The sequence below is a fragment of the Pseudopodoces humilis genome, chromosome 2 (genome assembly GCF_049639895.1).
Source record: "Pseudopodoces humilis isolate 2021_Gansu_Grassland_sample_001 chromosome 2, ASM4963989v1, whole genome shotgun sequence".
Lineage (NCBI taxonomy): Eukaryota > Metazoa > Chordata > Aves > Passeriformes > Paridae > Pseudopodoces > Pseudopodoces humilis.
This window is the reverse complement of record NC_142201.1, coordinates 98,736,751-98,792,579: the sequence shown is the minus strand read 5'-3', so window position 1 is coordinate 98,792,579 and position 55,829 is coordinate 98,736,751. Positions and strand designations below refer to the sequence as shown.

General features: G+C 38.6%; 1 protein-coding gene across 4 annotated transcripts; it reads right to left on the bottom strand.

Moving 5' to 3' along the window:
* Nucleotides 1-21,448: 21,448 nt before the first annotated feature.
* Nucleotides 21,449-52,540, bottom strand: MAP3K7CL (MAP3K7 C-terminal like). Of its 4 annotated transcripts, none has more exons than XM_014253484.2 (5): nucleotides 52,452-52,540; nucleotides 51,825-51,933; nucleotides 43,780-43,838; nucleotides 35,405-35,520; nucleotides 21,449-25,016 (listed from the first exon to the last, which is right to left on the bottom strand). In XM_014253484.2, the coding sequence occupies exons 2-5, from the start codon at nucleotides 51,892-51,894 to the stop codon at nucleotides 24,836-24,838; spliced, it is 426 nt and encodes a 141-aa protein (XP_014108959.1). In that variant the 5' UTR covers nucleotides 51,895-51,933; nucleotides 52,452-52,540; the 3' UTR covers nucleotides 21,449-24,835. The 4 variants fall into 4 exon arrangements, with proteins under 4 accessions (XP_014108959.1, XP_005524051.3, XP_014108961.1 ...); XM_005523994.3 differs by lacking the exon at nucleotides 52,452-52,540 and adding an exon at nucleotides 52,189-52,341; XM_014253486.2 differs by lacking the exons at nucleotides 51,825-51,933; nucleotides 52,452-52,540 and adding an exon at nucleotides 44,213-44,255.
* Nucleotides 52,541-55,829: the final 3,289 nt, after the last annotated feature.

Here is a 55,829-nt window from a genome sequence, read left to right as displayed (position 1 = left end):
CCCGCGCGCCCATTGGACCCGGCGCTCGCCGCCGCCGGGCGGCCGCCCACACCGCCGCTCACTGCGCATGTGCGGCTGCGCTGGCGCGCGGGGCGGCTGCGGAGCGCCGGGTCCTGGCGGCCCCTGCCCTCCTTCCTTCCCTTTCTTCCTTTCCTTCCTTTCCTTCCTTTCCTTCCTTTCCTTCCTTTCCTTCCTTTCCTTCCTTTCCTTCCTTTCCTTCCTTTCCTTCCTTTCCTTCCTTTCCTTCCTTTCCTTCCTTTCCTTCCTTTCCTTCCTTTCCTTCCTTTCCTTCCTTTCCTTCCTTTCCTGCCTTCGCTCCCTGCCTTCCCTACCTGCCTTCCCTTCCTTCCGTGCCTGCCCGCTTCCCTGACTCCTCTCTCTCCCTCCCTCCCTCCCAAATTCAACGTACCTGTTTGTCCAAGGACAGCACTGAGGGCAGCCTCCTCCAGAAGCTCCTGAATATAAACGTTAGTGACAGCAAATGAGGCACTGCTAAGAGCGCTGATGGGAATTTCATTTGTAAGATATGTTAACCCAGTTTAACAATTTAGTGTGCCTTTGAATGATTGGTTTTATGTCTTGTAGAGTGACACACTGATTTATGCTGGATTTAAGTGTCACATAACTTCAGCTGTTTTTACAGTAGGCTTTCAGTTTTTTGGTAGAGGCTAATATAGATTTTCCTTCAATGTCTGTTCACTGATGGTCTTTCACCTTGTTAAGAAGGCAGAATTTAATTATTTTTATTTATTAGTTAGTCAATGTATTTGCCAGTACAAAGAGTTGAGTTACAAAATAACCTAAGCAATTTGTTGGAATTTAAATATAAGAACAGCTGTTAGGTAATGATATCCAAAAAGTAGCATTTTGGCTTGAGATTTGGGTACTAACAATACTTAAGGTATTCTGAATCAGAGTTTTTATGCCTGCTTTCTGTGTTTTCTGTGACTCGTAGTTCTCACAGTTTTACACATGTTGAGAATTCCTGATCCCCTGGAATTCACACGTGAAGAGGGGAGCTTAAAGACAACTTTTTAGATGATAAAAATTGAGTTGCAGAAGTATGAGATGTTTACAGTGTTTAAGCATAAAATTTAAAATACCTATTACTAGACTGAAAGATTTTTTCGGGTTATTTTGGTCTTCCACAAAGATTTTTGTGGGGAAGAGAAGGAAACAGAAAAGGGAAGAAATAAATCAAAATAGAAGGAGCTCTTACTTCGGCTGAAAGATTGACTACAAAACCTTGGACCGCACCCACCAAGAAGGGATCTTCATCTCCTGTTCTGCATCTTAGGAATGATGCAATTCTTACTTCCCACACAATAGGGAGTGAAGTTACAATGTAATAGATTGGTTCTCACTCATAGGCTGCATAAGTACTTTCTGCATTGAAATTAGATACAACTAGAAGAGGGGGAAAAAACACAAACTAGTCCTTTTTTTTTTTTTCCTAAAAAGGAGAAGTAAAAAGGAAATCTGGGAATCTAAGCTGAAGATCAAGGACACATCTTACTGCAGATGAATAATAAATGTTTTAAGCATTTAAAACAATATAAAAACTTAGATGATAAATGCTCACAACATTAGCATGCATAATAACAAATAATAACAATATCATCAGAAGAAAGCAAGGGAAAATGTCCCTTTTTTGAAATAGATTTATTTTTCTGATACATTGGTGGCATTAATGGGACTCTTAAGTCCCATTCTATCAAAAGTTGTCAATTCCTTATGAAGCCTGGCTGTAGCTGTCTCTGTGTTGTTTATTGCTTCTGGCACTCTAAAAGTTCCAGCCTCAGCTACCACTAGTTTGTAACTCAATTTATTGAGCTCTGGCTGGTCTGTGAACTGATACTGGCCTAGAGAGATGAAAGTGCTCTAATCTGCAGGTTAGTTGTGAGGACTACAGTGCACAGGCTATACTATGGAATATTTAGGCCATCTTTAATATTGGGTGTGTTCTCATCTGCCTTTGTCCCCTCTTTTTATCCTTTCTATACTGAAGCTGGTTTCCTGCCATAGCAGCTTGACTAATACATTCTCCAGAGGTAAATTGTGACCTATCCCAGGGCTAAAGGTGATTCATCTCACCTATCTCAGCCATCTAAAATTTAGCTGTCTAGTCTAAGCTACTCATCTAGGGTCCCGCGTAGTTGACGGAGCTAGGTAGGCATCTCTATGGGGTAATTGTTCCCTCTCTGTGGCTGGTGTCTGTCATGAAACTCCTTTTGGAGATACCTGCCCCATGCTTCTGTGGTGGAAATATGTATGATTGGGTTAGGCTACAGACATAACTCCCAGATTAAACCCATGGCCACATAGTTCTGCAGGATGCTGCCATCAGAATCCTTCATAGCAAAAGTGCTGGGGAGTCATCAGGAAAAATTGATGCTGAGGGCCCAACTTCTAGTTTCACAGGGGAGAGGCTGATGACCCTGTTGCACACACGGCCATATCAAACATGACTTCTGTAGGCATCATATACAAGATTCGTCCATTTTACATTCCAGTAAATGGAAGCCAAACTACTCCCTCCAGTGAACTTGCAAACACAAAAGCTGTTTTCTAATCTACATTTAGATAACATTTTCTAACTGTAAATTGAGCTATCAAGGAGCTACTGTGGTATGTATCTAAGTGATTGAAACCTCAGGACTGTGTCAATATTTATGAGCTGAAAAACTGGCTCTTATTTTTAAATGGTTTTTGAAGCTTTTTAATACATTATTTTAGAATTTATTTCCATATTGTCTTCTGGTGTATGTGTGTAATACTGTTCTAATCCTTGGGAACACACATGCTTATTTTTTGTGGTTTCTGGCTTACAAAAGTCTTTTGTTCATCCTGGGAAGGGATGGTGTTAATCATAGGAAATTATTTTAACATTCCCTCTTTACAAAAAATGAGAAAAAGAATACTTTCTATCTAGAAGTAAATCCTATGCTAGGAAACTATCTTTTAAAATGCAGTTGTAAGTGTGATTCTCTTAAACCTACAGCTAGTATGGTCAAGATTTACAGCACATCTTCTTAAAATGAAAACTGGTGTTAAATGTGGTTTGTTACCTTCCCTCCCCCCCCCCCAGATATCATTTTTAAAACCATCATCCTTAAATTAAGCATTCATAATTAAATTTAATTAATTAATAATTAAAATAAGTAACATTTCAATGGGGAAAAAAGGACTTCTTGAATTGAATGAGAATTATTTTTGATTCTGTGAGAAGGGATACAAACCATGAGTAAACAATGGCAAAAAGGTGGGAAACAAATTTAAAAGTGTCCAGCTGTGGAAAATGAGGTCTACTTAGATAGGCTGGGAGAGCTGTATGAAAAGAGAAAAGAGAGAGAATTGCAGCAGGACAGCTAAAAATGCCTTATAAGAGTTTAACTTAAAAGAGGAAAATGATTTATTAATGAAAAATGGATTCGCCTTCCTGGTAGCTTGGAGTTAACACTGTCAATGGCTGTAATTTTGTCAGACAGCAATGCCTGAGCTGATTGATCTGGGAAAAGACCAGAGATGTTCAGGAGGTGAAATGACTGCAGCCAGGCTGGTCAGACGAGGCATTTTCACACCGTAGCTCTCTTGAACCCTGTGAGGATATTCAAGGTGGGAAAACCAGAGTATGTCATGCAGGGCTTGATGAGTGTTTCCAGCCTCTAGTAATGCTGTAAGATCACACCTGGGAGGGCTCTGGGTGAATTAAATCCCTGTGGTAGAAAACTGCTGGGCCTGAAACCAGCAGGCTCTTAGTTTCCAGCCAGATGCATATCCACACATGGACTGATGGAAACACCAGGAGTTTGGGAAGATGGAGGGAGACCTGGTCAAACTCCTGATGCTCGGAAGACTGAGGATGTGTTTTCACAGGACCACCGACTAAATGCATAACAGACCCCACCATTTCCATGTGCCATCCCCCTGTGAAGGATTTTCCCTGCTGGGAAAAAGAGTCATCTCTTCACAAAACAAACTACTTGGGTGGAAAGAACACATCTGTTTTCTTTAATTTATAATACAGTCTATTGGGAGTCTCCTGAAGTAGCAATTTGGGATGACCCCTTTGCATATGCTTAGATTAGGAGAAGTAATTGCTGGTAGTGCAATATTCCCACACATATCTGGTTATTGCTTTCACTCTGAACTGCTTTAACCCAGAAGTTTATTCCTCAGCATTTCATTATTGGGGCTATCTGGGGTACTGGTTTGTTGCTCCTCTAGAAAAATGTGAACTCCCCACCCCAGATTATAACTCAGGGAATGTTCAGTACATCTGCAAAAATAGGTACCCTGAGATTTCTTAAATGACAAAAGTATTTGTGGGTGAGACACTTAAAATGTTGAAACTTTGGACCTATTCCCTATGAACTGTAGTCATACCCCTGAGAGGAGAAGGATGTTGAGTCATAGCGAAGAAAGGAAAGAAAGAAAAACTGAGTGTTTTTTCTATTGCAATCATCCCAGAGGTCAGACACAACCAAGACAGACAGATGAGCAACAAAAACACTGGTTAAATGACTCAAAAGGTTAGGTTTTCAGGCACTAGACTGAAACAGTTCAAGTACTCTGAAAGAAAATATGGAAATAAAGCATATTTTCTTTTTGAGTCTAATGCCTGAAGAAAGATTAATTTTAACATTTATTGGTAGAAAGCTTCTGAAGGACTTGTACTTAGGCTGTCTGAAGGCTACTGTGAATATATGGGGACAAGAATAGAGAAGAATGAAAATGCATTTGTTTTCAGAGGTGTCTGACAGTTGCATAAACCAATATATCTTTTGCAGGATGATAAAATTTTAAAAGTACCTTATGAAGCTACTCTTTTGCTTAAATAAATTCTTCTTTATGATCACCCACTTTGCTACACAGAATGATTGCAAAAGTGAATGATGTATTTGAAGACCTGGCTAAGGCTGGAAAGCACACCAAAAGTAGGGAAGAGCACCCTGCACTTGGCTAAGTTTTAATTTCACAGCATAAGGTTCTTATTGTAACCTGCAAGTCATGTATTGATCATGCAGTGACTTGCCAGGAAAATTGTTTGACTGTTTGTTGTAGTCACTCTCCTGTTACAGCTTTCAGAAAAGGTGATTTATTTTCCTGAGGTTGTACATTTCCCCATTTGTCATAACAGAGGAAAAATTGATTCAGTATCTACTTCTGTCTAGAGCTGCACATTAAAATGCCCCACAACAGAGGCTGTACAGTTTCTGGGACTCATTACCAAGCTTGAACCTCAGTTGAGAAACCAGGGTGATTTCTGGTTTGTTTGTCACTGTGGTGATCCAGTAAGAGGAGGGAGCCAACCTTCACCCATCTGCTGTGTCTATCTGGATTGCCTTCTGTTCTCAAGACTGGCCAGTCAGCTCATCATGGGCTTGGGTGTGACTGCAAGTCATGATGAGTCAGGGTTTAAGTGCAGAACTCTACTGAAGGGAAAATGAGGCCATTTTTAACTTTACTTTTGATTTTATCTCTAGCTTAGTTCTGTGAAAGTCACCAAAGCTGCTACACACAGCAGAAAGTAACCTAGTGCAAATCAGACACAGAAGGAGATATTGCCATCAACATAAACATTAAAAATAAAAATTAAAAATTAAAAAAGAGAGAGAGAGAGATAGACATAAACCTGCAATTCCCTGTACTGGCTCTGATAGCTTCTCAAAACCAGACCATTGGATGATGCACAAACTAGTGGTTGGTGCTTCTCAGAGGACGAAAGTTGCTGAAAGCAGCAAGCTGACAATTGGAAAGTGCACTTGCAAATCTGGAACTAGTTATAGAACTGATGGAACTGATTATACAGTGTCATTTCCTGATAATTTGGTTCTTAGCTAATTTTTTGTCTTAGGAGGTATAGCTTAGCTCACAATAATCAGCGACTTTCCTACTGTCCGTACTTTTCTTCTCCCTCCTTTGCACAACTCAGGATCCACACCTCAGGAGTCTGGTTGTACCAGGACTGGAGGAGACTCACAACCTTTTTTTAGAAACCTTTTGGAGCTGGGTTTCTCACAGTGCAAGTAGGAGTGTCTTGAAACCAGTGTTGAAGCTTATCTCAGGAACACACTGTTTCTTTCCCCCAGATTCCCACAGAATCACAGCATGGCTGGGGTTTTAAGGTACATCTGGTCCAAACCCCCTGCTCAAGCAGGGCTACACAGGGTCCAGGGCCATGCCTAGACACTTTATGATATCTCCAGGGATGGAGACTCCACAGTCTCTCTGATCAACCTCTGCCAGTGCTTGGTCACTTGTACAGTGAAAAGGGATTCCCTGATGTTCAGATGGAGCTTCCTGTGCTCTAGTTTGTGCCAGTTGCCTGTCACTGGGTGCCATTGTGAAGAGCCCATGTCCATCATCTTTATACCATCCCTCTGGTTTTCACCTGCTAAGATCCTCCCTCAGCTTTTGCTTAACAGGGATGAAGTACTAAAGGAAGGCTGAAATAGGCCAAGATACCTAGTGAAAGACATATTTAGTCAGCAAAATTTTCTGGTGCTGTTCTTGCATGATTCAAACAATTTTGAGGCTTGCTTTTTTTCATACAAACCTGTAAATATATCCTCTTAATGACAGTGCAGGTCTTGAGTGTTGTTGGAGCCTGGGTGCTACTCTGGCAAAAAGTACAAAACAGTCTGCAAAAAAAATACCTGAAGAAGTCAATGAGGGCTTTCTAAATACATCCTGGACTGTGCAGCAGCCTGCTGTTACAGTATGCCTTGGGGCTGGTTTGACATCCAAAATGGTCAAATGTACACTAGGCTTGAGTGCAGCGGTGAGAAGCAGTCTGTGAGTATATCAGTGATAGTTTCTTTCCAAACTTTGTGTCTTTCCTGAAATTGGCCCCTATCTGTTTCTTGCAGAGCTCACATAGGGTTTTCAGTCCCAAGGAAAGACCGGCTTAATTACGTGTTGGATGTTTTACCTCTCAGCAAGTATTTGGAAGGTTGAGGAAAAGGAGGGAAGGCAGAGAAAGTGAAGGGCTGCCACACTACCAAAAAGCTGGGAGATAATCCAATTTTTCTGGATCCTTCTTTGCCCACTTACTTCCTGATTAAAGAGACCTACAAACTTGAATTTCATGTAAGGTGATTCCAGACTGTTGTTTTGCTTAGGAGATTAATTTTCCTTTAGTATTTCCTGTGCCACTGTGATTCTTTTCTCCAGTACAAAATTCTCCTCTTTTTATCTGTCTAGCAAATTCCAGCTGTATTGACTCAAGGATGTCTCACTATGTAGCTGGTTATAGTAAGGCTTTGTGTAAGACTGTTGTCTGTGGGTGGGTGCCCAAGAGGGCAAGACCCTTACAGCCTTTCTAAGAGGATGTGCACATTTGTAGGACCTGCAGAGTAGTCTTCTCTACCTGCTTATGCCAAGCACTCTGCTACTCTTGGGGCATCCAGGGGAAGTGCTTGGGAGAACAGTCTGCTGCTGACTAACCTCTCAAAATGCCCTGTGGCAGTGATGTTCTCCATAGTGTGTTGTACCTGTGCATATTACCTGCTTTTCCTCATATTCCTCCACCTCAGAATGACTTGGAGAATTTGGGATTCTGGACTTTAGGTGGAGTTTTGCAAGTTAGGGTCAACTTGTTTACATCTTTGCTTGCAGCCATGGCAGAGCACAGTAAGGTTTGGACATGATAAGACACAAGCTGTCAGCTCTGAGTGCTCCCTCACATGCCTTAGATGAATCAAAATTAGATGTTTTTCTCTGAACATGAATTTAATAAATACATGCAGAAAGTGCATGTAAATACACAGTAGTGACTCCTGCCTTATTAATAGATCATGAAGTGTGGATCATGAGGGTGAACAATACAGGGACATTTTTAACAGTGTTTCTGAAGTAAAATAACAAATATAACAGAAGCATTTGGGAATGAAAATCAACTGTCACTGCAGCTGGGAATGTAGGCCTTGGGACTGGCACTAATAGCCTGTGTAAGGAATGTCAATGCAAAATTATGCAAGTCTAGGGCTGTGAGTTAAGTACTCCAAAGAGAGAGCAAAATGGGCTGAATCCCTCTTCTGCTAGGACTAAGACATTTAATAGAGCACATGTACATCAGTAGAAGAGTAGTCCCACTAAGATCTGAGTGACCAAGCCTTTAAAAATCTATTCAAAACATACCCTGTTCTGTTGCATATCAGGAAATCTCAGAGAAATGTTTCTTCATCGTTCTGATCTGTCCTATTTTAATACCAATTGGCAGTTCCATTGATGGCACAATATGATTTAACAAACTGAAAGGATATAGCAGAATGAGAAGGAAACTTCCAGACACTAATCTCACATAACAAGGAGTAACAGATATTTTGTGTAAAACCAGTTTGGGGAAAATGCCCTTGTGTAATAATAATTATTGACCAGTTTCACCATCTTCGGAAAATTACTTTTTTCACAACTGTTCTGTATGTGAGGCTTTTAAACCTGTCTGTCATTATTCATTCAAATTAGCTGAAATGTAAAGTAACATATAGATAAAACACAATTTGAGGCTCTACCCGTTCTGTCTCTCATTGTCCAAATCTTGCCTGTTTGACTGAGAGAGGTCACATGTCATCACAGGCACGTTGATTCAGACTAGTACTGTTCTTCTTCCAACAAGAAACTTTTAATTGTTTTTGTTGCCAGCAGTTGTATTCATAAGGACATGATGACTAAGCTTCACATGTTTCTATTAATATAAAGTTGGCTATCATTGGTATCAATATTTGCTGTTGCATAAAGTGAGAAATATTTTTGATAACCACTTAAAAATTTCTAGAAACATCTCAAATGTATGTTTCTGTATAGATTTGGGTTTAAAGGTTCTCAGTTACACAGGACAAAGGAAAACTTATTTCTGTCAGGACATGAACAGCTTGCTTGGGGTTTTTTGTTATTTGCCAATTGCAGTGGAAATGATGCAGCAGAAAAAAACTGCTGAGGAGTCAGTTGTATTTTCTAGGTACTTTCTGGTTTTGAAATAACAGTATTGATTATCACAAGTGGTGCAGTTGTTTGAATTCAACTGCTGCCAAGTTTTTACACTGCTGATGGTGGTGAGAGTAGAGAAATCAACATTAGAAGCAACTTCTTAACTCATATAGTGTTATTTTCAATATTAAATATAAAATTATATTTAGATTAAATATTTATTTATTTTGTATTATTTTCATGACATTTCTTAAATTACAGTATATCTTAAGAATAGTGTAAAAAATAACGTGTATTGGAGAGCAGTCTGCTGCTGCTGCTGCTGCTGCTGGAGAAAGCTGTGATTTACCAGAACAAGTGGACAACCAGAAGGTTGTGAGTTAATGTGCAAGATGACACAATGCCACTGGTACTATAAATCCCCTGATGAATGATGATAAATAATGTATTTCTCTCAATCAAGAAAGACAGCATTTTCACCAGAAAAAGCCTGTGATAGAGGTCTCTGACAAAGAAAAGCATGATCATAGAATCACAGAATATCCTTTGTTGGAAGGGTCCTAAAAGGATCTTCAAAGTCCAGCTCCTTACTCTGCACAGGGCAGCCCCAAGAATCCCATCCTGTGCCTGAGAGCATTGTCCAAATGCTCCTTGAGCTCTGGCAGGCTTGCTCAGATACGACCTCTGCCCTGGGGAGCCTGTTCTTCAAGGCTCTTGGTCTTAGTTTAAAAGCAAGTGCCCCCTGGGAAAGCAGAGCACACCCACACCCCAGGAACTTTTCAGGGGTTTGCATGGCTCAGACATGGAGGGGTCTGCTGTTCTCAGTGTCTTTCCTTGCAAGGGTTACTGTATTAGCTGGGGTCTGTGGACCCACCTTCACTTCTACCCTAAGGTTAGGCAGGGCCTCTACCTAAATAATTAGCAAAGACATTAGCAAAAACTTGTGTTCCAAAATGAAAGACCATACGTTTTATTTTGCAAGTATTGCTCTCAGTGATTCTTCTGGGGAGCTAGAAGAAGTAAAATATTAACTGTTCTGAAAGGGGAGGGAGGCAACTTCATAATAGCTGGTGTGTTTGAAGCATTGCATTTGATAAAGCAGTTCAAACAGCAGCCCTGAGCTGGTGACAGAGTAGCACAACTGCAAATACTGCTCTGTGGGAGGAGTTTGGAACTATGCCTGGGTATATCTAGGGATACAAATACACCTGTTTTTCTAAAACTGACCTCCACTTACATCCAAAATGCAAAACTAAGCAGCATGTTCCTTGTTTGTCCTGTTGCACACAGCTCAATTCACTCCATCCTTCCCTGTTTGACCTGAGCATCTTCTCAGCGCCCCCAGCTGTGTATGCACAGGCCAGCCACAGGCCAGGAAAGCTGTTGCCTTGTCCCTGATTAGGTGCAGTGCTTGAGTTTTGAGGTGCAGGAGTGGCATTTCCAATGTCCTCAGTCCTGTGAGCACAGGCGAATCCCGGCCTCTGACAAAATGCAGCCCTTTGCCTTCCGACTGGGGTGCCTTGCTGGAAACAGAGAGGACTTGACCCCTCACCTCAGGGTTGTGAATTATATTTCAAAAACAGAAGCATGAAATTAGGTGGAGAGCTCCAGTACCCAAACACTAGGGTTTTGTTTCTTGTTTGCCCTCCCTCCACTCACAAAATATTGCAAAAGTTGCTGGGAAAGGACCCATTTGCAACATGACAGGATCAGGGTTCATCCTCTGCCTGTGTGCTCTGACTTCCTCAGCCTATTTTCTGGTGGTGGGGGACACTGTCTTTGAAGCTGACAAGACTTTCCATTACATTCCTCTGAGTATTCTTTGAATTACTTTGGTAGAAATTTCTAAAAAGCCACAAAACCCAAAACTGCTATCACCAGTTTTCCTTAGTTCTTCTCATCCCCTTCTGATCATTAGTTCTCCAGACATTAACCTGTTTATGTTGATCAAACACTGCTCTTCTGAAGATACCACCTGGATTTTATTTTAATCCATCTGCATTATTTTAAGCTTGGAATACATGAGTTATAAAAAAGAGGGACCAGGCCATAAAAACTGTGATAGCTTGGATTAAACTGAGCTTTTTCAGATGCTGTCAAAGTTTCAAAGAGCAAAATACAATATTGTCAACTGCTAGCTAACTTCCAGATCCAAGATATTCTTGATTCATTGGCTACACAGCCATTATTGTTCAGCAAGTATTACTGTGTGTGTATATATATATAAAATATATAAATATTAAAATGAAGCTTCATCTAAAGGGAAAAAATGGCATTTAGGTAGATAAAGCCCTGGAATATCCTTACTGTGAAAACATCAAGTTTAACTATTGATGGAATGAATTAGAATTAGTTAACCAAAAATTTCTCTGGAAAACAAATGAGAGGTGGTGAGAAAAGTTGTGCTGCTGTGGGTTGAATTTAAAGTCAGCATGCTTATAGAAGCTGTTGAAGTACAAAATACATTTGCATTATCAGTTAAAAGCAGAAAACAAACTTCTATGAAAATGAGTTCCAGAAAGGAAAGGTGCCTCCATATCAATGTCAGAGCAGACATACCAGAGATAGAGTCTTCTCCCTACCCTACAAGCTGTGACAGAGAAATAAGCTTTTACTGGGGAGAAAACCTGTTGCTGTTAGTTAAAAAAAAGAAAAAGAAAAGGAGTTCAAAAGAGCATTTAGGAAAAATGAATCAACAAATCTGTAAGAGATTTGAAAGCAGAGTAATTATAAAACAAGTAGTTAATTGCAACAGACTCTTACAATCAGGGAAAAACTGCCCATTGAGAAAGTTAATTGGCTTTCAAAAAATTAAGACAGTTGTGTTGCTACAAATAAATCCTTCTTTTAATAAAACATTGGTGTGGGTATTAAGTTAATTTTTCTATAGAAAGAGCCATCTGACAGAAGGTTAGAGCAGTTCTAACACAAAACACAATGAAATGGTTGAATTCAAAAAAGGAAATGATAAAAATTCTAGCAGAGAACAGATAACAGAAAAGTTCAGCCGTGGGACTTAAACAGTGTTAAGATTAAACCTTTCTGCTTTATCAAAAAGTACTGTTGTCTCAGACCAATGATGGATGGTTAAACTGTGAACAGGGTTTCCAGAAATAATTAGGCAAAAGGAAGGATGAAACTGGAGCTGACTTCATAGCCCAGTTTTAAAGAAAATTAGTAACAAGAAGAAAGAACGAATTACCTGGAGTAGCAACTGAAAAAAATAACAATCCAGATCTGCTGTCCAGAGTGAGGGCAAAGTGGGATAAGTGGGCACAGCAAAGGATGCCAAGCAGCCCAGGCACTATGCCTGGCTGCCTCTCTCCTATCCTTGCTTCCTCCCTCCCTTCCTTGGGGATCTGTTCCTGCTTGGAGTTTCCAGGAGTTCCTGCAGCACCAGAGATGAATCACCAGAGATGTGTCCTGGAGTTTTTGGTCCTACAGACTGGCTCTGGAGAAGAGGATTGGTAGGAAATCACTGCATGCTTTTCTCCTCCTGTTTGTTGTGCATGAATGAAATTATCCCAAACAGTTTTCCAAGGAAGTTCCAAAAGACCCACCCAGTCTGTCACAAAGTTTATGGTGCTCATCTTCCTGACCTTTATTACTCTGCTATGTCTGTTCCTGAGCATCAAAACCTTCTGGAGGTCAAAGAGTGCAGATGAGCAAACTTATTTGTAGGGTATATTTCCTGCCTTTCTTAGCTCAGATCACCAAGCAATAGCATTCTTTCAGCATGTTAGGAAAGCAGCATCCTGCCCCTGATCAGCTGTCTTTCTCCAGAATTTCCACTCGTTGGAAGAAGCTGCAAGTTGAACCCTGAAAAAGCTCAAGTTCTTCTTGAATATAATTGTCCATATAGTATAGACAACTGTCACTTTGTGTCTCATACTTCTTCATTGCAGCAACACGGTAATATTTTTTAAAACTGTTGCTTTTTTTTTTTTTTAAACAGGAATGTTTCCACTGTACTATTGTACTTTCAATCTCATTTTCCATTTGGTTTTCTTTTTATTGTTGAGTGCACTAGAGCTCTCTGGAGCTACATGACGTTTCCCATGCATATTTGAAATAGTTTTGGCTTCTTCTTTGCTACCTCTTTAGTGCCTCTGGAATCCTGGTAACAAAGGGCCACATTTTCTGTTCTCTACAAACTTTGATGCCTTTTACCAATTATGTGAAGAGCAACAGGCATAATCAGCAGATCAGGTTGTGGAGGGAGCAGCCCTTTTGCTCTGCTTTGCCCTGCAAAAGTTGGAGGTGACTCCATAAGGAACTGAGGCCACACAAACCTGCTGTGCTGGGTGTTGCCCACAGTGGGGCTTTACATGAGACCCCCAACTTCAGGAGAGCAATGTCTCCATCTTCACAGACTTATCATAAGGATTTGAAATTCCTTGTCCTGTGTTGTGTTTGTGCCTGTGCCATATCCACCTTTGTGTGATTTGGCAGAACAGTTTGTTGATAAGTAGTTAGTTTCTGGGATGTTTTTTTCAAGCAAAGCCAGAACAGTATGGTGCTGATGCTACTCAGAACCTGAGTTTTAGGTTCTGTTTATATTCACATAACATGACTCAGAATACCAGGAGTCTCAATCTTAATAGCAGTCCAAGACATCACTCACTTGAGTGCAGAGTGCAAAGTTTTAAGTGAATCATAGAACCATAGAATGGTTTGGGTTAGAAGAGACTTTAAAGATCATCTTGTTCCAACGCCCCTTCCATGGGCAGGGATGGTTTCCACTAGACCAGGTTGCTCCAAGCCCCATCCAACCTGGTCTTGAACACCTCCAGGGATAGTGCAGCTGCAGCTTCTCTGGGCAACTTGTGCCATGACCTCAGCACCCTCACAGCAAGGGAAGAGGGGCATAGAGACTCAGCTGGCAGTGACTAGACCCTTACATCCCTAAATAGTCAATGCAGAAATAAAAGAACTGTATCCCAGGCACTTAAAGTTTGAACAAACATTTACTGCCTGCTCTTGACCCCATTCCCAGAGCAGCATCAGCCCCAGATAACATGTGATCTTAGTTGCTCACATCTCACTGGGGCATTTTCTGTGTTGTCCAACTTCTTGTCAGATGTCAGATGAGATCTTTATACAGTCTCAGTTTTCAAAGCTGAAGTCTGGCATGATGTAGCATGTCAATTTTTTGTTTATTTCAGAAAAAAAATGATACTCAGAAAGCTATATTCCCTAGTCCCTGAGAATGAAGTCCCAAGAGACTCTGCATGCTGCTTACACAAATCCTACTTCATTTTGAAAACTCAGAATAAATTTCACAGTGAGAAATCTAAGCCCAGTGTAGACTACTCCTTCTAACTTCATCCTTTAGCTGGCACTGACTCTTTTAACTAAAAAAGTATTTAGAAATGTGTTTGATAAATATTTAAATGGGGCTGGAAATATTTATTTATTTAGTTGTTTTAAAATAAAATTTCTCAATTACGTATCAGTGAGGCTCAGACTAGCTGATGTGTTTCATAAATCCTCTGCTTGCAGCAGAGAGATGTTAAGAAAATCCTTCTCTTGAAACAGGGAAGTGCTTCATCAGACAAAAACCTCCAAATGCTAAAACAGTGTCTTGGGCTGCAATGCAAGATGTAACCAAAGATATGTGTTCTATTACCATTTGTTAAAACCAAGTGGGGCAGTGTTCTTTATCTCTTCCATGACCCATCCTCCCTCCAGGGGGATCTCTTCTGATAATGGGCCATTGAGTCTCATTACATGACTGATAAAATTACATCATCCCATTGTGAGATGCTCCACCCAGGGGCAGGAGCCAAGCATTCCTACCTGGACATAATCTGAGACTTGGAACACCACAGACACCCTTTTTTCATTGAATTCCCAGAGGAAGATCAGACCCATCTCATCATCACTGGACCTTCAGAGGAAAACTACACCTTTCTACAGGATGCCTAATTCAACAGAACCACATCTGTCACTCCAAGAGGACTGCAGCCACCAGTTGGACTACTACCAACACCCTGACCAACAGGGTGTCAGGTTGTATTCTGACTCTCAATGTTTTTTTGTACTACTGTATTTTTATTTTATTTTTCCTAGTAAAGAACTGTTATTCCCATTCCCATATCTTTGCCTGAGAGCCTTGATTTCACAATTATAATAATTCTTAAGGGGAGAGTGTTTACATTTTTCCATTTCAAAGGGGGCTCCTGGCTTCCTTAGCAGACACCTGTCTTTTCAAACCAAGACAGTCATTTTATTTGTTCAGTTGTACATGTCATGATAGGTCTGAGCTCACTGCTATCTGACATCTTATAAAGGCACTCAAACTTCCTTATCTTTTGTAGACATATCTTTTAATACTCCTGACTAGGTAAAAAAAAAAAAAAAAGTAAAGAAAGAGGGAAGGGAAGAAGGAGGGAAAAAGAAGGGAAAGCTTTGGTTTTGATTAGTACTGATTGGTGATTCTGATTAGCAAATAAAAAAAGTAGCAGTAGGTTCAAGCCAAATTTAGAGGCAGTCTTCTTCCTTCATAGGTCCAGATATGGATTATTTTGTGTTTGGGCTTGATATATTCTTCCTTAACAGTTTACAAAGACTAAAGGTATGGCATTGATAGCATGGAAGAATCAAATTGTAAGATGAAATCACAAGCAAAATTATCTGTGACCACATATGCCTTTGTGAAGTGTGCATTTATGAGGAGACAGATCTGTGTGCTGAATTATTGCCAGTGCATCAAAGTTCTTGGGTTACAGAATAAATTCAGCTGGGCAATATTTTAGCTTTACATCTTTACTTACCACATGCAAACTGAAAATTTCATTTACCTATCACACATCCAAATTCAAGTAGCAATTCATGTGGAGAGCAGAGGACCCACCTTTAACCCAAGCACTCCTCCTCTGCCCTGTTCCTACATCAAAAGCAGAATGTACTTTCTCCAACAAAAGGGTGCCACAACCACAACTGTGGGAAACATTTGATTATCTCATCTTTGAAGCAGCTGAGATCTCCTCTTGCTGGAAGAACAGGGAGGGGTAAAGAGAGAAAAAAGGAGGAATGGAATCTATCTGATGGACACCCATGGCATTTTTGTCCTAATCCAGTATTTCTGCTACATTTCCCCCCCTCCCCCCAAAAAAAAACCCAAGAGGAGCATTTCTGAAATGAAAAAAGACTACTAAAAGTAGCATTATGCTGTTAGTCTGCCAGTTAAGAGCTATTTCTAAACGTATTTTATAGTGCTTTGTAAATACTTGAATTTTCTTCTGTGTTTCCTTGCTTTTTTATTTTTAAAGTCATATAGTTTCATAGAATGACCCTACAGAGTCACTTCTTATGGGCTGGCATGGCTGTAGTTGTGTGAGTGGAAACAAATGTGCTTACCAGGAATGACAAAGAGAATGTTTTGTTCACCACTTCTGCATTACAAGCTTCTGGTTTGTGTGGCAGCTGCAACTGGATCTGAACCAGCTCATGGTGCTGCAGCAAGATGGTTTTGTATGCACATTACCACACGAAGGTCCTCCCTGCTGATAGGTGCTGTGAAGATCTTTTTAGCCCCCTGATAGACAGCTCAATAGAAAGGTCCTGTTGCAGCACACTGTTTGAAAACTCCAAGTATGTAATAAATTCCAATTACATAGATAAATACATAATACAAATTACATACATAAATTCCAGTTAATCACAAAACAGTCAAGGATCAAGCTGAGGCACTGGTCTCTCTGGCCTCAACCCAGCAAAACACTTCAGAGCATGAATAACCCTATTTTGAATAGTCCTTCTGGCAAAGCAGTGAGAACTACTCATTGCTTCAAGTTAGGTATATGTTCAAGAGATTTGTTTGATGTGGCCACAGTGCCCCATGGTAAGTGCTGTTTGAACCAGAGCCTAAATCCAATTTACCATGAGGTGCCTTTCTGGCGTTACTGATTTCTTACCAGGCAGTCTTGCTCATTTAAACTTGGACACCTTCATTTCAAAAGCAATGTTAAGCAGTTTTAAATGCCACTTTCTTGTGAGAAACATTCAGTGATGATTTCCTTTTGGACAGTAATATAAGAGCTAGAATTTCTCTGGCAATCAAACTGAGTTGAAATTTCCTTGAACAGAATTTACAGGATTAGAAGAATATCATAAACATCTGAAAACACTGCACATACAGTCATACTCAGGAGATACAAAGGTCTCTGCCAGTAAAAATTATGTCTTTGGTAAAATCCTCCTTATCTTTTGTCTTCATGTTTCATCTTTAAATACAACTAGATGTAACTAGAATTTTACCTCTTACCATGTTTCAGCCAAATGACAAAACTCTTTTTATTAATTGAAGATGAATTCTGAAGCAGCTAAAGTACCAAACTTAGTAGCATGCTTTTTCTGCTCTTTTTCTGTCAGCATGCTCTAGGAACCCAAATTTTCGAGAAACAAGTTTGTTCAAATAGACTGTGGGATGTTCAAGAGCCACTAAATTCATTACTAGTAAAGCTGTCCTAATATTCCAGCACAACCACTTTGGGCCGTTGAAACTCAGACTGTGGTTGGAACCTTGCCCATGCATTAGGACACACTTCCGAAGCCTGACACTTCCCCTATTCAGATTACTTAGCCTAAATACAAAGAGAAAAATAGGAAGAGAACACTTGTACTTTCTTTTAGAAATGAGTCACTCATTAATACCAGGGTGTATGAGATTTAAGGTATATTGAAATTTACCAGCAAAAAAGAGGTATGTTTGTCAGTTGTTCTGTACTGTGTTATTTAAAGCATATTTGACTCTTAGTTATTATACCATTAAACAAGCACAGCAAAGTGCCTGCAGTCGGTCAGTACTGTCTAAAGCCATATAGGCCAGATTTCTAAGCATATAAATCCAACTGAACTCCAAAGGTAGTTTGAACAAACAGAGATTTTATTATATAATCGATAGAATCATAGAATGGTTTGGGTTGAAGGGACCTCAAAGATCATTAAATTCCACTCCCCTTGGGCAGGACACCTTCCACTAGATGTGGTTTCTCTAAGTTCTGTATAACCTTCCCTTGAACACTTCTAGGGAAGGGGCAGCCAAGCTTCTCTGGGCTATCTGTGCCAGGGTCTCACAACACTCACAAAGAAGTATTTTTTTCCAAATATCTAACCTAAACCTACCCTCTTTCAGTTTCAGTAATAACTTTTAATTATAGCTCTCTCAGCTTTTGTAGGACACCAGAACTCTTTTAACTTGGGTGTTCCTGTTAGGTGCTGTTCAGTGTTAGGTGTTGTTGAAAACTACACCTCCACTGAAGTATCTCTAGTATTTTAAAACTATTGGATATCAATCTTTGGATAGTTTCAGTGTGATCAGATAGTGGTAAATTGGTACACTGACCTTTGCCTAGTTATATAAAAATTATTTGCTATAAACAAATAAATAAAGCTCCACTTGGACAAACATAATTGTATGTTTTCTTAGGTATCTCTGCTTTATAATAACAATGTCCCATTACCCACCAGAGGGAGCTCAGTCAAATGTAAGGGACTGTTCCACCAACCACCAATGTAAATTAGTGAGAGCTGTTTGAAGAGTTATAAACAGATTTAAACACAATTTTAGCAGGTAGTACATAGCTGGATGTAATTTATATTAGCTGGGAACTGTAATGTGGGTGGTTTGGGGGTTTTTTTGCTTGAAAGAATATTCCTTTTCTGAAATTATTTCAAAAAGAAGTGTTTGCATTCTTGTCACAGATAATTTCATCAGGAAGTACTTCTTCTTATGTGAGTAACTGGCTTTTATTTTCACAGCCATGGAGGGAACACCTGAATAAGTCTATTATTTAGAACAGCATATATAGGAGGATGTCTGAATGTGCCTCTGTCTTCCATGAACATTAACATTTGTATTTTTTGTACTGACATCTAAGGAGTAAACATATATACTGATGTACTTGCAGACCAGGAAGAAAAAAGGGTCTGACCACAAGACAATCAAGGTTCTTAGCAGGTAATGTTAAATGATGCATTTGCTTCTGACTGCTTAAAAAAGTTCAGAGTGGTTGACTTATTTGAGCTGTCCACCCACAGCAGAGATATGTGGGTCAAAGACCCAGGCTGGGGAGAGCACTGTGATGAAATGGCTGTGAAGTCTGTGGCCACAAGGCAATCGGGGCTGTGCACTGGGGTTTGTCATACACATGTAAGAAAGTTACAAGGCAGAGGTGAAACTTTTCAATCACAGAACATCACACTGTTGCTATTCCTTCATGTGGGAAACTGGGGATTTAGTTCATGAAAGTACTAAACGCGTGCAGTGAAAGCAGCAAAAGACCATTAGTGGGGCTGCAGTTATTTTAGTACTGAAGTGCTCTTGCTTCAGTGCATTTTTTTACTCTACACAGGCTATTTACCAAGGTTTTATTTATCTTTAATGCAAATACAGCAGTTGGCATAGAATTGGGCTCAATTACCCTTATGGGACCCTCCCAACTCAAGATTTTCTATGATTTCATGATTAGCAGAATAGTCATATCCTGATACATGTAATTCCTCTTTCTGTAGAAGAACCATCTGCAATGCTCTGACATCTGTATCACATCTTAACTCTGTTAATTCTAGACAGAGTTGACAAAAACATAACCTTACCGAAGTGAATATTTCAGTACAAAATTTTAGTGTAAACTAGACTTGGAAAAGTGTTGGGACACATCCAAACAAAATGCTGAGCTTCTTAATGCTGAGCTAAGGGCAACAGCCTATGCATCCTATTGGTGCAAGCCATAAGCAGCCAGAAAGCAAGCAGTTAAGGCAACAGCTCGCTCACCAGTTCCTTTTCCTGGCTTTACCTACTTCCTTTCCATCATTTACAGTTCTCATATCACTTAACTCATTCTGAGCACCCAAAGCACAGTTTGGCATCTGGCTGCACATTTGTTACATCAGCACATACATCCTCATTTTGTTTCCCTAATTCCTGTATTAAAATTTCGTATAAGATTCAGACAAATAACAAAATCCACAGACAACCTATTCTCATATTTTCTAACCATTTCAAGGAAACCAAGCATGTCTCGCAGCAGGCACCTGCAGGCTGGTAGAATTCCTTGCTGTCACATACCAGCACCGAACCACAAAACATCATATGTAGCATTTGGAAACCACCTTGAGCACATGGTGATCATCAGACCATGTCATAAGATCGTCAGACAGCTGGATCTGAGCCCTAGACTGACGCTACTTACTCAGTGGGGATGGATTGTGGTCAGGGGAATTAAAGGAACTGAGGTTTAGAAAGGGGAACTGATAATTGGTGTGTAGAAAAGCAGAGTGACTCATATGCTAAATCTTGTGCTTTCTACAGCATAAACCATGCAGTGGAGGAAGCCTGGGTTGAAGATAACAGTGATTTGTGAATGGTTGTAATCTTTCATTCATATGAGTAACACATGACATTACTTGTTAGGAGCACTGAAGAACCTAGAGGTGACTGGCACTGTCCCAAGCAAGGTAGATTTTTCATTCTTATAAAATAATCTACTTTGAATTTAAAGTGTCAGCCTCACTGTTTTGGTGTGCATCTTAAAGACCATCTTGATAACTCCCAGTCTAACATTGCAAAACCAAGCCACTCAGTGGAGGAAATGGTGAGGTCGAGGCTGCCCCTCCAGCTCTGCTTTGCTACCTTCCCCTCCATCTGTAATGTGCACCATGGTGCAGTCATGCAGTTGGTGTCTGGTCTTGTCCCAGAAAAGTACATCAAGATGGACAGCAGGGCCCAGATTTTTGGTACTTGTTCAGCCTTAGTCTTTCATTGCTGCACGCCTTCCAGGCCTGTCATGAAGACAGTTCATAGTTCCATGATAGGTTTTCCAAGGATATTTATCACCATATCATCCATGCATGTGCATGCTATGACATTCCACCAGAAGGGAGAAGACCCTCAGAGCTGTGGGTTAACAGGTATAACTGTGGGAGTATGAAGGTGGGAGAAAAAAGTCATGGCAGCACCCAGGTTTTGCCAAGTCTCTTCACAATCCCGCTCAACAGGCCCAGTGCTCTTCCTGTTACATCACTGCCTGGACCAAACTTCCTTTCAGCCCTGTTCTTCCACCATTGCACATTTTGTACCCCCACAGAAAGAGAGGCAAGTCTCCTCCAGACGAGTTCCTTTAGACACTTCCACTTTGTGCATTGATCAAGAGAAGAATTTTAGGTAGGGAAAAACACCAAGTGGCTTCATGATTATTACTGTGACTAGATCATTTCTGCAAGGTGTCCTGTGGCTGGAGATGAAGCAGCAAAGGCTCATGTGGCAGAGCTCCCCAACCACACAACCCAAAGGCAGGCTGAGAACACCTCTCTGTCCCACCTGTACCCACTGTTAACAGCGTGTAATCCTCACAAAGGCCCAGATGGCAATAAAGCCTCTGGGGAAAGGTGACACACTTCCAAAGATCATTAATTCACAAAATCATACAAAATAGAGGTAATCTTGAAAAGGGAAACATTTTTTTAAAAAAAGACATCGAACTCAAACTCACAGCTCCTCATCTTCCAGACTTTCCAAGTGTCAAGTCACCCTTGGCTCTGGCTGTTTCAAGACCGCATGAGTCATATCCTTTCTAACTGGAAGCCTTAAACTGAGTTTGTTCAGCATTCTTTACGATGAAAGGAAGTTAGTTAGCAATGATAGAAAATGGAAAGCACAGGTCTTGTTTTTATTTTAAACCCATGTACTTCACTGCTTCTTAAGTGGTTTGAAGCAAATGCATTTACCATGGTGGTGGCATGCTTACTTTTGCTAAACTGAATAACCTGGATAACAGCGAGAAATACATTTTGTAATACAGCTGCAGCTCTCACAGGTTGTAATCACATGCTACAAAAGTGAACCTTTCATTGGTACTTGATTTCAAAAACTGGCTTCTAAATTATTGGGTTAAATACAATGTAAAACCATCTTTGAAATAATTGTATAAAACTTGTTTTTATAGTGTGATACATACAACAGGACCTAACATACAGACCACTTCAACTAGGACACAAATCATATTGTCTATGTGAATAATACAGGATCAGTATGATAAATGCTTTGAATGCTTGAAATTAAGCTAAAAAGCTTAATTTCAGCTATTTAGTCAGCAGAGCTCCACTATCTAGAGAAAAACTCAGCATGTCAAAATTGGAGAGTTACTGAATGTGAAAATATTTCTCATTATTATGCCCTTGATAAACAAATCAAGAGATGGATGATAGATACAGCAGTCATCTCTCAGAAGGTTGTTCCAGCTACCTTTGCTCTTTTCAACACCTGGATGATTTTCTGCATTATGTTGACTATGCTACATTTTAATTTAACTTGTCTATGAATATTTTTTGAAAATTCCACTTCTCTACCTTCCTGCCTTTGAATCCCACTTCCCCAAACATTTTTTCTCTTAAAAATAGTTTTCAAGAGATACTTTAATTTTTCTTCCTTGGTATTTCTATATCAGTTTTACTCAATTGTATTGCAATACAATTTCTCTGAGTCCCTTCTCTCAGGCACATGAGCATGCATGCAGGCAACCATGTTCATACAAGACTGTTATTTTTACTTTCACCATAACTAAAAGCAGGAGGAAAATTTGATTGCACATAGCTACAGTCCAAGTTGAATATAAATCTTTGACTTAAATTAGTTTGGGATGGTTTAAGAATTTCATATTTATCCAGGCTGGTAGGCTGGACCACACCAAAAATTTGGTGTCTGCACATCTGTAAAACATTTCTTGAATTCTTCTATACTGGTCAGTGCCTACAGGTTAGGAAAAACATACTCCCTAACTATTCTCAAAGTGCTGATTGTCACAAATGAAACCCAGCTTTCCTTCTCTACCTGACTGTGGCCCTCCCTCAGGTTTTTCTCCCAGCGTATGGTCTGTGATTTTTCTGATATCTAAAGCATAGAGACTGCACTTATATGGAAAATTTTAAGGTGAACACAGTTATTTGTAAGTAAAGGTCTGCTGTCTGATCCATTTGCATCCAAAGCCAGTCTGTCAATAAACTAATTTTATGTACTTTATATGGTTTTCAATTAATTCACTGAAATTTTCTGATTGGATGATGTTTTCAAGGCTAGATGGAAAAACCTTTGACCAAAATGACAAACTATTTTAAAATGAGAATTGTCTTGTTCAAAACACATAAACAGAAGCAAAAAAAAAGTACATTCTAGGTTCTGTGGTGGTCTGTGCTCAGAGTAAAGCTCTGATTTCTCTTCAAGTTGTTTCCCATCAGTTCAAAACTCAAACAAGGCTTTTCCAGCATTTCTAGGCCCGATATTCCAGGTGGTTTTTATTAACTATGGGGTTTTTCCCTCTTCAACTCCCACAAGGTACAGTGCAAACTGGATCCTTGGATAATAAGGAAAGAGGGATAATAAGAGTGTTACACTGCTCAGGGAGCATCCCAGCAGGAAGCACGTGCCTCAAGAGTGGTGATTTCCCGGGTACAGCAGGAAGAGTGCCAAGTTTGGATGCTGACGCTGCCCTGGTGGCTCAGGAAGAGAAGTGGAAGCAAGGTTGTCCTCTCCTACTACCTCTTCATGCTGTCCTGCTGCAGTGCCAGGTGCTTGGAGTAACGCAGAGCCAGTTTTCCCACCTGTGCTGCAGGGAATACTGTAGGCAATTAGCACAGAAAAATTACAGGCAGCTTGCAATTTTTTTTTTTTGTCCCCTTTGCTGCCAGGAATTGTTCTGATAAACATGAAATCCCATTTTCATGATAGATTAATGATAATAATCAAAGCTAAAGTCCTGGTGCAAATCTTAAGTTCATAATATCAATTACTAAGACACATTTCAGTACTAATAACATATTAAGTTGAATTCCAAGCTCATGAAGATGTAACAAGCTGCATCTGCCAAACAGAGTTTAAAATACAAGGTGATTTGAGAACATTCAGAATATAAAAGGGCTTTCTACATCCACTTTTAATGAAAAAAATGCTGTATGAATAGAAATGGAAGTATAATGAAGATTTTTAAGTTGATCTAAGAAAATACAGGGATAAATAGAGCAAGTGAAACTGACATTTTACTTCCCAGTTATTTGTGTATCACAGAACTCCTGTCCCTACTTACAGCCTTTTATGTTTCAAAATAGACCAGAAAATAAGAACAAAAGATCCTCACAATAATATCACTGACATAATCTCAGTTGAAACTATGATGGAACTATGATTCTTACATTAATTTTTCATTTCTTGCATGCCAAAAAGTACACTAAAAAGACACTCAAGTAATCTTTACACTTGAGGAAGAAAAATTTGATCTCTTCTGTTTCCCTTTAATTTTATAACTTGCAAATTATCACTGGCAGTGCACTTTTTTGATAAAAAAATATTTTGTAACTTCAATTTTTAATGTGCAGTTTTTCAGATTTTATACAACAGTGTGACGTTGACATGAAGTATAGTTTTTACTAGTGAGGAGATCTGCTTCAAGATAACTTCCAAACACTTTAGGCATGAGGAAAATAATTTTAAAAGAATTCACTGGACTAAAATTAACATACATGTATTCCATATACTAACATCCCTGCTGTATGCCTTAGTATGATCCAAATTTCCAACACAGAGACTATTTATATAATTTTCTAGTGTGTCCATATCTTCTTAAATTGGAAGAAATATGTTTAGAAAAGAAACATGATCCACCAGAACATATAATGGGGATAGATTAACTTCAATTACATTACTTGAAATAAAACATCTATTATATAATGGATGAAATATCCATTATAATAAGCTACTGGGTGGCAAGCATTAAATCAAATATAGACTTCTACATACTCTGTATCTGTAGTAAAGTGTTGTAACATATTAAACAGATCTTTATTTTAAAATCTCTTTCCAGCACAGGACCAATCCTGTATGAACTGCCTCACACGAGCTAGTTGGGAGTTATGAGGAACCCTGTCTTTTTTGGTACTGTATCCTGAGCTTTTCCAGTTGCTCCACGCACTGCGTCTGGGCCAGCTTCAGTGTTCGGTTCTCCTCTGTCAGTTCTGCATACTCCTTAGCCAGCTGAGCAGCATCCATGCTTTCTTTTTCCACTTGTTCCAGTCTGGCAATCAGCTCCTTTCTGACGATTATGAAAAAAAACCCAAATATTAAAAATAGCAGTAGGCAAGAATTTGTTGTCATGTGTTAGGTCAAAGATGGGCTGTGGGTTGTTAACTTACTTTTTATTACTTGAATTTGTGTGAAACAAGGACCTACAGAATTAATTTTTAGGAGTCCTGTTTTTTTCCCCTTTACAAGACTATGCTTCCAAAATCTAGGATAGGTTTGCTGTTCAGTGACCAAGCCTGAAAAATACTGTGTTCAGATGTCTGTGTTTGGGACTGTTCAGCAGAAGAGAAGACTTTGGGGAGATCTTAGACCACCTTCCAGTACCAAAAGGGGTTCCAACAGAGCTGGAGAGGGACTCTTGACACAGGTGACAAGACAAGGGAATGACTTTAAACTGAAAGAGAGCAGGAAATGGGATATTGGGAAGAAATTCTTCCCTATGAGGGTGTTGAGGCCCTGGCACAGGTTGCCCAGAACCTGTGACTGCCCCATCCCTGGAAGTGTTCAAGGCCAGGTTGGACGGGGCTTGGAGCAACCTGATCTAGTGGAAGCTGTCCCTGCCAATGGCAGGGGGTGGAACTGGATGAGCTTTAAGGTCCCTCCCAATCCAATCAATATTCTATTGATTGTATGATTCTGTGATCTCTAACTTCAGTAGGAGTTGAGCACACAGTTCACAGTGGAGAATCAAGTTCCTGGAGATGACTTGCTAATACTTTGACAGAAGACTAACAACTTATTTTTCTCTTAATACCAGATATCATTGAAAGAGAGCAAGGTGTTTTTGTTTGGTTGGTTAGATTTATCACTAGGTTCTGTGAAGTGAGCCTGGTTTCCTTTTCTCTACTACAAACAAATCCAGCAAGTAGTAGACACTGAATCTGAACTACATATATTGTTTCTATAATGTGTTTAAGCTCAGACCTTAGCCCTGTTGCTGAGGAAAAGTGATATAGATGCAAACCTGACCCCTCCTGGTCCTCTTAAGTGCAGACACAAGAGGATTTAAGCTGTTACTTCTTCTGGATGGAGTCACAGTGCCCTGTATTCCCAGAGCTGGCCAGGAGCTGGAGTTTCCCATATAGAATCAACCAAAATTACCTCAGCATAAGTTAAGACAAAAGAGATTTTAAAACACTGAAGGCATGAGTAACTCACAGAGTATCTAATTGTTCTCCCCTTTGTAACCCACTAGGCTAGCCTGGCCTCTGAGGTTTTCTTTCTCTTTAAGCCAAAATTCACCCGTTACAGGAAGCCTCTTCTAAAAGATTCTTTTGATCATTCTGTCTCAGAGATTAGTTAATCTTCTAACTGTTCATAGCCCTGTGACATAATTTCTCACTCACATCAAAACAATGCTTGTAGATCATCAGCAGGAAGTTATTAATGCTCATAGTGGATAGATTTCACTGCAGTCCTTAAGGGAGCCCACTTGTCAGGCTAGACCAGTGCTTTCAGACAGGAAATGCCTACAGATCAGGAATTCTATTCCCACAGGTCAGAGTATTCACAAAAAGATAACATTTCTGTGTTTGCTGATAACTTATATTACTTGTAGCTGACAAGCTACCACTTAGAGCAGCAAAACTGTAAGTCTGGCTTTTGAAAAACAATTCTGTGTGGCCCTCTATAAGGATCAATCTGACCTTCCTCTGTCTTTACTGCAGCTTTCAGTGATAGCAGAGTTTGCCTATGGTTTAGTTGACTGTTTACAGTCATAGTTACTGCAGTTAAAGGAGTCACAAGTTAGAAGAGACCCTTTGGTACAGCCATTTCTACCAGCTGTGCTTCCCATAGATTAAAAAAAAGAAAAAAAAGAAAAAAAAAAAAAGACAGTTATCAGCTGTTTCAGAATTTTTAAAATCAGCCAAAGAGGCAGCATATAGGCATCCTCCTATATGATATCTTTGTTTTATACTACTGAGGTAATGCAGAGCAGCTATGCTGCAGCAAAGCCTCTTATTTTTCCTTTCACCAGGTGACAGGTACATTCACCCAGGCCTTTGAGAGGAAACATCAAGAGCGTATTTTTGCTCAGCAAATTCTGTTTACATTTAACACAATATAGCTGTACAAGTTTTAAACACATCAAGCCACTGATAGGTTCATTTCTCTGTGGCTGGGCCATTCTAGATGAACCAGTTTTCAAAGAAGTCAACACAATCTTGCTAGGCAGCTCTTATTCGTGGGCCGGAGGCCATGGAGGAGTGATTTAATGTGAGAAATACATTCAGGGACAATGAGGTTTTACAACTCCAGATGCTTGTTTTTGGTTTTTTTTGTTTGTTTGTTTGTTTGGTTTGGTTTTTGTTTTTCAGTCTCCCTGGACTTCCTCTGAAAGGCTCTTATCTCTGGAGACCAAATGAGAACTTCTGCAATACTTCTTTGCAATTATTCTCTGGTGCAATGTTGGACTGAAGGGCTAAATTAAGCTCTTTCAAATTACTGTTTCAAAAACGGTTAAATCTGAAGTGTCCAAACAAATGAATTCAGAATCATTCTTCCTTACTTTTCTTACATTGATGAGTAATTACAACCTTCTTAAATGAGAGATACAGTGAACACACCACTAGGTAACCAGCATCTTAAAAGCAGTAAACCTTTTCTGTGGGAACTTTCAGGAATGGTACTGACTATCCTGGATTTGAGCCAGGAAAGGCACAGACAGACAACATGCAAACTCAGACAGTTCTAGTAATGAAGGTCAGTCCTGATTTGATGACATTCTGTGCAGGCATAGCTTTCATGCTGCTCTCCAGTAATATTCAAGCAGCACAGATAACTTCCCTCCCCTCTCCCCAGAATTTAGCTTTGCTATCAAACAAACTATAAGTGCATTAAAATCAAAATATACTCATTGCTGTAGTCCACACTCTTGAACCTCCCTCACAGAAAGCAGTTTCCTTGCACTGAGGTAGTAAAATTGCCCACTTCTGAGTCAGCAGAACCTACTTAGTCCCTTCCCATCAGGATCCACACCTGTTTACGGGATAGGGTGATGTTTCAGGCTAATACTGTCAGCCTGCCACAGATCTAAAATTAGAGTACCAGGGAATTGCTAAATGTTATGAATGGTGTAGTTTACTGAGCTCACAAAAGGATGAGGACAGTAACTATCATTTACATCTGATCTAATCCAAGATTTGAACTTAGTTGTCAGAGGTTAAAGAACACCATACTAAGCTCTTGCACCATCTAGACTTTGTTGTGGATGCTTAATAAATACATGTAGCACTGTGTAATCTGTGTTTTCTGTTAATGGTTACTCCAGGTTTAAATATTAACAGTATTGATAAGGTATTTTCTAAACTACTGCTGAGTTGCTCAAAGCTTTGAGACAATCTGTAACATGCACTTGAAGTGTTCTTTTTTGGGGAGGGCAACATTAGTGATTTGAATCATAAACCAATAAACTACAAGCAGGAGAGAAACACAGCATGGTTTAATGAAATTATTTCTCTTGTTCTGGCCTTAATGACTAAACATGCAGAGAACAGAGCTCCTCAACACTCATATTCACAAGGAACAAATATAAAGAAAAGTGACAGACTAAGCAGATAAATCTGTCTGGAGATAAGTGTATTTACAGACGGACTGAACGCAAGGTAAACAGTTTCCAAAATACAAAGAATCAGATTTTCCTTTCCCCCATTGTGAACAAGTTATTCAGGATCATGCATCTGTGGCAGTAGAGTATCTTCCCAACAACTGGTCTGTACTGGTGGCCATAAGGTCATTTCCTCTTCCCACATTTGGCAGGTCTTTCCCATCAGGGGGAATTATGAGACTGTGGAAGGTAACTGCTGTCTGAGGAGATTGTCCTTGCATGTTTGAAGTCTCCTAACTAATTCAACAACAACACCATTAAAAACGTTAAAGTCTGCTTTAATGTAAATGAAAAAGTGTCTCAGATACCAACACATAAATCATCATAGGATGATAGAATAGTTTGAGTTGGAAATGACCTTCCAAAGGCAAGAACATTTCCTCTAGAAGAGGAGGTCTCTCTGTGTTAGAAAAGCTGTAATTTAATTTCTAGTATTTGGCAAGTAACATATATTTTGCATATATGTGAGATGATGAAGAAAAAGGTCTCAAATGGGAAAATTATTGAGCTAAAATGCTGCCTTTAAGGTTTACACCAATCCTTTTCTGAAGTAGCTTGAAGTCTGGAAACTATTTGTCTTCACAGTGTTGGGAAAGACACTCAAGAAGCTGTACCTGGAGAAATCCTCTGGTCTAAAAAGCATAGAAACAGTCATATGGTCATGAGAGCAAGCTAAAACATATGAAAGGCTCCCACAAAATGAAGCAGACATCTCCACTGCATGTCATTTGCCAAGAGGGCCATTGGGATCTTGTATTTTATCACCAAGAGCGTGTCCAGCAGGACCAGGGCAGTCAGTGACTATTCCCCTGTGCTGGGCACTGCTGAGGCCACACCTCAAGTCCTGAGTCCAGTTCTGGGTCTTTCACTACTAGAGAGACATTGAGGGGCTGGAGTGTGTCCAGAGAAAGGAACGGAACTGGGGAAGGGTCTGGAGCACCACAGCAGCTGAAGGAGCTGGGGGGGCTCAGCCTGGAGAAAAGGTTCAGGGGGACCTTTTCACTCTCCACAACTCCCTGACAGGAGGGTGTAGCCAGGTGGAGGTTGGGCTCTGCTCCCAGGGAACAAGGGACAAGAAAAGAGGAAACGGCCTCAGGTTGTCCCAGGGGAGGTTCAGATTAGATATCAGGAAAACTTTTTAATTGAAAGTTTTGTCAAGCACTGGAATAGGCTGCCCAGGGAAGTGATTGAGTCACCATCCCTGGAGGTATTAAAAAAACATGTGGAGGTGGCACTCGAGGACACAGTTTAATGGTGAACAGGGAGGTGGTGCTGGGTTGGTGGTTGGACTTGATAATCCTAAAGGGTTTTCCAGTCTTAACAATTCTATGATTCTATGTCTAATGTGTAAAAGAAGGAAAAGAAATCATATCCATGGCCAAGAAAATGAGTGATCTTAAACCAGGTGGTAATCAAATGATATTTTCTGTAGAGTTATATTAAAATTGTCTGGGGGAGGAAAAAGAGATAACCATCCAGTGCTAAGAATATAAGATACAGCTAGCTACCATGGCAACTCTAATATTTAACTACATAATCCAGGGTCATTATCTAGTAATAGCAATATAACAAGTGCTCAAAATAACCAGCCATCTCATCCCTTTCACCCAAAGTTAGATACCCAAAACCATCTGTTATGGAAATACGTGTGTGTTTCTGGAACATAAATTAAATTACATTCTGTGCCCTAAATGTGGTGTGTTCTTGCTTCCACACCCTTTCCTTTATTTTCAATCATGTCTCCCATTCCAGAGTGGTTTTTTCCCCTTGTACTATGTATTTCTGGCATAAATGTGAAGTCTGAGTGAAGATAGCAAACAAAGCTATGATTAAATTAGAAAAAAAATCTATCCAATGTTCTTTCAAATTCTTGTTTCTTTTTTTGTTCTTGAGTAACCTCTTTTCCCATCCTTATTTGTTTTGTCCTTTGATTTTCCCTTTTTTGAAAATGCAACCTCTTTTTCTCTCTCACATTTCCCATTTTCCTGTGAAATACTTGTCATCTCTCCTACTGCCAGCCTAGTACATTCTCTTGCCATCTATATTGCACAAAAGAGTAAAAGTAAATAAGCTTTGTTTTTGCCTTGATGAAAATCCACCCTTGTCATTTCACTTCACTGACTTTTTGCTTTGGCATACTCAATGCTCACATTACACGTGAAGCTGAGCAGAAATAAAAGCCTTTGAAAAGTTGTAAGATTCAATGTTTTTCACTATTGTTAATACAATGTTTTACAGCTTTCTCTTTCTTATAAAATGATATAAAAATATACCTGCATATATTATTTTATGTGTGGTTACACTGAACTTTGGAGGTTGGAAATAAAATTGTTCAAAGTAGAATTAACTCTATTCCTTTTTTTTTTTTTTTTCTTTCTCTAAATAGCTCTAATACCTGTACAGATTTTATGTCAGGGTAACATTTCTTCCTCCTAGCCAACAAGTAGAAAATATTTGCTCAATCAATTTTCTGCTTTTTTTTCTGTCACTCATAGCCCTCAGCACTGTGTGTACTATCAGCAGGTACCGTAGGTGCAGAAACTGACAGGTGAGACTTGTCATTGGAATGACACAGGTGAATTGATCTGTGGAAAGAAGTTGGGAGCACTGGCAAGGGTACCATCCAACAGCACTTATGATCACCTTTGGTAAAAATGTACGCTGAAAAACATTATAAAAGCTGTTTGTTCCCATTACAAGGGATGGACTTGATCATTGTCCATTTTATCAAAATAATATCTAAGGGAAATAGACAATAGATAGCAGGTGTAGTAGACAATTGGAACTCTTCGTTTCCATACATTCAAGTTCAAATGTAGAAGAAGACACCTACAGCAGGGGCAAATTTTAGAAAACTCCAAACTCCATATTTTCAATTTGATCGTAATTGGTTTTGAGGCTAAAAGCTTGTGCATCTCATCAGACTTTTTAGACAAGTCAAAGCATTCTTCCCTTTTAAAAATGGAATACTCACTACTTCCAGTGATGGGGCAGCCAGGGCTGTCTGGGCAACCATTTCCAGTGTCCCAACATCCTCACAGAGAAGAATTTCTTCTTCATATCCAATCCAAACCTACTCTCTATCAGTTTAAAAGCATTCTGCCTTGTTCTGTCTCTACACACCCTTGTAAATAGTCTCTCCATCTTTCTTGCAGGCTCCTTTCAGGTAGTGAAATGCCACAGTTATAAGGTGCATATGTAAGTATATTCATATATAAGTATACACACACATACATAAATACATACATATATATATACACACATATATGTACACACACAATGCAAAACATGCATGCCACACCAGCCATTATAATCCACTATTCATTCAGTATATGCTAGCCACCAAACTACTTTTAACTCTCTTACTATAAGTGCTGGGAATGATTTTACACATAAATCAGTGAACATGAGAGCAAAACTCTCCTGTACTTCTCACTTACTCTTTTGCCTCCACTCTTATACTCCCTTTCTATCTAGTTTTAGATGAAAATCAAGGCTATCATGTTCAGGTTTGTTTGTTTACGTGTGTATAAAGTTACATGTGTCCTAATAACTTTCTAATCAACCTTTCAATTTCAACCAAACTTCACGTGGCAAAGAGACCCCAGTTAATTTTGGAGGGTTTAATAAAAACAGACTGCTACAGAAAGGAAGGATATGTTATGGGGGAAGGCAGTCTTATGAGACCTGCTCCAAAATACTATAAAATTGGTAACCTTCCTGGAGGAAAGGGTTATAAACAGTCCATATTTGGAGTAAAAGTATCTTCAGTTGGCAATTGCAGCTTGTTAAACCTCAAAATCAGGCAACCACAGTGCACCAACTTGTAGGAAATTAAACATCTTTGATCCCAGTGCTGTAGGATCACTTTTTCATATTAAGACACACGGGAGGTATGAAAGGTGCTGCCCTGATATTTGTCACGTTTAGGCATTTCACACTGTACAGCATGTGAACACAAGGCTGAAAATATGTAATTAGAAAGTACATACAAGTCTCAGTAATACAATTCCATTTGTTGCTTTATACAGCCACTCATAACACATGTTTACTGGGGCATGGAATTCCCAGAACAGGTTCAGTAAAGATGGCAGTGGTGGAAGCTTCCTGACATTGTTCCACTGTTGACATCCAATGGTGGAATGAAGGAAAATGCCAGTCTGAAGCCCTTTAATTCATCCAGGATAAGCACCACTGAGAGGCTGGCCTCTGGGTTCAGAGGGTGATTAGGATAGTTGTGAGTTCAGGTAAACAATTTTGTGCCTGCTGTTCTCAAGAAGCAAACTTTGTCTAATTTAGCTAGTACCACAGACTTATAGATAAAAAAATTGCATTCAAACAGCAACTTTTTTTTTTTTAATTCCAGAAAGTGCAAAAATATATGTGAATGTCTCATTTTCATGGGCTCCAAGCATTCTTCATAAATAGGCATAACTGATTCAACGTTGTGCCAGAATTAATAATAATGGATTTATATTGGTAGACTCTAAAACTCAAATGATTGAAGGCTACCTTTGGTGTTTATACAACTAAAGTCAGGAACTCAAGCACTTAATCATTTAATATTTTATATTGTGCTTGGATTTTCAGAGTAGACAAAGACACGTGGTTGATTGCTAAATAGATAGGTAAGCAGCTTACATTAAACAAAAAAATTTGAAAAATCATTGCAAATTTTAAAAAATTACTTATCTTCTAATCTTTTTAAAAATACCAATTTCTTTTGATTGGCCAAGTTCAATTAATGGTGAATCAAATGCAAACACTGCAAATATGAATCAAACACAAAATACATTTTCCCATTACATTGGACATCTTTTTAAGCTTTCGTTACAGTCTGTTGGCATCTGTGCCAACAGACACAGTCTGTGGCATGAGTGTCACACAGATCCTTCAGTGAAAGGGAATTTGCAGTGGGAAACTTCAACTAGCTTTGACACTTTAGGCAAAAAAACTATGTTGTGCCTATAGCCATCAACCCAAATAAAGATATCTCACTTTCTTAGCCTGCATAGTTTGGATTCAGGGAGTTCTTTGGCAGTCCTGTAAGACTACAGGATTTCAACAGTTTCCCTCCCATCATCCTGCTTCTGCAGCTGCAGATTCCCATGTGTCTTGGGTTGCAATGCAAGATGTAATCAGAAGTATGTATTCTATTACCAGCTGTTAAAACCAGGCGGGACAGTGTTCTTTATCTCTTCCATGACCCATCCCTCATAATTGGGGGATCTCTTGTGTTAATGGGCCATTGAGTCTCATTACATGACTGATAAAATTACATCATCCCATTATGAGATGCTCCACCCAGGGGGTGGAGCCCAGCATTCCTACGTGGATATAATCTGAGATTCAGAACACCACAGGCAGCCATTTCCACTGGATTGCCAGGGGAAGACTGGACCCATTTACACCACCACTGGACCTTCAGAGGTAAACTACACCTTTCTGCAGGATGACTGATTCAACAGAACCACATCTGTCACTCCAAGAGGACTGTAGCCACCATTTCATCAGACTGCTACCGACACCCTGACCAACAGGGTGTCAGGTTGTACTCTGACTCTCAGTGGCTTTTTGTACTACTGCATTTTTATTTTAATTTTCCTAATAAAGAACTGTTATTCTTATTCCCATATCTTTGCTTGAGAGCCCCTTGATTTCACAATCATAATAATTCTGAGGGGGGAGATTTTTCCATTTGAAGGGAGGTTTCTGCCTTCCTTAGCAGATGCCTGACTTTTCAAACCAAGACACCATGCAAACTTGGCTGAACTGCAAGGTCAGCTGGGCAGAGATTTACTACTCACCTTCTTTCCTCTCTCTGAACTTCTTTTTCAGGTTTCTTGTGGAAAGGGACTGACAGCCACAGAGTGCCCTTTGCCATTTAATAGTCAGGTAAAAGATGACAGGGCTGTGAGTACAGGCCACAGACAAGAAAAAAAGTCTCCAGCTTATTCACTTTGGGTATGAACACCTGAAATGCCAATGTATATTGAACCAGTGTACACAAAAACAAAGCACCTCACAGAAACATGTTTACTAATATTGTCAAACATTCAAAGCCTAAATGAGGATCCATTTTGTTCTTCAGTAAAGCGTGCAAAGTTTATTGAATAAACTAAAATTGAAAAGGAACCTGCACCAGCTGAACTGGATTGTAATGTGACTTGGAGGCTTGTCAGTGAAGGTTTTAAGGGACATCCACAAAAGTGAGGGGCCAAAACTGTGACAGCCCTTAGTGGCCTCAATTGATCCTATAGAGCAATGGCCAACTTGTGCTCTTCTGTGACCATCAGGCAGTGGCATGAAATCATAGGATCATAGAATGGATTGGGGTAGAAGGGGCCCCAAAGATAATGCAGTTCCAACCCCATGTCACAGGCAGGGGACACCTTACACTAACCCAGCTTGCTCCAAGCCCTGTCCAGCCTGGCCTTGAACACTTCCAGGGATAGCACAGCCACAGCTTTTCTGGGCAACCTCTGCCAAGGCCTCAGTACCCTCACAGGGAAGAATTTCTTCCTAATATCCCATCTATCCCTGCCCTCTGTCAGTTTGAAGCCATTCCCCTTGTTCTGTCACTCCAGGCCCTTATAAATAGTCTCTCTCCATCTTGTAGGCTTCCTCCAGATAGTGGAAGGCCACATTTATAAGGTGTGTATAAATAAGTATATACATATATAAGTGTATATGTATATAAGGTCAGAACATACAATGTTAAACCTTCATGGTTCAAACAGGGTTTTACAAAGAGAATATAGGAGAGTAAATCCTTTGGGAAAGTTACTCACTTTCTTTCTTCCAGCAGAGCAATTTCTTTCTTGACCTCATGGTACTCTTCTGCTATTTTGCAGTGCTGTTTATACACCTGCATAGATTCCTTAGAGTCATGGCAGGGAGGCAGAGGCTTTAAGGAAAAAAAGAAGAAGAAAAACACCCCACTGCTTTTTGAATGAAATATTAGTTAAAAACCCACATATTTTGAAAGATACAATATTTATCTAAATTCCTGTGAGAATATCTAAAGATTTTATTCCCTTAACTGCAGTATATGGTCAACTATTCCTAGTGATGGCCTTTCATGGAAGGGAAAAGTCTAAAACAGTTCCCTGCATAAGAATACGCGCACAACTTCAAGCATATGCGTAAAACTTCAAACATTTTGAGAATTTTCAGAACTCTCCTTGTCAGCTTTGCAAAATATCCCTGAAGGTTTTTCAAATAATTTCCCCCTCTTTTTCAACTAGTGATAAGTAAATGCTAAAGATGATGCATTGGTCAGACCTATCATATATCTTTACACTGCCAGGACCTGACATCATTGCAACAAGATCAACTTCTTTTCAGTGCACACTGAATATAATAAATATGGCAAATAAAACCAAGCTGTCCTAGACTCCTTATGTAAATTTAATCAAATTCTTGAAAATACATTTTGGTTAAATGTAGGTCCTTTTTGCTCCTTAAAAAATAATGCATCTTAATTCAGGCTTCAGGTTTGACTGCCACATTTTGGTTATAACACTTTTAGAAAGTATTTTTAAGTTATTAACCATGAATCTATTGACTGTAAGTGAACTCCAAATAGCATGCTTGAACCACCTGTTTGAAGTAATAGGAAACACTTAAAATAGTTCCTTTACTGCCCAGTTAAATAACATCCAGTTGTGTTTCACAATATTAGTAGCTTATTTTGCATTTCTTCCTGTCCTTTATTAGGAAAAGAAAAGCACAAGCAGTCAGACTTTTCTTATTTATGATCTTGTAATCCTTTGTTTTATCTGAAGTGGAAATTTAAATTTTACTAAACATATTCAGAGACAAAGATAAAAACATTTTTGTTCAGGAGATGGGTAAGCTGGCATCAGACATAACCCAAAGCACAGATGTATGTAATATATGGAGCTTGCAAGTACTTTTAATTGATATGTGATTCCTCACTGAAATTTTAACACAGACACTCATATTCAACGTTCAAAATGTAAAACTGCTGCAGCAGAATTGTTTCACACCACATTGTTTCATTCTTCCTGATCTTGGAGATTTTTGGAACCCAGGAAAAGGGCAGCACAATATTTGATGAATCTAATCCCTAATAAAGGGCTTTTAATTGCATTTCAATGTGGATGAGCAATAGCACCATTCATGTAGCCACCCAAATAATAAGCATAAATTTAGCAGGACTGAATATAGAAGTCTCAGTGCTCTAATCCAAGAATGCATGGATGAGCCAAAGCAGCATCTCTGCTATCTACCAGAGATCAGCCACCAACAAGTGCATCACAATAAAACCATTTCGAACAGTACCAAGGGAAAAGTCCCCAAACAGTGATACTTCAAAAGAAAAACAAAACAAAACAAAGTAAAAAACACCTTGGAATTTCTTCCAGTTTAGTTTCCCCTAATCTAGCTGATTTAAACCAGTTTAAAAATTAAAACAGTGTTCAGTTTCTATATTCCAGCTTCCCACTCAAAAGATATATATAGAGAGCGCTAAAAATTATCTAGTCATGCTGAAACTTAGTATCTAAGTCTCACTTAGAACCAGTTGCTGACTTTTAAACCCCTTCCTATTATTGTTTCCTCTTCAGTAACATTTTTTCTTACACTGATATTTTAGCATCTAAGTTAATTTATACAATCAGTTTAATAATTTCTGTTCATAAAATTCTTTTCAATTTGTCTGATGGTAGTAAGCACTATAGCAAGAATCTTTTAAATTATTAGTGTATTTTTCTTTAAAACATAAATGTGATTATGTTTTCAAATGAGTAGATAGAATATCTTTGGATCATATCATAGAGTGGTTTGGGCTGGAAAGGACTTCAAGAGCACCTAATTCTAGCCCCTTTGCCATGGGCAGGGACATCTTCCACTATATCAGGTTGCTCCAAGCCCTGTCCAACCTGGCCTTGAACACTGCCAGGGATGGGGCAGCCAGAACTGGAGAATTTGGTTTGCTTCTCTTCTAAGAAAGGCTCCAGAGACAGTATCTACAACATCCATGAGTAATTTCCAGTCAGCAGCATATGAAACAGGCTTATTTAGCAAACACCTTCTACTGCAATAACATGGGAAAAGGAGAGATACAAATCTGCATCCCACCTGGAAGGACTTTTTAAAATGTCTCTGGCCAGGCAATGGGAAGTACTGCAGATACTGCAGTACAGAATGCCCAATGGCATTCCGTGAAGTCTGTATACATTTTTATGTTAAGAGCTTGCTAGTTTACCAAGGTGCCTCATTTCAGAAGGCCTTAATTAAGTTAAATTTACAGAACGTTGGTTTTTTTTTTTCACTTAGAAGCAAACAGCCATACTTTGACTTCCTCTTAGGACAGACTGAGCTTGCTACTTCATGAAGCACTTGCCTGTCCATGAATTAATATAAATAAAAGCATACCTGCTAGAGAAGCAAAAAACATCCTTGCCAAAATAAGTTACATTTAATGGCAACAGTTGCTACTTTTAATCCTGTTTATTTCAGGCTTCAGTGTCATCCACCCTCATTTTCCTGTGCTGGCAAAATATGCACATGCCAGCATCTCTGATTATGTTCACAAAGCTAGTACAAAAGCTACAGCTATAAGTTATACTGGTGGACTGTCCTATTATGCTTAATTTTCAACAAAGTCTGATTTTTCCTTGTGTTTTGTTGAGTAACTCACTGTAACACTGACAAATGTTATACAGAATTCAGCAGGTAGATGCTAAGAGATCCTTTTATAGACCATCCTGTAACTGCACATATATATGTAGATGTTTACAAGACATATGCACTGTTTATTTAGGCTTTTTTTCAGAATCCAGAAGTGTAAGGTGTTGGAAGATGACATGCAAAAGCAGTTCATGAAGAAACAAAATCACAGATTTTGGTTTGGGTTGGAAGGGATCTGCTTTCCTTGTAGGAGAGGTGCTCCATTCCTCTAAACATCTGAGTGGCCTCCTCTCTGTCTACTTTATAGGGCAGGTTGAAGGAGGTCTTCTAAATAAAATCTTTTCTGGGGTGACACAGAATGAAAGTTTTCAGGTTTTTGGCGTTTTTTTTGCTTCACTCACATGACAAGTTCTTTTGCCTTGCCATATGAAAGCCAGCATTCCATATTGCTATCCATTCCACAGTGCCACTCAACTGTTCAAAAACTTTTAAACAGTTAATTTTTTTGATTCACCAGTGTTTACTTGCATTTATGTATTTGTTTAACGGAGAAAAAAAAAATTCTGAAAAAGCTGAAGTTTCCAGAAAAAAATGTATCAGAAAGTTTTTCCAGCTCACATTAATTTATCTAGAAGTCTTCAACACTTATGTAATTAAGGAGTGGTGTCTTGCTTTTTGTAAATTTGATAACTTTCAGCTGAACTCTTCTGGAAAACTGGAAAATACAATGTCAATATTTTGAATGTGGCCATTGTTCATTATATGGTCTTGTTCACTTTTCTATGACAGAAAAAATCACATTGTGCCAAGCAAAAACAGCACATTGCAGCTACTTTTTCGTTGTGAAACTGGAACTCTTCCACCAGTTTCAGATATCCATCTTAGGATACATCTAGTCTAGTCTAGTTTTACTGTGAAAGTAAACAGTTGTCTTTCCTCCAAACATTCTTATCAACTGGATGAGAGCAATTTTGAGTTTTGCTCTCCTTCCTGGGAGATTTTCCATTCTTTTCTAACCTTAGTATGATGCTCTGACTTGGTGAACATGCATACATGTTAACATACATGCATAAAATTGTTTTACATAATCTAAGACCAAAGTTATCACAGCAGCTTTACAGGGGACTTATCAAGTTCATAGGCAATCAAATCTAATTATACAGCAACACAGTGCTCTCGGAATTCTCATGGAAATCAATACATATTAAAAAAATTACAGCATCCTCTTTAAAAACACATAATGCTTTTGAACTTTCTAAAATAAATTAATGTGTCTAACAAGAATCCTGGCATTAAGTAGAAGCAATTAAAGTTCCAGAGTAAACAAGGTTTCTGCTAAATGCTTATATCATACACAACACACTGCCCCTTTCATAGCATTTTCATTACTTCTTTTATATGAGCATACTCCACTAAAGCGAGCATACTCCACTAAAGCAAGAAAAACTATCCTTTGACTTAAAAAACTGATGTTATAAATGGTTGGAGCTTTTTCTCTGTTGCAGCAATTTTATAGTCATCTAACTACACAGATTTGTAATATAAAATATGACATAAATGTCTCTCTCATAATTTCATGAGAAGAGATCACAGAACCATTGAATTGTCTTGTGTTGGAAAGGACTTTAAAGATCACCTCTTTCCAACCTCCTGCCAGGGACACCTTCCACTAGACCAGGTCAGTCAGAGCCCCATCCAACCTGTTTTTGAAAGATTAAGAATTATAGAACACCCTGTGTATCCATATGTGACTTGTGTTCTTCCCTCCTGAGGATCAAACTCTCAGCTGGAATAAAGACTTTGATGGAGAACAGAGAGATGAACTGAGCAAGTCACAGGAAGTGCTGGAATGCGACAGGCAACGCACAGGACATAGCAATGCAGGTACTTAACATTAGATACCCTCCTCTCCATTCAGTGACCTGAACAAGGCCTTGGATGCTGATGCATGTTTCTAAATACAGCAGATAACCCATAGTAAAGTGTCCATTAGAGGAGTCACTGTGCAGCTAAGCAAGGAAGTGCCTTCCTAGGACCTGTCTAGCTTTTACACAAAGCAAAGTTTAGAGATTCCCAGTGACAGAGTGACAGGTGTAACCAGCCTACCCTTGCTGCACTGCCCACCACAGGGTGCACACACTGGAGGGGGGAAAAACACCAAAGCCCAAATAAACAGGTATTGCTTGTCAGTGGGAAGAGAATAATTTCCAATACTGCAAACAAAAGGAATTGAAAGCAAGAAGTTTGTTAATATGAGTATTGTTTCACTGATAACTTAGCAGGAAGTTATTTTAGTTGTATGTGTGATTTTGTCTTTTTTTTTTTTTAAATAATAAAGCTGCAAATACAGCTTAAACTAATCTGTTCTCACATGTTGGGGCTTTCATGACTGGTTGACCACATACCAATTTTGATTTATAGTAGTTGAGTTGTTTTCTTACAAACTGCTTCTTGGAATGTGTGGGAAAATGTAACATTCAAAAAGTAATTAGAAAATAAAACATGTTAGTCTGAAGCTAGCTAGTACATCAGAACACACAGACTGATCATTTTTATTCTTCAGAAAGAAGCTGCAACTAGAACTGCCCTTTAGTAAGAGTCTTTACAGGGAATTAGCTTTTTCACTAAGTCTCCTAGAAAGACCTTCTCTCCAGGCAATCCCACCTCCACCTCTGTAGAGCTGAGTGCTTGGACAGCAGGGTTTGTTACCCCGCCAAGGGGAGGCTGCACTGAACTTTGCCCTGCCATCTGATGCTGCTGCCCAGGGAATAGGTATGGAAGGATTGTGGGAGGAAAAGTGGGACCACTAGGTAATTCTGCTCAAATAGCCAAGTTGTCTGCCAAGGCCTAACATAGGAGGACGAGGGCTTGAAGCCTAAAACAGAGGTGCAAATTGCTTGGTACTCAGGCTGTGGTCTGCTGCCTGCATGCATAGAATTCTAAGGCTCTGATTTTCCAAGTGACTTGCTGAACTTACATAGCTTTCAAGCTGCTTTCAAAATCCAGCTTAAAGATCAGCTAATTTAGGCTTTTTGTTAGCTTGTTTGCTTTTAAAACAGGTTTCAAAATTTTTCTTTGAATGCTTGAAATCTGTAGTTATTATCTTTTTTTTTAAGGTGCCTATTACTATATAGCCACATAACCTGCATTTATAGTTTGCTTCTTTAAATAAAATTCAAATGTTTCTGACTGTATTTATGGCACACTGGTGGCTCTAAGATATGGTATTTTTGTTATGAACATATGTACCAGCATTCTTACAAATTCAAGCATTTCAGGCTGCTATTGCCACAGTTGATTAAAAGGTTCATTAACACAGCCCTTCATGTGTGTGCTCTATATTAATGCACTTTGGGACAGAAAAAAGCATGGATGGAATGACAAGGGACAGCACTGTTCACTACTTCTGTAGGTTATGGTGAAGCCCATCTTACTTGTTTCTGTAATACAGGAGCTACCTGTTTCAAAGCTGAAATGAGTTGCAAGCACATGCCATACAGTTCTGATAAACCTGCAGCAGTTTGGGTTGTAGCAATTGAAAAAAACCACAATTATTAAGACATCTAACAAGGTATGTGATAACTTTGTAACAGTTATTGCTTGTTTGAAATTTTAAAGCAGACTAAAAATATTGTAATTACATTAAATAGTTATCACATGAAGCTGTGATACAGATTGACAAAAATAAGGAAATTCAAGTTTTTATTGCTAAATGTGAATAATGTGAATGCAACCTCTGCATCAGCTCAGAATCCTGTATTGACTTCACTTCCCTTGGATGAACAGAAAGGCATCGAAATATAAATACGCACATAAACTAAAAAAGCTAAAGGATGAAGTGCTACCAAAAAATTTATACTCTTGAAGTGCTTGAGTCAGACAGGTAGTTCTCATAAGTTATCCTTTCAGCTACCCTGATATTACCAAGAGAGGTTATAAAGGATAATGAAAAGAACATTACATGAATGAAAGCCTTTGATTGTTTCTTTGTTATCATACTGAGATGGTGTGAGTAAAGGAAAGTTTTCTTGAAACAAATGTCAAGTACTTAACAGACCAATTAGGTACACTTAGTGGGATTGTGCTAGTGTGTACTTAAAAACTTTTACTGAAGGACTATTATCTATCCAGCACACTTGAATGCTTCCAGAGGAGCATTTTCAGCCTATCATGAAATTTCATATTTAGAATATATTATAGGTTCCAGAAATGTAGAAGTCATAAAAGTCATAATAAAAACACCAATTGCTTGTCCTGCAGAGTACTTATATGTAATGCTAGTAATTTTGGTTTTATGTATCAACAGCAGCAATAATAATCATACTTTGCTCTTTTAGAGAAATCCTCACCCACTGGTCTTAATGGTCTTTAACAAAAAAAAGTAAAAATTATTAAACTAATTTCAGAGATGAATAGAGTGATGAAGCAACTCCAGGATTAGGCAATGTGTCACTGAGAGAGCTGGAAACAAAATGCAGGTTCTTTACTTTCAATTCAGTGCTCCAGCCATGAAACATGATTGCTTTTTTCAAAATGAATTATTCTAAGGAGAAAAAATACCAATCATGTTTGCTGCACTGGAAGGTTAGTGGAACAAAGAGGTTAGCATACTACCCAGTTACTTTTGTCCCAAATATTAAGCTATTATTAATTCCTACTTATGCTTAAAGAACCTGCCATATCCTCAGGATGAGAGGGATAGAGCAAGAAGAGTCTGTATTCCTCCATTCTTTTCTCAGTCATCCTTTTGATGAGAGCAGGAGGACAGAAGTGTCAGCCCTTGAAGTCAGCAGCTCTCCCATGCTGTCTCACAAGTTGATGGGTACAGGAAAGATGACATTATTGGACAATGGATGGTCTACTAATGCTTTTCTCAATTTACAGTCAGGAAACAACTGCCTTCATAGTGAAATACCAGAGTAGGTCTAAATGCTCCTGGGAAAGCAGATGACCTGAAGTAGTCTACAAAAGCCAGCAAACACCCCAGAACCACCACAGAGGAAAGGGAAATAATCCCTGGATGCAGAACTGTCTTTGTGCCCAGTGAACCATGGAGTTGCCATCAACTGCTCACTGTCCAGTATATTGGGGGCCCATCATCCTATGCTGAAAAATCAGACTGGTCACCAAAGGATTCTCTTGGAACGCTTCTGAAAAAGCTGATGATATCAGTCAGCACAGCTTGCAGGCATCAGGATGTATAATGCCTGTCTCATTCCTTCTCCCATCAATTGAACAAGAACTTTCCTCATTGCAGGAATTGGATAGAAAATCTTAAAAGCAGACAAGATTTTTAAAATAGTAATTTCTCTGCAGTTGGACTAAAAATTTTCTGTAGATCTAGAAAAGACAATGTTTTCATCTATGGATATATATGACTTTATTAAATGTTAATAGGCTAGAAAAGCACCACTAAACATTTCCACCATAGTGTAAAGACCAAAGGCTTTTTATAAGAACAAATATAGTGAATGTGAAGTAGAACTGTCATAAGAGAAGAAAAGTTTACCTGCAGCTGCTGATCTAGTTCTGGAAATGCCAAAGAGAAGTTTTCAGGGGAAGCATCATCTAAAAGGTAAACACATTAGACATATTAGAAGTCATTGTCTACCAAAGAAGGCATTTCAAGTAATCTGTTTGATGAAGTTCTATTTTGCATATACGGACAGTAATATAGCAAACCTGAAAACACCTCCACATCTTATCTTTTACATTTGAGATGCCTCAGTAGAATCCTTGAAAATACTAGTGGTTGGTAATAAAAAAAGTTTACATTCTGGAAACTCAGAAAGTCTATTTTGCATTGCAGTGACTAAGAAACAAAGCAGTTAGTCCAGTAGAACATGTGATAATTTAATAAAACAAATAAATCTAAACTGTTTTTCTTCCTGAGCTCTCTCCATCACACTGCTAAGTAAAGGACTGTCTTAAAGGACTTTAACCTGTCAATTACAATCCTCATGGGCTGGAGTTAGTTCAATCACGACAACAAACCAAGCTGTGTTCTATTTATTTGGTTGGTTGGTGTTTTTTGTTGTTGTTGTTGTTTATCTGTTTATTTTTGTTTATTTTTAGTACAGACTTCCAGCAAAGGTGGGACAGATTGTGCCAGTTATGTCAGGGTTGTGATGTGGACACCTGCCCACTAGTAGCTGGACTGAGATCAGAAATATGAATCACGCTTGGTAGCGCCAGTGCAATATTTCTTTCTTAGTGACTTTCACACTCTCAGTTTTGCATTGGATTATGATGACTTTATTCATCTTACTACAGGTTATGGGAGGTGAGGAGAGTGTTACTATTAGCTTACAGTCAGTTGTTTGTAATGTGTCAAAATTAAATAAGAATGGCTCTTACAGGAGAAAATTGTTAACACATTTCAGATCCTGCAACCTTCTGTGTACTTAGAGACTTGAACACAGCAACAAAACCCCAACAAGATCAAGAGGACCTCATAACAAAACAGGATTCTAAAAGAGTACAGACTAGGATGTAAATTATTTTTCATATAGTTGGCATCTCTTTCTCCTGATGTCTGTGGTTATAAAGAAATGGAAGTTGGGGGGAGAAAGTAGAATAAGTCACCTCATCCTATGAAAAATAAACATACTGGCTTACACTGGTCAGAGCTTTGCTCAATAATATAGCTAGAGCCAGGCAGCCTCTGGGAAGAGATGCTCAGAGAAGAAAAAAAATATAGTGATACAAAAGCAAAAGCTCTTGAACTTCCTTAGAAAACAAAGTGAAGTTTCTGCATTTTCATGGAGTAGTTGTCTTGCTAGCATTACCAAAAAGTCATACCCATGTCATGTGAGTGTCCCCCTTCTTTCTTCACACCATATGTCAAGCATGTCCATTCTGGAAAATACTTAAATTGCTTTAATTGTATGGAATTGTACCATGCTAATATGCAAGTGTTTACCTTTAATTTGCTACTGCTTTCTTGTACAACATATAAATAGACTAACATGCTAAAAGAAGAAAGATGAGTCGTATGGCAAGGCTAAAAGGAAGGACAGAATAAGACTCAGTCTGACTAGGGCTTCAGCTGCTCTACAAGTATTTGGCTGAATAGCTGTTAAATATTCTGACAGAGATATTGGACCAGAGTCATGGGTGGCAGTTAAACTGCTATTTGTTTTGGCAATTCCAGCAGTACAATCTTTGGTAGTGTAGCTTTATGGAGGGATCTTGAACACCTCTAAAATTCAGAAACAGATAGTAAAAGCAACACTCCAAATGATTAAAAAAAATTTGAAGAAACATCAGACAGTAATTACATTTTCAGAGCATCAGATATTAATAAGAAAATTAATGCACTGTCAGAATATTGGAAAATAAATTGGATCATACTCCTAAGGGAACCAGTTAAAAATTTTGGAAGTACTTTTTAAAGGATGGAATAGAGAGAGAAATTAACGGAGAGGAAATCCTTTCAATAAACAGATGTTCCCTGCTTATTTTTTGAACTCAAGTGACTGAGTCAATGGTACTAAAAATAGAATGTACTGGTATCCTAACCATTATGACATACCATAGTACATTTTATAATGGGCTTGCCCTAGCATCTATTGAACAGCTGCTAGGGTTTTTTTTAGTTATACTAGTTTAAGACTTGTTTAAATCATCATCTGATGTGCAGAACATCATTGAGAAATGCTACAGACTTCAGTGTTTTGAAATTATCCTGAGTTCCTAATTCTCTTAGGCTCTTTTGAGCATTTCAGCTGAAGTATTTAGTTAACAAAAATAAACAGAAATCCTCATAGCTAACTGCAATCTTGTTTTTCACAAAAAGAACAGCAAAGCCTTTCCCCACAGCTTTCAGTGAAATAAATTATTGCCCCAGAGCAGTCTTTATTTCACTGTTGTCAAAGTAACAACCACAACAATAACAATAAAACCCACTCGGTAATAATGAAAACTTAAATTTCACACAAGAGGAAAGCAAATTAAAGCAGTCATTTGCCTCTTAAAAATTTTGAGGGTGTTTTCAGGAAGAGGAAAGATACAAACTCTTGCATTTTTTTCTGAAGAACTGCTATTGCCCTTACACACAGAATACCAGTCAAAATCACATTGACTTCTAGCCTTAAAAATCTATTGACTCTGAAAATAAAAAAAAAAAGTCTGAAATGCCAAGGAAATTATTCTGAAGATCAAAACATTCTCTGAACTGTCTCCTGATCTGTGTTTATTTTCTCTCTACCTCTCCTTAACTAGAACACAAAACTCTGAAATACCACTCTTTCCCCTTTTCTCAATTATCAATTTTTAATTAAAATCTAGATTATTATAAGGAATCACTGATATAATCAAAGACCCCTTTTATAAAAGAGTTAGTGGCTTTTCTGTACCACAAATCTCTGAAATTATCTAGGCAGATTCTTCACCAGGTACAAACAACCTCTCATCCCTAAAGTCACTATAAAAAATACATAAGGAAAAATGATTTATAATTCAAGCTGAATGTTGAAAACTTATTTCATTTAAAATAAAAATATATTTAAAATCAGAGAAAGCAACTCACTGCACCTGAAAATGAGTCAAGATTTTGGTCAAAAGGAAGTAAGAAAGGAGGGAAAACCTACATGTGCATATTATGGCCATACTAGCAAACTCAACAGCACTATCCTGTGATGTGAAAGAATCAGATCAGGGATTTCATTACAGCTTAATATATCTTAATATATCTGTAACATGATTTCTGAATGAGTAGCATTTCCTGATTTCCCATAGATCCCAAATCTAATTTTGAAGTTCTATACTTAAAAATGCCCTTAAGTCCTGCCTCCCGGTTAAAACCTATGTGTTCTTAACTAAAGACTCAATTCATGTGCATGAAATAGTGTGATTTTCATGTTTGTTTCATCAGATTTACATGATCAGCTTGACTTGTTGCTGAAAACTGTCATTTGTAACAAAGAGCATCTGAACTCTATTAACACTGATTGTACAAAAAGTTCACTACTAGCCCTGATACATGCTAAAGTTGCACTTTTGAGAATGAAGCTTGATTTCTGGAAAGCTTCATGTATTTAATCATGTTCTGGCCTACTGGGGATTCCAACATCCCAGACCTCCATCACGTAGTCAAATGAGAGAAATCCTTCACATGTTGCTGTCTGACTGACACAGTGTCTGGCACAATGAAGTGTAATACCTAAATCTTTTCCTATATGGCTGTTCCATTTAACTGAACTGTGAGCTAAAGGCAGTAAATCCTTTAAGAACAACATCTGATTCACTTGCAGTATAATCTTAAAAACTAGTTTCTCTATGATCTTCACTTAGATAGACAGAAATAGAATATAAAAAAAATTTAATGTGTTGAAAGCACATTAAGGTTGCTAAATCAAGCTCTTGAAACTTAGGAAATGCCAATCACAGCTCTGCTTCCTTGAGTAACTGAGTTATGATCCAGTATTTAATTATACAGTCAGGTCCTATTTTTTTTTTCTCCTACATGTGTGGGCCAATGTATTCAGATCTCCCCTTCTAAATTAAAGAATTAAATTGGTAACATAAGTAGGTTGCTATCCTGTAAGTGGATCAGCCCTTGCACAGGAAAAGTGCTCAAACTGAACTGAACACTGAACAACAAGCATCACAACTTGCACAAACAACAGTGGCAAACTGCCTGTCAGGGTCCAGTCTTGGCCCTGGGAGGGCTGTGATATCCAGCAGCTCTGGGCCTGGATACTGACAGACAAGCATAGACTCATCAGATTCATCCTGGAAGGCTGTGTGGCTAAGTGACTGCGACTTGGCACTGCTCTGTGGAGCTCCAGGGCTTCTATTCACAGCCCTGCCCGACACGACCTTACACAACCTCGCAGTTACCTCACTCGTAAAATAGTGGGGAACGGTCACTGCCGCACCCAGGAATAGGATGTGAAGGCTTGCTCAATAATAAGAGTTGTGGACCTCCCAAAAATAGAAACAGTCCATAATGGAACAGGTAAGAGCAAAATCCTTCTATTTCATATACCGCCACTCAAGACTAAGCATCCTGAGATGAATGTCCCTTTGAGAATATCTCACCTGATTTCCCATCTAATTCCCCAAGAACCGAGCCCTGTAGATTTGGTGAAGATTTAGGAAATTAGCTCTGTAAATTTTAGCCATATATTTTAGCAATCCTCACTGTTTGACGATCAGCGTGCTGGAAAACTTCTGTGGCCATTATAACCAATATGAGGGTGAGGTAGGAATCTGAAGGTTGTTTTTGAAGAAGCAACCACAGCAAAACAGTCTTGCATGTTAAACTAGAAAAGCAAAAATTTCCTTGTAGCCACTAGGATAATGAGCATAAAGAGGAGTAAAATAAGTAATTTTGCGATGCTTGCAAAAATATGACACTGTTCCACTGTCTGTCAGGTTCATTAGGAGGTGTATGTTTTGTCTTTATTGTCAGTGATTTTTCTGGAAAGTACTATCAGAGGTAGACTAAGTTAAAATTAAAGAACTCACTAACAATTTCAGACCCAGTCATTTATCACTGCATACCATGAGCAGAACTTTTCAGCTAGATTCAAGCTTTTATTCTAGGAGGCAAGGTGAAGAGTTATGAACTTACAAATCTTCCCTTTGAACTATTACACAAAATAAATCCAGCTGTCTAAATTCCATGAAGTTCACATATTTTTAAGATTGATAAAAATTAGGAGATACTGAATTTCACCAGTTAAATGAAATTGATGCTGACAAACCACAATGAATTTTCAGCTCTGGAACACTTAGTTGAATTTTGGAACACCACATCCAGTTCAAGCTGCATTAATTTCCAAGCAATGTAAGGTAGGTGGAAATAGTATGTTTCTAATTAATTACTTTAAAATGGTACCTTAAGTCAAACTGTTACAACACAGTGTGCAATACACCCTGGGAAACATGTATTAGTGAACATCAGTGAAAGAGCCATATATAGACATTTACATATACAGAAATAAGAGACAGACACAATAACTGTCTTCTTACATAGCAGCCACTGATGGGCTGCTCCTGAGACTTTTAAGGAACTGATTACTCTACTTTCACATCAAAAATACCTCACAAAGCTGGCCAAAATTTCAGTCATCAGGTGTTGACTGACAGATAATGTAAGACACATTATTTCTTGTACACTCAGGATAAGCCAGCTCTGGTCTTGTAGTTCAGTTAACACAAAGTAACTTCTTCTCATAAGCTGAGAGTAGTTTTTCCTTTCACTGCTCCTCACACCCATTGCTTGGTTACAATCCTAGCCAGTGAGATAATTGCTAACCAGAAGAAACATTCCAATTCCTCTTTTTATATCCAGTTATGCTGTCAGTTCCTCCTCATAAGCAGTTGCACAGCCCCCGGAAGGAGAATGCAGCCTTGCTTGGTGAAATGTGTCACCATGTCTTTCAAGTGAGGTAGAATTTAGGGAAAAGCTTAAGTCAGAGAGATTTCCTCACCACTTAGCCCTTGCCAAGAACTTACTATATCCTAGCAGTGCATGAGCTTCAGCTGATGCTTTACTATCAAACATCAGGTAACTCCTGTTCAAACTTCACTTTGAACTGAAAGCAAATATTATTGTCAATGAGAAAAAAAAAAGGTGAAAAAATACAAAAGAGTAAGGGGAAAAAAAAAGCACCTGCTAAGGAATACCTAAAGGTCTATCTGTTGAATGTTTTTATAGCTCATCTTAAAAAAAAGGTGTTAAATACTTATTTGTACACTCTTGGTTCAACTGTAGTTTGCTGGAAATTTTCACACCTATTAAAAGCTTATTTTCTTTGCCTTCTAGAAATGTATCTAACATAAAAATGCTTGAAGTTCTCATGACATAGTAAAACAATAATGTTAGTTTACACCTCCTGGTAGCCCCCAAAGGGATGTGATGCAGAGGGGAACATGGCACTCACTGGTTGCTGGTTTTTTTTTAATCTGTACTCACAAAGATTCTGGATTGCATACTGCAGGAACATTTGTATATAGACAATAAAGTATTCAAAATATTAACAATTTTAACATTTGGAACAATTTAACAATATGTAGAAGGAAAAGATTACCTTTCTGTAATTGAGTTTATTTTTGTAAATGTTAAGAGAGAGGCTGCAATTATTAACAGGGTAAAAAAGTAAAAAATAAAATATGATGCAATGTCAAGGAAGTGAGGCTTCCTGCCTTTCATGTCCCCTTCTTCCAAGCTATTCACAACCTTGTCATTTCCTACTGCCGTCTCTTGTCACAAACCACTCTGCTCTCTTTGATTTTCCCATGGTCTCAGCTTTCCCTGACTTGTTTTTAGTGTCTCACATTAGCATTCTCTTTTCATAATTTGTAAAAGCACTCCCCTTCCTTTTACATTTCTCTTCAAGACCTATTTATGCTATAATTGCTGCAAGAAATTTACCATGTGACTGTGCCTTGAGAGAAGAGAATGATTCCTTACTGCTTTCTGAAATAAAAATGTAATTACTAGGTTATTTTAATTTATTAAAAAGGGTATATAAATTACCATGTGTTTCTTTATATTCCTTGTCCCAATCTTTCTTTGTCACTCATCTTTATGAATTGAAAGTTAGATTTAATAATATATGAAGATATTTGGTTTTTAATTCCCTTGCTTAGGGGATGAGATTATATTTCAGTATTGTAGCTGAAAATTAATAATACACAACAATTAGCTAGGACAGATAATGCATATTCTAAAATATTTTTAAAATAGAAAATTGCATTCAAGCTGAGATTCTGTTCACACAAACCTCAGGCAGTGACCTCACACATTATCCTACAATGCATGGAGTCTCATAAAGCACTTAACAACCTAGGTTTCAGCTGTCCTTTACCTCATGCCATAAACACATCTCAGTCCTTATCTCATGCACTCACCTTTAGCAAAAGCAACAGCCAACTTTTTTTGGATGCTTTTCAGATTCCCCTTTGATTTATTTAATTTTGACTTTCACTGTTTGGCAACAGCTCTCTGGTTCTTAACAATATTGAAGGTGCAAACCAATAATATTTATCTACTCTAAAGGGTCCATGTGTGTACATAGGTTAATACTCCCTCAGCGCAAGCTGATAGGACAAACATCAATGAAATTTCTGCTGCTGTCTCAGAGAACATGCCATGTGGGGCACCTGTTTCCTGAAACCTTTCACCAAGCTGGGCATGTGTGGCACTTTCCAACCTTCCTCCTAGAAAAAGTCTCTTCCTGCTCTAGGCTCATGCAAATTTTTCCTTTTACTTTTCTTGTTTTACCATTCCACAAAATCAGACATACTGCATATGCAGGTAAATATGATAGTTAATTGCAGTCCTAATTGCATTCCACCAACCACTGGAAGAAAGTAAAGATCTAAATTGTCAATCTAGTGGGTTTAGTCTAATGAAATTGTTAATGGAAACATTAAAAGTTATCAGACAGGAAAACTGATCACATGCTACCACTTAGAAAAAAAAATCCATCCATTACACTGGACTAGGTTTGATATTGTAAACACTGGTAAGTTAATGTAAAATTTAAAAGCAGTTGTGGTTTAAATTTAAAAACACTGTATTTTAACTCCATAAATTACCTGGGGAATCATTAAGGCTGAAGGCAATTCGTACTGGCTTATCAGCAGGTACCCTGGCAGTGGTGATCATGTGGGCACTTGAGTCAATGCTTTTACTTGTTTGTTCCAGCTGCAATAATACAAAAAATATATTTATTACAGAGCACGTGACATCATTCAACAAATGAGTTTTAATGCTTTTCATGCACTCACAGCTGCCTTTCCCATCCTAGATAAGCAATGTTTAGAATCAAAGTCAAGGGAGCGCCATTTCACTTTTCCATTTAAAAAGAATTTAAGTGAAATTCAGTGCAGAGACTCCTTTTATTTTTGCTATTTATAGATTAGAAAGAATGATGGCAAAGGAAGCTGCCTCTCTTCTCACCTGCTTGCTCCCCGCCATTGCCCCTTCAGCAAGCCTTGACTCGTGGCAATGCTGCCTGGTTCTGAAGGTGAAGAAGGAAGAAGGGGTGGGGAGTTGAGAGTAACATGACCCCAAGCCTGCCCTGTGATTGGAACCGTGCACACCACTCCACATGGTGTCAATGAGGAGGCACTCATCCTCCTGCCTTCCACCCATACTCCCCCAGTCCAACTGTGCCTTCAAGTCACACACTTCATGACCAAAAATTCATGGTGTCTCCAAACCTTGGTGGTGATTCTTTAGTGGAAGCCTGTGCAGGTGTAGGGGTCTGTCTGCATGGATTTGGCTCCTGGGTTGGGACCTTACTCAGTCTTCCGTCTTTCTTCTGAGACCATCAATTCCAAAAAGTGATGAAAAAAAAAAAGTGTGATGAAATCCTGTCCATTAAGAAAACTGCTAGTTCATTTCAAATATGGCACTAAAGAATTGTTGAGCAACAAAAGAATTTGCTACTTTCTAATAGTGTAATTAAAACATCTCTGTGCCCTGAAAATTGTCCTCTGAGTTCTACTATGTATATTTAACCTTTTGAATGAACAGTTTTGGTTAAACTCTATTGAATAGCTGAATGCAAACAATCCCCTTGATTATCTAACACAAGCGCTGCTAAAATTAAAAAAGATTAATCTTCTCATTAGCACCATGTGTGGAGAATGTGACGACAGTGGGACTTTCTGCATGCAAAAGATGTACCCATAAAGAAATTATTTTAGGACTCTGGACTGATATCCAGCACGCATTGTATTCATACCAAATATGTGGACAATTACGCTTTTAAGTTACAGTAAAAACTTCTCAGAGATTTAGAAACCAAATTCATCAGAAAAATACAGTGGATTTACTAATTCATTGTCAGCAGACACCAGAGCATTCAGCTAATGAAAACAAGAGCCAGTTTCCTAAGCCAGTAGTCTTGCATTTTTTCAGTAGCTATTGTATTGCATGAAAATTCTACCAAGTCATTCCAATTCATACTGAATTATTTGTCAGTCTCAAGAAGTCAATAGAACAGAACACTGTTTCAGGAGTATAATCTTCCTTGGTGGTGCACAAGTGAATCAAACACTTCTCTGGCATCATTGCCATGCAATCAGTGGAAGAGGATCAAATTTGGTTTAATTTCAGAATTTCTTATTTATTTGCTTTGTCTCTTTTGATATTTAGCTAGCAGAGTGATATGGTTACTTGTTATTTGAAGTGCATAATCTTTTCTTACAACAAAAATAATCTAAAATCCTTACTTTGAATAAATTTTATTTGAAGCTAAAAGTGTATCTTTCTGCGAGTATACAAAGGATATCAGGGATTGATCTTAATTTCCCATTACTAGTATTAAAGACCTACAAAAATGGAACTGTTATCTATGGAGCACAGACAAAGAAAAGCCAAATAAATTGCAGCCATGTATGCTTTTAGATTCAAGAAAGGACCCTTGGAGTCAACTGAAATATTTTATTTTGAAGTGCATTGCATCAGAGTGAACAATTTTTACCCTCTGAGCATTCTAGATCTCTTCCCCACCCTCACTTTATAAGAAACATACAAAACATCTCATTGTTTTAAAAATGCAACAGAATGACCAATGCAAAATTCTTTAATATATTTCCCTTCCTTACTTCTCAATAACAGGTAAAGAAAAAAACCCTCAGAATGATGAGATTTTGAGTGGCAAGCAAATCCTTAAAACAATGTTGTTCATTGTTCTGTGCTGTTCATACACTTTTCCCTGACATTGACTATCTCAAGTAGTCTTCCTCATAAGAGCATACTTCACATTTCACGTCATAGCCTAAGAAATTAAAATTATATGTTCTACTAGAGTTTTTAAAGTTTCCATAACAATGTTGCTACAAGACTGTTATTTTATCCCAATCACATACTCTGTGGTGTGCAAGGTTTTTGTATTAACTCTTTTAACCATCTACTTACTCTGAGGGCAAAAATCAATGCCTTGTCAGTAAGAAATGGTGAATTCTATTGAAACACAAAAGAAAGTTTTCATTTTATTTTAATTCAGAAAAAAAAAAATCATCTTTATACACAGCATTTACCCTGTTAGGATTTTTTTGATATTGCATTTATCCCTTTGCTCCTTTTTTTGCGAAATCCTCCAGCTCTTCATGACAAAAAGCAATCACAGAGAACAGAGAATGATGGAAGAAGCCTGTGTGCAAACAAGGTGGTATTAGGAAACATGCAGACCAACTGCTCCCAATTCCCCACATGCTTTCTCCATGGATGAAGAACAGTATCTCTTTAGACAGAGATGAGAGTGAGTGGGCAACCTGGAACTGAATGAGATTTAATTTGCAGCTCTCATCTTCCCAACAATTGCCTATAGAACTGTCTGGCTGCTGTTCCTCTGTAAAAAACCTGCAGCAGAACTCAGATTAAATGCTGTTACAGCTCTATGGATTTTTTCACACCTGTTGCCTTACCTCACTTAGCGGAGTGTCTGCACTTGTATAATCCAGGGCCAGCCACTGCCTTGGCTTGTCGTTGCCTTTATGGAGTAAAGCTTCAATAAAAGAAAAGGCTGCACCTGCTGCATAGCAACAAACTGACAAGGTCTGAAAAGCTGAGACAGCTGTCAGGGCAACAAGCTGCTACCTGCACTTCCCATAGGCTTTGCTGTCTCAAAAGATAACCCTTTTCCACGTTTCTCAACAATTCTGCTTTTCCTTCCTTGCCTTGCCCGGGATGAGGGATTATGATGCTGTCACACTTCAGGGAGTGTAAAAAATCCTTCTGTCACAGGCATTATTAAGCAGCAAACTGTTGTGAGCCCAAGATTTTTAATTCATTAGTCCTGGCAAACCTGAAATACAAACAGACTTGCTTCATAGGACAGGAATGTTTTCAGCATGACCCAATCAGTGTCTGTGTCTATTCCAGCAAACTGGCAAAGATAGCATGACTCCAGTCAGCAAAAATGTCTGCAGCTCCAATCAGCTTGGGCTGACGCTGCCAACTTGGACTGGCTACAGGCACACTCACAAATGATAGCAGTGACTATCAAAGCTAACAACAACTGATGGGCTCGGTCTTTCAGGCTTACCTTCGTGTTGGCTTTGGCTAAACCAGGATTGTTTAAGAGCAGCCACTAGCCCTTCTCTTCTGAGGAGATAACAAGCAAATTTCAGAATGCGTAGGCTGTAAAAGCAGATGTATTTATAGATCAGCCAGAGATGGCAGTGATAAATGAAGCTGATTCAATCAGAGATTTGCCTGAACTCAGAGGATTTCCCAGTGTGATTTCAGATAGCTTTTTCTTTTCAAACTACTGACAAGCAATTTAATAGATACATCTTGAAATATTACAAGAAATTAATTTCTTCAACCTAAAGATTTCCTTTCTGTTGCATGAAAATAAAAGTTTAATCCCTATCATGCACATGTACTATCTACATGACTTCTTTGATTGAGTGCTACCACTGTCATTAGAACAGATGGAGAAAAATGGAGGAAAATGACAAAATTATTTTACAGAATATCTTTATTGTTTTGTGCTTGAAAAGGGGGGTCTCCTTCAAAACGTACGTGAAGGTATATTTCATCTTTAAATTCCAAATGGAAAGAGTTTATCTAACCCAGATCTGAAT

Excerpts from the sequence above, each read along its gene's own strand:
- MAP3K7CL (XM_005523994.3), bottom strand. The coding sequence starts at position 52,341 with ATGTGGAGTGGTGTGCACGGTTCCAATCACAGGGCAGGCTTGGGGTCA. Across the intron at positions 43,839-51,824 it reads CAGCCTTAATGATTCCCCAG|ATGATGCTTCCCCTGAAAAC; the intron begins GTAATTTATGGA and ends TTTACCTTTTAG. Across the intron at positions 25,017-35,404 it reads GCTCTGCTGGAAGAAAGAAA|AAAGGAGCTGATTGCCAGAC; the intron begins GTGAGTAACTTT and ends CATAATCGTCAG.